Genomic DNA, 72,089 nt, shown 5'->3' on the forward strand with positions numbered 1-72,089 from the left:
AGGATGCAGAAGAAAGTAACTGACTAACTGTCAATATATGAGGACCTGTCTTTGAAATTTTCTGGTCCAAGAAAAAGTCTGCCAAATACTATGGGCCTGTAGGCTGGAGATGGATTCCCCAACAGTATGGAAGAACTTTGGTGACTGTCCAGGTAGTGAGATGTCTCTGTCAATTCTAGAGTTTTAAAAGTTGCTTATAATGAACTTATTGTTTACTTAGGTAATATTATATCCTTCTGGAGTTTTTGATGGAATTGAAAAATTTGTAGTTATAGTTTTCCTTAGTTACAATAAAAGATAAAATAGATATAAATATAACTGTAATTCTTACTTGATAACTGTTTTGTTATATGTAATTTTACTATGCTAAAGTTAAAACCTTCCTTTTTATTTAAACAAAAAAGAGGAGGTGATGTGAGATTTCCCTCTGTATTCTGTGATTACCATTAATGAATAAAGAAACTTCTTTGAACCTATAGCAGGGCAGAACTTAGGTGTGCAGGGAAAATTAAGCTGAATGCTGGGAGAAAGACAGAGACAAAGAGAAGCCATGTAGTCCACTGTAGCCAGAAAAAACTTTAGCCAGTAAGCCACAGCTACATGGCAGTACACAGATTAATAAAAATGGGTTAAATTAATATGTAAGAGTTAGCCAATAAGAAGCTAGAGCTAATGGGCCAAGTAGTGATTCAACTAATACAGTTTCTGTGTGATTATTTATGGTCCGAGCAGCCGGAACCAACCAGTGACCCTCCCTACAACATGTAAGTATTCTGAAAACTGGTGGGTTGCCTCAGTTACCATATACCCGCTGGTTTCTGTTAAAGTTTGCACCATTGTTAATGTGAAACCTTGCCATGTCAGATCAGAGCTGTTATATGGTCTTGCTGTACCCACCAGGGTCATTCACAAAGATTCCTAAATCCTGTTTCTAATCTCTCTTATGTTGTCCAATCTTGGAAAAACTACATCAACTACAGTGTGGCATGTTCTGAATTTGTTACCTCTTGTAAGAGACAAAGGTGGCATTGTTTTGGCTATTTAAATAGTTCTGGGTATGAACAACCATCCGAGGGAACTTAGACATAGAGTAGCTGACAGAAATCTACTTAAAACAAATTTAACCTTTTTAAAAATATTAAAGATTATTTGTACATATAGCATTTAACTCTATGTCTTTTGCCATCAGTAAAATGGTAGTACAGTGGAACATATCATGATCTGACCATTTTCCCTCATTGTTTAGGTCATATTATAGCTAACTTGTCATACAGAAAAATATTAGCCTCTTTGTCAATAGGGTTTGTTGATGAATTTATTATAAGTCTTCAGGATGCATTACAAAGGTTATCTGCTAGAACTGGCATTTGGTTCCCCATCTGAAAGAGAAGACATGCCCTGAGAAGCAGGTATCTCTAAATTCATTCAAAACCACCCAAGAGGAAATATCCCTCATAGGAACCTTTCTTTTCCTTAGATTTTGGTGTGCCACAATTATGCCAGAGGTCTTAGTGCAGATGATCTTTTCAGGTCTCTATCTGTGACATGTCATGTCTCTTTAATAGAGGATTTAGTGAATTAGGATCCTCTATTTAGAAAAAATAAAATGGAAAGTCCTAAAGATGGTGGAATCAGATAGATAGAAAGGCCACTATGTTCACAAAGGAATTCAAAGAGATTTCTATGCCTTCCAAACATGGTGTTGACCAGGAGAGTGTGTGTGTGGTGGGGGTGAGAATGATGATGTTCTTATCCAGAGAGAGAGAGAGAGATCATTTTGTTTCATCTTGCTCCTAGAGGATGTTCATTTGAGTCATAGTACCAAGATACTATGAAGAAATTTGACTGTTCAGTTATTGCATTATTGCAGGAAAGATTTCAATTAGTACACAAAAGACAGCAAAAATGAAAATGTCATGAAAGGAGAAAGTACACTCTTGTGTAAACAACATAAATAAATATTCCTGTCATAGTGGTACAAGACAGCTCCTGCACAGACAGTTTAAGTACACTCATATTTAATATTTGATAGGGTCAGGTTTCATACTTCATACCAAGGATCTGAGCCTTGGTATGAAAGTAAATATTGAGAAGACTGAGATACAATACATGGGAAGGGCACACAAAGATTTTAATATTGTAATGAAGGTTCAGAACCTCATGCAAACACTCACCTTGGAGAAAACCTCGATTCAAAGGAGGAACTATTTCAGACATCAAGAGGCAGATAGGGATAGTGAGGGCTACATTCCTGGCACTAAGAAAGGTTTGGTCAGCAAGAGATATAACAACAAAAGTACAAATATATGAGACACTGGTCTTGAGCTGCCTTCTTTTTTATTTTTTATTGTTTTTATTGAGCTCTACATTTTTCTCTGCTCCCTTCCCTTCCTGTCCCCTCCCCTTCTACCTTCTCCCATGGTCCCCATGCTCCCAATTTACTCAGGAGATCTTCCCTTTTTCTACTTCCCATGTAGATTAGATATATGTATGTCTCTCTTAGGGTCCTCATTGTTGTCTAGATTATCTGGGATTGTGATTTGTGGGCTGGTTTTCTTTGTTTTATGTCTAAAAGCCACTTTTGAGTGAGTACATATTATATTTGTCTTTCTGGGTCTGGATTACCTCACTCAATATGATGTTTTTTAGATCCATCCATTTGTCTGCAAATTTCAAGATGTCAATATTTTTTTTTCTGCTGGGTAGTACTCTATTGTGTACATGTATCACATTTTCCTTATCCATTCTTTGGTTGAGGGGCATTTACATTGTTTCCAGGTTCTGGCTATGAAAAACAATGCCGCTATGTACATAGTTGAGCACATTCCCTTGTGGTATGATTGAGAATCCTTTGGGTATATACCCAAAAGTGGTATTGCTGGGCCTTGAGGTAGGTTGTTTCCTAATTTTCTGAGAAATTGGCTTACTTATTTCCAAAAAGGCTGTACCAGTCTGAACTACCACCAGCAATGGAGGAGTGTTTCCTTTACCTCACACTCTCTCCGGCATAAGTTGCCATCAGTGTTTTTGATCTTGGCCATTCTTACAGGTATAAAATGGAATCTCAGAGTTGTTTTAATCTGCATTTCTCTGATGACTAAGGATGTTGAGCATTTCCTTAAGCGTCTTTCAGTCATTTTAGATTCCTGTTGAGAGTTCTCTGTTTAGGTCTGTATTCCATTTTTTATTGGATTATTTTTTCTTTTGATGACCAATTTCTTGAATTTTTAGCATATTTTGGAGATCAGACCTCTGTCTGATGTGGGGTTGGTAAAGATCTTTTCTCATTTTGTAGGCTGTTGTTTTGTCTTGTTGACTGTGTCCTTTGCTTTACAGAAGTTTTTCAGTTTCAGGAGGTCCCATTTATTAATTGTTTCTCTCAGTGTCCGTGCTGCTGGGGTTATATTTAGGAAGTGGTCTCCTGTGCCAATGCATTCAAGTGTACTTCCCGCTTTCTCTTCTGTGAGGTTCAATATGGTTGACTTTATGTTGAGGTCTTTAATCCATTTAGACTTGAGTTTTGTGTATGTCAATAGATATAAATTTATTTTCATTATTCTACATGTTGACATCCAGTTATGCCAGCATCACTTGTTAAATATGTTTTCTTTTTTCCATTTGATATTTTTTGCTTCTTTGTCAAAAATCAGGTGTTTGTAGTGTGTGGACTAATATTTGTGTCTTTGATTTGGTCCCATTGGTCCTCCTGTCTGTTTTTATGCCAATACCAGGCTGTTTTCATTATTGTAGGTCTGTAGTAGAGTTCAAAGTCAGGGATTATGATGTCTCCAGAAGTTCCTTTATTGTACAGGATTGTTTTGGCTATCCTGGTTTTTTTTTTTTTTTCTGTTCCATATGATGTTTAATAGTGTTCTTTTGAGGTCTGTGAAGAATTTTTGAACTGCCTTCTTTACAACTCTGAAACATGGACAATGAAATGCTCCTCAGAACAGCAGCTGAATATGTTTGAGATGGCATGTGTCAGGACAATTCTAGGAATCACATAAAGAGATAGGCTACACAATGATGACGTTAAGAAACATATCCGTCAAGCCAGGTGGTGGTGCTCACCTTTAATCCCAGAACTCAGGAGGCAGAGGGAGGTAGATTTCTGTGAGTTTGAGGCCAGTCTGGTCTAAAAGAGTTAGTTCCAGGACAGGCTCCAAACTTACAGAAAAACCCTGACTCAAAAAAAAAAAAAAGAAAGAAAATTAAAAAAAAATCTTCATCTATAGATGGAAGTAAACTACAGGATACAGCAATGGTGCTTGAAATACTTTGGCCATGTTATGAAATGAATGATGGCAGGTACCCAAAGATAGTACTGCTTGGAGGAGTGCATGGGATAAGGCAAAGAGGAAGGACCCAAAATGCTGGATAGGCAGCATAAAGGAAGTCTGTGGAATCTTCTGTATGATAATAACACAAGCATCTAGGACAGCCCAAGATAGGAACAACTGGAGAACTGTTATAAATCGGCTGCCCTTGCATCCTTAAGCATTGCCGGGGCATAAATGATGATGAAAAGGGGGTCAGGCTGGAGAGATGACTCAGTGCTTGCTGTTCTCCCAGCAAGTCTCCCAAAGGACTCAAGTTCTATTCCCAGCATCTACATTAGGTGGCTCACAACTATGTGTAACTCCAGCTCCAGGGTATCCAATTTCCCCTTCTGGAATCTGACAGCATCTGTACAGGCATGTTATATGTGATATACATACATAAAATTAATTTAAATTAAATTAACAATGCCACAAAATAGTTACAAAATAGAACATCCAAACGGATGTCTTTAACTAAATAATCTCAGTGCCACAGAACAGTTATAAAATGTTACATTCTCCTAATGTCTTAAGTTTTATCCTCTTCTTGTTCCACTGTTCATATCTGGCGATCCACATTATCAAGTTTACACTTAAAAAGAAGAAAGCTATATAGAGTTCACGTTCTCTTCTTTTCCATTGTAAACCCGAGTAAGAACTGTTAGCAATAGCCATGGCACAGCCTGTGCTCTCCAGATATTTCCACTGCCACTGAAATTTGTATCTTTTTAATTTAGCCTCATTTAGACTTTCAAGACATAGAATGCAAATGCTGTGGAATAATGTTTCTTTATACTGTAAATTATGCTGCGAATGGTTTAATAAAGACGCCAGCTGGTCAATAGTTGGACATGATAAGGTTAGGCAGAAAAACCTGACTAAAGATACTGGGAAGAAGGGTGAAGTCAAGGGAGTGGCCAGTGAGACACAGGGAGGAAACAGGAGGTCCAAGATGAAAGAGAGGTAATGCCACATGGTAGAATGTAGACTAATATAAATAGTTAATTTAAGTTGTAAGTGCTAGTTAGTAATAAGCCTTCATTATAGGTTGAGCAGTTATAATTAATATTGAGTCTCCATGTTGGCTATTTGGGAACTAGTGGGGGAAAGAAAAGTCCACCTACATGCAACCCCATTATTATTGAGAATATAGCATGAATGGCCTTTAACCTGGTTCCTGATTGGGCCGTATTCTTTCCAAAACCTTGTGAGCCAAGCCATTACTGTTTTCATTTTCATTGTAACTTTCTGGTTTCCTTCCAGAATGGACTATTAAGCTCTGCTAATAGTACTTGGTGGGGGGGGTCTCACTAATCTATAGATTCATACTCTCCCAAATTCCTCTTGCAAACCAGTTCTAAAAGCCTATGATCAGGTAGCCACAACCACAACTCTATCGTTGGGTACCAATTTTTTCTTATTTGTTACTTGTCTCCTATTCAGTTCATCACTGAAGGAAAAGCATTTCAGCAACAGTGGCCCTCACCTGTGGAAGCACAAACACATAGTAAACTGCCTTCTTGGACCTGGATAAATCTGGAAACACAGAGGAAATTGGAAGTGAGGCATTGCTACAAACTACTTCTTCTAGCTAGAGCATAGCTCCCAAAGGTCTATAATGTCACAAAACAATGACACAAGTCAGAGACCAAGTGTTCAAACACATGAACCTGTATGGGACACATCACATCCAAATAATGGATAGATGGATAGGTAAGTAGGTAGATAGATGATAGATAGATAGATAGATAGATAGATAGATAGATAGATAGATAGATAGACAGATAGATGATAGGCAGACAGACAGAGAGACAGATAGATGGATAGATAGATGACAGATAGACTGACAGACAGACAAACAGATGGGTAGACAGACAGACAGACATTTGCTATACAATCTAAACCTGTCTCAAACTATGTAATTCAAGTGGGCATTTGTGGTGGTTTGAAAGAAAATGATCCTAAAGTGAGTGGCAATATTAGGAGGGGCAGTCATGTTTAAATAAATGTGGCCTTGTTGGAAGAAGTGTGTCACTGTAGGGTCAGGCTTTAGCCTCTTTTGCTCAAACTTCACTCAGTGTGACACATAGTCTACTTCCTTTTGCTTGCATATCAACATGTTGCAGCTCCTCCTCCAGCACCATGTCTGCCTATACTCCACCATGCTCCTGTCATGATGATAATTGACTAAACTGAAACTATAAGCAGCCACCCCAATTAAATGTCTTCTTTTACAAGAGTTGCCATGGTCAAGGTGTCTCTTCAAAGCAATAGAAATCCTAAGACAGCATTGAACTCACTGTAATACTCCTGTCTCAGCTCCCAGAGAAGTTCAGCAACAATATGGAAATATTTAATGTGTTACTAAGTCGGAGACCATGATTAAGGCCTAGAGAGATTTCAGAAATGAGGTATAGAAAAATTATAGACAGAAAAGTGAACCAACCCCTCCTGGAAGATCTGAACACATGAAGCAGGTGAATGCTTACCTGTAGAATTCATGGAACACCTAGAGTAGAAATTTACCACGAGGTGTAGCAGCAACAATTCACAGAAGAATTGCCATTTGTACTGTCTCTCTAATCTGTTCTTCAAATAAGCACAGCTTCCATGTTTCAGGAAGCAACAAAATGACCCACCCAAGTACAATTGCTCAGATGTAGCAAATCTGCTCGTAAATTCACAACATTCCAGGTTTTCCAGCTGAGGTCCCATATCAACTGGAAAATGCCAGCTGTACCAAATGCAGAAGCATGACAAAATATCATTGTTACCCTGTGAAGGCCCAAAAATGTGAGCCTATTTTCACATTGACCAAAGGTCGGAGAGTTGGAACTTTCCTCTGGTTCCTTCAAGGTTATTGTGCTTCTACCTCAAAGGCTGCACCTAGTTGTAGACCAGAGAGTTCTGCTCTCAAGGTTATTGCCAACAGGTGTGGCTAATAATCAGCCCTTGTGCTCCAGAAATAGAGAAGTAGATATATTTCTACATCAAACAAAAGTCTAAGGAATCAACTAAGTTCCAGTTCTCTTTATGGCAATTACTTGGAATTCCACCCAGGGAGTGGTTTGCCTACAGAATGTGTTGGTCTAGGGTGTAAGCGTGACTTGTTTTGTTCTAGCAACGGAATGTTTAACTATGAATGTAGCCCGAGGCCCTCAATTGGTATGTTCATTTCCTTGTATAGTGCTAATGCAGTCCTTTGTCTTACTACTACCTTTTGAGGCCAGGGCTATTTTAAGCAGTTGGGAATTAAACGTGGGTGAATTTCCAGTACTCACTGGAATTCCCTCCTGATACAATTCTATGTTTCTCTGCTTTATTATTTTATTCACATCTTCATATTCTTTATTATATTTCTAAATCCTCATGCCTCTACCCTGGTGAGAGGTATTTTTGTTGAGGCTGGTCCCCAACATTACCTGACAATAAATAATGGAGTTGGTGCCAGAAATAGTCTATTTATTTCTTATTTATGAAATACACCTTCTAATTCATCAGTATTTCATCCTCCATTGCTGAACCTAATTTTTCATCTAATATTAATCATTCTTATCTTTTCATTCTATTTAATTTCAAATGTATTTTCACTTTTATTTATTATAATTCTTTAAATTGAAAAAGAATATTTTATGCTCCATTTATTTCATGTTATTCCCTTTTCAGCATTCATTTTATTTCTACTTAATTTTGATTATTTCATATTTTCTTTAGTGTTTATTTCACTATATGCTCTATTCTTTTCTTCATATTATATACATTTTATCTCTATAACCACCATATGGCACTAGATATGTAGATTTTTTGTCTTTATTCTTTTATTGTTAAAATTAGATATATTTTATCATATTCTTTCCTTCTCCAAACTCCTTTCAGATACTCTCCCCTTTTCTATTCATCTAACTTTAAGTTCTTTATCAAAAAAAACCCAAACAAGCAAAAGCCAACACAACAACAAAGCCTCCCAAAACAAAGAAACAAAATAAACTACACCTTAAAAAGGAAAAATATCCAACAAAACTATAATCAAATAAAAAAGTACACACATGCATACACACAAACAGCAACAACAACAGCTGTGGTGTCTATTATATGTTGATCAATTTCCCCTGAACATGAGGCCTTTTCTGGAGTGGTTGATATACCCAGTGTCACATTGTATTGGAAAAAAACCTGAATTTTCCTCTCCCAGCAGATATAAGCAGCAGTTCAGTTGTTAGCCTTTACCCTAATGGTTATATTTTCATTCATTCATTATTTTAAAAATATAACAAAATAAATATAATATAAATATAAAATAAAACTAAGCTATCACATCAAAGTTGCACAAAAAGAAGTAGCAGAAGGAAAAAAGCCCAAGAAAAGGCACAAGAGTCAGGGACCCACTAGTTCACACACTCAGGAGTTCCATAAAAATACTAAACTGGAAGCCATAGTATATACACAGAGGACCTGGTAGAGACCTGTGCAGGCCCTGTACGTGCTGCTGTTTCAGTCTCTGTGAGTTCATATGAGCTTTGCTCATATTGATTTAGAGGACCTTGTTTTCTTGGTGTCCTTCATCCCTTCTTACTCTTACACTCATTCTTGCTCCACTTCTGCAGGCTCCCTGAGCTCTGAGGTGTGGGATTTGAAGGAGACAGCCCATTTAGGGCTGCGTGTTCCCGGGCCTGTCATTCTCTTTGTAATGTCTGGCTTTGGGTATCTGTATTTGTTCCATCTGCTGCAGGAGGAATTTCCTCTGATGATAACTGAACTGAACATGCACTGACCTATGAGTAAGTAGTATATTAGAACATCATTAGGAGTCATTTTATCACTACATTTTTGAGAGCATAAGTATTTTGTTTTACCCTAGGTTACTGGACTATCAAGTTTCTTGTCCTTGCTCACAAAAGTAGTGTTGAGGATGGGTTCCATCTCATGGAGTGGGCCTTAAGTCAAACTGGTTATTGATTGGTTACTCCCACAGTCTTTGTGCCACCATTGTCCTATACCATTGTAGATAAAGGATTTATGGCTGGATTGGTGTTTACATTTCTCTTTTGAGAACATATAGAGTATATTCCTGTATCAAAATGCTGGAATGTAGGGGTGAAAGCTCTATGTAGGCACTAGCTCAACATCTCCATATTTAGTAACTTGTGGGAGTTTTGGTATCAGCAATAGGGTCCTGCTGTCAATTTGTAGAGAGTAACCTATAGTCCTAGTAACATCTTGGGTTGTTTAGGGATTCTTGTTTGTTTCCTTTGGCCAACAACTCAATTGGATATAAACCAAGCCCAGTACTGGGAGCTTGGTTGGGTGATAAGAGATGTCCAGTTGGGACTGTCTCGCCCAATTTTTGGTGATTTCATTTAGATCACCTTCATATAACTATATGTTTTTGGTAGCTTCTATTGTATTAGGATTTCATACTACACTTCAAATGCCCCTTAATTTTAGTTAGTTTTCCCTGTATCCTCCCTCACAACTCCTTCACTTTTCCCCCTCCCCACTTGATCCTTCCATTCCAGACCCCAACCCATCCATAACTATCTATTCTATTTCCCTTTCCTAATGGGATCTATTTGTTCTCTCTAGTCATTTACTCTATATGCATCCACTGTAGTTTTATGGATTGTAGCTTGGTTATCACTGTCTTCACAGTTAATATCTACATATAAGCAAATATATACCATATTTATCTTTCTGAGAGTATGATACATCACTCAGAATAATGTTTTTCTAGCTCCATCTATTTACCTAAAAATTTCATGATGTTGTTTTTTCAGTGCCTGAGTAATGCTCTATTGTGTAAATTGACCGCATTTTCTTTTTTATTATTATTTTTATTGAGCTCTACATTTTTATCTGATCCCCTCCCTTCCTCTCCCCTCCCCTTCAACCCTCTCTCAAGGTCCCCATGCTCCCAATTTACTCAGGAGATCTAGTCTTTTTCTACTTCTCATGTAGATTGATGTATGCATGTCCCTCTTGCGGTCCTCATTATTGTCTAGGTTCTCTGGGATTGTGATTTGTGAACTGGTTTTCTTTGCTTTATGTTTAAAAACCACTTATGAGTGAGTCCATGTGATAATTGTTTTTCTATATCTGGGTTATCTCATGCAAAACGATGTTTTCTAACTCCATCCATTTGCCTGTAAAATTAAAGACATTATTTTTTTCTGCTGTGTAAGTACTCCATTGTGTAAATGTACCACATTTTCCTTACCCATTCTTCAGATGAACTCTTAGAGCCATTGACTACATTTTCTTTACCCATTCTCCTTTTTAGGACCATCTAAGCTGTTTCCAATTTCTGGTTATTATGAAGGGAGAGGCAATGAATGTGGTTGAGCAAGTGTCTCTGTGGTAGGATGGAAAATCATTTGTGTATATGCCCAAGAGATCTATAGCTGAATCTGGAGGTACATAGGTTCCTATTTCCTGAGAAACTTCCATCTCATTTCCATAATGGCTGTACAAGTTTGTACTCCCATCAATAATAGATGAATGTTTCTCTTATTCTTCCTCCTCACCAGCATGAGCTGTTATTTTCTCATTGTCATGATCTTAGACATTCTGACAGATGTAAGATGAAATCTCAAAGTAGTTTCCATTTGCATTTCCCTGGTAACTAAGGATGTTGAACATTTTTAAGAGTGTTTCTCAGCCACTTGAATTTTCTCTATTGAGAATTCTCTATTTAGCTTTGTACTCTATTTTTAATCGGGTTCTTTTATTGAGAACTAGTTTCTTTAGTTCTTTATATATTTTGGTTATTAACCCTCTAGGTCAGATGTGTAATTGGGAAAAGTCTTTTTCTGTCAGCTGCTGCTTTTTCCTATTGGCAGTGTCCTTTGCTGTGCAGAATCTTCTCTGGCTCATGAGGTCTATTTATTAATTGTTCTTTGGTGCCTGTGCTAACAGTGTTTTGGTTAGAAAGTCTGCTCTCGTGCCATTCAGTTCAAGGCTATTCTCCACTTTCTCTTCTATCAGGTTTACCTTATCTGCTTTTATGTTGAGGTTTTTGTTCCATATGGAGTTAAATTTTGCATAAGGTGATAAGTACGGATCTATTTGGATTTTTGAACATTCAGCAATCTAGTTTGACCAGCACCATTTGTTGAAGATGCTGTCTTTTCCTCTATAGGTATTTCTGGACTCTTTATTTTTTTAAAAAAAATCAGGTGTCCATAGGTGTGAGGATTTATGACTGGGTCTTCATTTCAATTTAATAGCTCAGCAAATCTATTTTGTGCCAATGCCAAGCTGTTTTTATTACTATAGCTTTACAGTACAACTTGAAATCAGGGATGGTGACATCTCTAGAAGTTCTTTTTATTATTCAGGATTGTTTTAGCTATCCTGTTTTTGTTTTTTTGTATTTCCATATTAAGCTGAAAATTGGCCTTTCAAGATCGGTGAAGAATTGTGTTTAGATTTTAATGGGTATTGCAATGAATATGTGGATTGCTTTTGATAATTTTTTTTTACTATATTAATCCTATGCATCCAAGAATATGGGAAATATTTAATTTTCTGATCTTCTTCAATTTCTTCAAAGACTTGAAGTTTTTATCATACTAGTCTTTCACTTGTTTGTTTGAGTTACTCCAAGATATTGTGAAAAGTGTTGTTTCCTGATTTCATTCTCAGTCTATTTCTCATTTGTATAAAGAAGGGCTACTGATTTCTGTGAATTAATTTTATAGCCAGCTACTTTGCTAAAAGTGTTTATGAACTTTGAAGGTTTCTGGTAGAATTTTTGGTACCACTTATGTATACTATCATATCATCTGTGAATAGTGGTACTTTCAGTTCTTCCTTTTCAATTTGTATCTGCTTGATCTCCTTTAGTTGTCTTATTGCTCTAGTTAGAACTTCAAGTACTATATTGAAGATAAATGGAGACAATAGACAACCTTGTCTTATTGTAGATTTTAGTGGAAATACTTTGAATTTATCTCCATTTAAGTTGATGTTGGCTATATGCTTGCAGTGAATTGCCTTTATCATGTTTAGGCCTGTCCCTTGTATCTCTAATCCCTCAAGGACTTTTGTCATGGAAGTGACATGGATTTTGTTAAAGGCTTTTCCTGCATCTGATAAGATGACCATGTAGTTTTTGCTTTCAGTTTGTTTATATAGTCTATTACATTTGTCGATTTACATATGTTGAACCATCCATCCCTGCATCTCTGAAATTAAGCCTACTTGATAATGCTGGATGATATTTTTGATATGTTCTTGTATTTGGTTCATATTTTATTGGGAATTTTTGCCTTTATTCTCATAAGGAAAATTGATCTTTAATTGGCTTGCTTGGTTGGGTCTTTATGTGGTTTGGGTATCAGGGTAACTGGGGCCTCATAAAATGAATTGGGCAAGACCTCTGTTTCTATTTTGTAGAATAATTTAGGAGTATTGGAACTAATTCTTCTTTGAAAGTCTGATAAAATTCTATGTTAAAACAAGCTTCTCCTGGGGCTTTCATGGCTGGGAGATTTTTAATGACTGCTTCTATTTTACTAGGGGCTATAGGTCTGTTTAAATTACTTATAGGATCTTGATTTAACTTTAGTAAACATGTATCAAGAAAATTATTCATTCCTTTTAGAGTTTCCAATTTGGTGGAGTACAGGTTTTTAAATTATATCCTTATAATTTAGGGGGGCGGATTTCCTCAGTGACTATTGTTAATTCCCTCATTTAATTTCTAATTTTGTTAATTTGAATATTCTCTCTCTAATCTTTATCTAGTTTGGATAATGGTTTGTCAAAATTAATATTTTTCCAAAGAATTAACTCTGTTTCATTGATTCTTTGTATGTTTTTTTTTTTTCATTTTTGTTTCCATTTGATTGATTTCAACCCTGAGTTTGATTATTTCTTTGGGCTGTAATTTCTTCTTTTTGTTCTAGAGCTTTCAGGTGTCCTGTTAAGTTGCTAGTAGGAGATCTCTTCAATTATTTTATGTAGGCGATTAGTGCAATGAACTTGCTTCTTAGAATAGCCTTCGTCATGGCCCATAAGTTTGCCATATTATGTATTCATTTTCATTCAATTCTAGAAAGTAATTTCTGTTTTCACCCATTTTTCACTCAGTAGAACACTGTTCAGTTTCCATGGTTTTGTATGCTTTCTGTTGTTTCTGTTGTTATTGATATCCAGCTTTAAACTGTGGTGGTCTGATAGAATGCAAGGAGTTATTTCAGTTTTCTTTTGTCTGTTGAGCTTTGTTTTGTGTCAAAGTACATGGTCAATTTTAGAGAAAGCCCCATAGAATAAGGTATATTCTTTTGTGTTTGGGTGAAATGTTAATGTTTTATAAATACATTAGGTCAATTTGGCTTATAATGGCTGTTACCCATACTATTTCTCTGCTTGGTTTTTTCTGGATGGCCTGTCTATTGGTAAGAGTCTATTGGTATTAAAATCTCCCACTATCTGTGTGTGACGGTCAATGTGTGATTTAAGCTATAGTTGTGTTTCTTTTACAAACTTGGCTGCCCTTGTATTTGGAGCAGAGATATTAAGAATTGCATTGTATTCTTGGTGCATTTTTTGATGAGTATGTAGTGTCCTTCCTTATCTTTTCTGATTAGTCTAGCTTTGAAGTCTGTTTTGTCAGATGTTAGAATGACTGTACCAGCTTCCTTCTTAGGCCATTTGCCTGAAATATCTTTTCCCAAGTCTTTATCCTGAGCTGATGTCTTTCCTTGATGCTAAGGTGCATTTTTTGGATGCAGCAGAAAAATGGATCTCGTTTTTTGCATCCATTCTGTTAGCTTGTATCTTTTTATTAGGGAATTGAGACCACTGATGTTAAGCAATATCAATGAGTAGTGTTGGTTGATTCCTGTTATTTTTTTTTTTTTTTAGCGTGGTGGTGATGGTATTGATGGTGTGTGTGTGTGTATGTTTGTTTCCCTTCTTTTGACTTTTCTGGTCTGAGATTATTTATTTTCCATTTTTAGATGTATTAACTTATTTAGGTTGGAGTTTACTTTCTAGTACTTTCTTTTGAGCTGTATTTGTAGGGATATATTGTTTAACTTTGATTTTATCATAAGATTGTAGCATGGAGACTCTTGTTCATTTTCCAGCTGCCCAGACCTGAATAATAACACAGAAACTATATTAATTGTAGCATTTCTTGGCCAATAGTTTAGGTATATTCCTGGTTAACTCTTCTATCTTAAATTAACCCATTTCTATTATTTTATATTTTATCATGAGGCTCATGGTTTGTTACCTTTTGCTTCATGGGCAGCTATATGGCGTCTGCCTCCTTCAGTAGCTACATGGCCTCTCTGACTATGCCTACTTTCTCTCTATATCTCTGTTTCAATTTCCTACCTGGCTTTTTTCTGCTAAGCCATTGGCCAAAATAGCCTTATTCATTAACCAATGGTAATAACACATATTCACAGCATACAGAGGGGAATCCTACATCATAGGATGTCTTATTTTTGCCATCTATGGCGATTAAAAGTTTTGCTGGGTATAGTACTCTGGGCTGGTATTTGTGGTCTCTTAGAGTCTGCAGCACATCTGTCCAGGCTCCTTTGGCTTAAAGGTCTCCATTGGGAAGTCAGGAATAATTCTAATAGATCTGTCTTTACATGTTACTTGGCCTTTTTTACTTGCAGTTTTTAATATTGCTTCTTTGTTCTGTATTCTTAGTACTCTGATTATTATGTGCCAAGGGGACTTACTTTACTGGTCCAGTCTGTTTGGTGTTCTGTGAGCTTCCTGTGTCTTTACACGCATTTCCTTCTTTGGCTTAGGGAAATTTTCTTCTGTGACTTTGTTAAAAATATTTTCTGTTCTTTTGACTTGTATTTCTTCTCCTTTCTCTCTTCCTATTCTTCTTGGATTTAGTCTTTACATAGTGCCCTATGTTTCTTAGATGTTTTGTGCTGAAATTTTTTAGATTTAACATATGCTTTGGCTGAGGTGTCCATTTCTTCTAATGTGTCTTCATTGCTTGAAATTCTCTCTTCCATCTCTTGTATTCTGTTCATGAAGCTTGCCTCTATTGTTCCTTTTCAATTTCCTGTTTTATTTTTTTCAGATTTCCCTCAGTTTGGGTTCTCTTTATCAATCCCATTTCCACTTTTCAGGTTTTGAATGGATTTATTCATTCCACTCTACTGTATATGTTTTCATAAAATTCTTTTTATTTTAACTATGTTCAACTATATGAACTGACATTTATTTATCCTTGAGTGATGAGCATCTGCTTTTAGGTTTTACTATTTTTCTTATTAACATAGTTTTAAATTTTTTAGGAATTTCATATCTTGCACCCTAATCTCACTTTTTTCCCACTCCCACCATATCTTCCCTTCAGGCCCCACCTGGAAAACTAAAAGAGCGATAATAAAAGTAAGGTAAAGATTTTAAAAATTAAGACTATTAATGAAAAACAAACAAACCATTTTGCTCCTCTGTCTTTCCTGCCTCTCCCTCACCTCTTCATTAGGAGAATATGGTGGCTGTGTGTTGTCTAGTATGAAATTTTATATGAACTTAATAGGTGTGAGCACTGGGGCTTCAAGATAAAATGTGTTTCTGAGTATTGGGATCTGAGATCTAAGAATGAGAATGGGCTGGAGCCGTGAAGGGGCTTCACATGTGGGAAGAAAGCAGGGTGTTCCACCAGGATCTGCCTAGTTAGTCATCTGGGAATGAGAGGAGAGGTCACAATGTAAGGTATGCTACAGACATGGGGATGAGACTCAGGTATTAATTTAGAGGAACAGAGAGAGACAGGTGGTGATCTACAATTAGTTTACCTGCTTCTCTGCCCAGTGTGGCCTGTGGTTTCCTAGTGAGTGCTTGATGGAGTTATGGGATAGGAAAAAAAAATCAATGACTCTGGGAAAGGAGTTTAGAATGGGAAGATCTGGGGGATCTATGAGTGATGAAAATGGGTGCAGCTGCTACAGATGTTTTGCTGAAGAGCTGGTGATGAGACTAGGGGGATTGGACTTGGAGGAACAGAAGGAGAGGAGAATAGCTGCAGTCAGCCTACCTGAATTCCACTCATTTTTTTCATTCCATATTCTGTACAAGTCCATGTTTTATTCCAGTTTCTACACAGTCTCCATTTTATACCATTCTGCATTGAATTTCAAATTCTACTTTCTTTTTTATAATATTTATCACTCCAAATATAATTTTGCTCAGTTTTCTACTATAATTCACTATTGGTGCCCCTCCTTGGGTTCAAACACTGTATCCTACTCTGTCAAAAGTATTAAGACAATTATTTCTAGGAAAAGTCTTTTTTCATATTCTTTGATAATGTTCATGATGAAATTTGCTCATTTTCACACATATACCTGTTACCCTCTTTCTTCTTCCTCTCTTTCCCATTGAAATTCCTTTTCTGAACAAGTCCTCATCTGCTTTGATGTTATGGGCTTTTGATTTTATTTCATTTCTTAGTTCGTTAACTCATTGAGTTGTTTTCATGTGTGTGAGTTGGGGATTATTTATTAGAATATTGACAACTTATCAGTAGCTATACTATTAAAGAAAATGCCACATCCTATTCTAGTACCCAGTGAAGGCCCTGTCACCCTCCATGGTGCCAGTCCCTTCCCTGTAAAGTAACAATTTATCCTACAGGGAAGCCTTAGCCTTCATGGAAACCTTAGATGTGTGGAGCCCAGGACCGACCACCATGCTAGGGTGAGGCAACTCTAGTACACTGACTTGTCTAATTTGTATTTCAGCACTGATCCAGATACACAAACAAAATCTTCCTAGGAAGCATACTTGTTGTAACCAAGTTGCACAATGACTTCATGACAACGTCTGCTTGCTGTGGTCCATGTACCTCGTTAGTCATTTGTAGGCCCTTATTTCTACATGGTGTGACAGCCAGGCTCTCAGGCCAGAGTTAGTACCTGAGGTGGCCATGTAACCTTCCAGACATGCTGTCGCTACCCTAACAAATGGTCAGGATGTTGTTTTGCTTTTTTCTCTGTAATTTGGAAGATGCCTGAAGTAGAGATGCTATTTCAAGTCTATGTGACTGAGCTAGCATACTGACCAGGAAGACCTGACAGAGGAGACATAGGTAAATGTGGATGTGACTAAAAACCATTCACCTGGTTAACTAGGAAACAGAATGCTAATGAATTTCCCCCTCAGTTTATGTTTTGATATATAAGGCTGTTTGGAGAATAAACGAAAGGAGGAATTTTTCAGAATGTGAACTCAGGATTTCTTGAAGGATCACTGAAAATCTCCCTTCCAATAAAGCTGTGTGAGTTGTGTCTTTATTCCCGCGCCTCCACACCGGTTCAGAGAGACAATTTCTGGTTGGGGCTAGCACCAGACCCTGACAGCCATTGCCTCAGCTACCCTTCCCCAAAGTCTCAACCTAGTGGCAGCCACCATCTTCAGTTTTCCACAGAGTTATATCCATAGGGCCAGACCATGTCCGTCTGTGCTGTGAATCTATGTGAGGTCTTTCTCTCCAAATGCACCCAAAAAAACCCTGTTCTCTGTCATTGTACCCAGGGCTCAAACTGCTCTTCAGCAATCCCATGACTTTGTACCGTGCCCTCTTTTGTATAGCCTAGGCCCCATGCTACCCAGTCAAGGATAAGTACCAGGCTATTCAAAGTCCTTATCTCAGTAATATACTATTTTAACAGCACTGTGCTGTAGCATTCATTAATCTTTAGTTATATTTGTAAAATACTGCATAGCAAAACAAATAAAAAGAGCAATGTTCTGTTGCTTTGCCACATATTCAGGTTCAATCTCAGATTAATGGGTAAGAAATTACACATACCAATGCAGTTAGAGCTCATCACTGAATTCTGGTTATCACACAATCCAATTATACATGCAATGGACCTACATAAAATAATAATAATAGTTATTATTATTATTATTATTATTATTATTATTATCATTATTATTTTGGAGACTGCCCTGGATGTCCGGAAACTCACTTTGTAGACCAGGCTGGCCTTGAACTCAGAGAGGTCTGCCTGTCTTCGCCTCCCAACTACTGAGATTAAAGGCATGTGCCACCACATCTGGCATGAGAATTATTTTTCTATTATGTTTTAAAATAAGCCTTGTAAACCTCCAGTGACCTATGTCAGAAAAATGGCTAACTTCAAGGGGAATAAGCAGGTAAGAGTACACAAGTTGGAGGTTCCAGTCACATAATAAATCATGGGCAATGTGGTAGGTACATGAATATGTTTGTTTTGTAAGCTTGGAAAAGTATGTGTCTATGTTAAGCCATTAGCAAGCTGCTTTCCTTTCACATTTGTGCACTCTTCTCTTTGCTTTTACTTTCAGTGAAATGTATTTCAAGTGGAAAAATCATATGAAACACTCCCTGACAGGCTAGAAATACTCTTCAGACTCCAAATCAATTTATTGCAAATTGCTAATGGCAAGTTGTGTAAAACCAATTTTTTTCCTACGTCATTTATCTGAAATGAACGAGCCAAATTTATCTGAGACTGTTTGTGGTCAACATAACCCCGAATCTTTCTCAAGGAGAGCTTTTAAGCAATAAACAATGTTCTGGGTTGACATACTTCAGTTAACAAGAACAGTTAGTCAGAAGCAGAACTACAGAAGCTAAAAAGCAAGGTTAGTACGTTTTGAGATGTTTCCAGAACTATATGAATTTTGATGGATTGGGTCTTTGTTCTTATTTTGGCAGTTGTTGCTATCTACATGCTGAGTTTTACAGCCTGAATGGCACTTACATCATGGAGTCAGTTGTGCTAAGGTCTGGGAGACTACTGAGATCTGGGGCCCTGTTACAGTTTCCATTTTGTAACCATTTTGCCATAGCCTAATCCTAAGTGGAGAACGGGCATTCTGCCCACTTCATTCACCTCTAGTTGCCCTGCCTCATCTAAGGAAGAAACATTCAGAAGAAGGAAATAACCTGAGAACATTGTAGCCAAGGAAAGGAAATAAAGCATGAGATGAAGGTAAAGTCCCCTTTGAAAATTACAAACCAGGACTAGTGGCCCTCCTACAGTCGGAGATTCAGTCATGTGCTTCTTAGTTGTAGCTGCCTTCCCCGGAACCCGTGCAAAGAAAATTACAGCCGACTGCAGCTTAAAGTAGTCCAAAATGAAAACTCTCTTTTCAAATTCTTTGGGAAGAGCATACTTGGGAGAGGGAGATTGATACAAGGATTCTAATGTAATCAGAAGCCTCTAACTTACTTGCACGGCACCTGTCAAAGACATTAGCGTGAATGAATGTTCACAACACATCAGCATTCAATCAAATCTCATGTCTCAAAGGAAAGAGCCCCTTTTAATAAAAAACAATGCGTGCCATAAATCACCCACAAATCAAGAATGGGGAGTCAAAATAACATGGTTTCTCTCCTATGAGGAAAATTCATTTGATTATAGGTGTGTGTGTGTGTGTGTGTGTGTGTGTGTGTGTGTTTGATGAAAGCAGAAGGAGGCATATTTGAGGGTAAAGGAGGAACAAGTGAGAGAGTATAGGAAAGATCGGTTTGAAATTGGGAGCAGTTATGAGTAAAATATTGTGAAGGCTATTTTGGTTGTTATCTTGACTACATCAATAATTAATTAAAAGCAGAACATGGCTGAACACACTTGTGATAGATTTTTGCTTAATTAAATCATTTGAAATGGGAAGATCCACTTCTGATTCAGATCTTTGAGGTAGGAAGACATTCCTTTAATCCAGATCTTTTTTTTAAGATTTATTTATTTATTATGTATACAGTGTTCTGTCTGTCTGTATCCTTTCTGGCCAGAAGAGGGCACCAGATCTCATTACAGATGGCTGTGAGCCACCATGTGCTTGCTGAGAATTGAACTCAGGACCTCTGGAAGAGCAGTCAGTACCCTTAACCTCTGAGCCATCTCTCCAGCCCCTGAATCCAGATCTTTTAAGATGGGAAAACTCAATTCTAATCTGGGCCACACCTTTTTACTGGAAGTCTATATAAGGACATGGGAGAAGGAAGCTTTTGCTCTTTGTCTGCTTGCCCACATCTTGCTAGAAAGTCCACCCCTTCACTGGTATTGGAGCCTATTTCCTTGGGATGCCAGCATAAGCTAAAGACCAGCTGAGACATCCAGTCTTGTGGACTGAACAACTATTGGATTCTTGGACATTCTGTTCATAAGCAGCCATTGTTGGAATAGCTGGACAATAACCCATGAGTCATTCTAATAAATCCCCTTTCTATCTATATAAACAGTTATATAGATTTTGTCACTCTATCAAACTCTAACTAATACATATATATTCACATAGTGGATTTAAACATCACAATAATAGTCATTATAATGTGTAATAACCAAAAGCTCGATAAAGCCAGACATGGGAGTGCACACCTTTAATGTCAATAGTTGGGGGGTGGCAGCAGGTGCAGCTCTGTGAGTTCAAGGCCACCTTGGTCTAGATACTGAGTTTCAGTACAACCAGATTTACATAGTGAGATCCTTCCATAAAAGAGGAAAAATAAAAATGAGTGCGCAGTAGAAGCATGTAGTAAATGAATTTCTGATTGGACACAGACATTAGGACAATCAAAGAGGGAATTTAAATAAATAATAATTATTATGCTAAGGGATGGCATGTAAAAGTAGATAGCATGCAAGAGTAAAGGGTACTGCTTGGAGATACATGGGAATTCTGAGAATAGTTAAAAGAAAATACTAGAAATTAAATGCAGTGTAAAAAATTTTATATATATATATATATATATATATGAATGAGAAAGTCATTAGTAGAATTAGATGGACAAGGACAGGACTGGAATATTAAAATGGTATTTCAGTGAAGAGAAATATATGAAACTGAAATACTTATAGACAAAACTTGGGGTGGTGTGTGGATGAAAGTGAACACCTGAGCATGTGAGAACTCCAAAACATTGTTTGTGCTGGGGATGAGGTTCCACAGTGGGTCTCTTTGTAGCATGTGAGAAGCCTTGTGTTCCATATCTAGAACAATACTCACATAAAAAAACATTGCAAAACTTTTGGCATTTTGACCTAAATATGAGAAAGAAAAAAATAAAAAAGAGTACATATATTACTAATAAATGCATATCACAACTTGCAAATGCGCATCACACCTTAAATCATATTCAAACTGTGGAAATCAATAGATAATGGGGAAATCTTGAAAGACTATTCCAGAACTTCAAGTAATTTCACTGATAGAGGAAGATGGGACAGAATTATAGCAGATTTCTCATAGCAACTCATGCAAAAAACAGAGGGGCAAATGACATTAAGAGAAAGACATACTTTCTATAAATTCCATATGGTCATTAAGATTCTCTCATTAAGAAACAAAACTTTCTCAGGGAAATAAAAGCAAAGTCAATTTATCCATAGGAAAAACAGCCCAAAAGAATTGTTTTTAAGATCACAAGGAAAATAAGCATTTTAAAAGTCTTGAATTTGATATATACTTCCTATGGAAACCTACTGTTTCAGAAGTAAATTTTAAAAGTTAAAATTAAAATAAAAGCAATAAATAAAAATCTTTTTTAAAAATAGATCTTTTTTCATAAAGAAAGAGCAAGAGTCAGTAAAGGTACAAATGGAATTAAATGTCACTGTTTTATAGATTTTAGACTTGTGTGTCACAAAATGTGACTAAGCAGAACAATGTGTAGTTGCAGCTCTATGAATGAGTGAAATGACTGTTGAAATGTAGGGAGTTGCTGGGAACACTTCGCTATTAGACATAATCACTAAATGTTATTTAGTATTTGATGGTGGGCTTATGTCTAAGGAGACCAGAAAAATAGTTTGAAAAGCAATATAATTAATATAATAAGTGTATTAATTAATTAATGTAGTGAATAAATGAGGTTAATTAAAACCAAAATAGCCTCAAATAAGAGGAGCACAAAGAAACAACATTACCAAAAATAAATAGAATGAAGAGAATCAGTTGACAATAAATATGATTCATATAGTGCTAACTACATAAAATTCACCTGAAATGGTGATTGCATACTCCTTTACAGACATGAATATTCAGAATGACTTACAAAAGCAATCTATATTCCAAGACTCAAAAGGTGATAGAGAAAAGTTTACTGACACTAGTACCTCAAAATGATACAGCAGCTATGTTCATTTCAAGTAGAATAAACTCCAGAGCAAGGAAAATGACCTAAGAAAGTTATTACATAGAAACTAAGGGGTCAGTCCTCTAAGTGGCTCTGACCTCATATGTTTGTCCCTAAAGATGAGTGTTGAAACAAGTAAGGGAAAATCTGGAAAGCATATGGAATTGTTCACAGTGGTAGTGGGAGATTTTTTTTAACATTCTTTATATTAATTAATTTAAACCAAGGAAGGAAATGACCATAAACATGACAGATAATCTGATGGGCATCACCAATCATCTTAATCTGCTTGCTATTTATAGAATATACCATACCCAACCATAGTAAGATTCCCTTTTCTCAAGGTAACAAGCTGTGTTTACAATCAGAATTCATCCTTGTACACAGGACACATATTAACAAACATAACAACATAGAAGCTGTTCTATTGCTGTGACAAAACATCATGGCGAGGCAACTTATAAAAGAAAGCATTTAATTAGGCTTATGTTTTCAGAGGGTTAAAGTTCATCATGGTGGAGCAAAAAACATGGTGGAAGTAACAGCTGAAAGCTCACATCTTGATCTATAAGTAAGAGGCAGAGAGAGAGAGACAGACAGACAGACAGAGAGAGACAGAGAGAGACAGAGAAAGACAGAGAGAGACAGTCAGACAGACAGAGAGAACTGTGTCAACCTTTTGAAACCTCAAAGCGCCCCCTCCCCCCAGTGACATGGCTCCTCCAATTAAGGCATTCTAATCCTTTCCAAACATCTCTACAAACTGGGAGTCAAGTATTCAAATGCATGGCCTATGAGGGCTATTTTCATTCAACAGTCACAGAAGCAATGTGAAAAAAACAAAACAAAACCTTCAAACCAAAGTGTTAAGACATTATTAAGGATATCAGGAATATGAGATTGGAATGCATAGTGTTTCAAAATAAACTGATCACACACACACACACACACACACACACACACGGAGAGAGAGAGAGAGAGAGAGAGAGAGAGAGAGAGAGAGAGAGAGAGAGAGGAGAGAGAGAAAGTCTTTAGTAAATAGGATAAATAACACAAATCTAAATAACATTAGATCCAATAAAGCTAAAAACAAAAGGTTATTGTATTCTATTGATAAAATCTGTTGCCACTGTGGAGGCAGCTTACAAACTGAACCCTTCATATACATAACGTAAGAAGTGGGTAGATGGATGGTTAGATGGGGAGTGGCAGAACTCTCACCCCTGGTATGATGAATGGATCATAAATTGGCAAAGCCAAAATGTTTTCATGTCATAATAGTAGCGAAAAGATGGACTTGAATGCATCTGAAGCTTCTTAGAGATACTCATATGAACTTTTATTAAGATTTGTAACAATGTGTGTATATGGGTTAGTATACATATTCAATTCCTTGTTCTTTCTAGTCAGATGGACAAGAAAGGCTGTACCACATAAGAATAAGCACATCTAATGGACAGTGCTTGATTGCTACTGCCACCATCTTGTTAAGGGAAATAGGAAAAAAGCTATGTGAACGGCTGTCTTGTATTAAGCAGAAGGGAAAGTGGGATGGTTGAGATGAAGGAAGGGCGGATATGGGAGCAGGGAAGAAGATATCTTAATTAAGGGAGCCATTTTAGGGTTGGCAAGAGACTTGGCTCTAGAGGGGTTCCCAAGTGTCCACGGGGATGTCCCCAGTTAGGTCCTTGGGCAGTAGAGCAGAGGAGAGGGTGCTTGAACTGGCCTTGTCCCATAGTCACACTGATGAATATCTCGAATATCACCATAGAATCTTCATTGGTAGAAGGATGGGGATAGAGACAGACCCACATTGTAGCACTGGACTGAGCTCCCAAGGTCCAGTTGAAGAGCAGAAGGAGGGAGAAGATGACCAAGGAAGTCTGGACTGCAAGGGGTTGGTCCACCCACTGAGGCAGTGTGCCTGATCTAATGGGAGGTCACCAAAGCCAGCTAGACAGGCACTGAACTAGCATGTGATCAAACCAGACTCTCTGAATATGGCTGACAATGGGGACTGACTGAGAAGCCAATGATAATGGCACTGGGATTAGTCTCTACTGCATGTACTGGCTTTTTGGGAGTCTAGTCTGTTTGGATGCACACCTTCCTAGGCCTGGATCGAGGGGGGAGGGCCTTGGACTTCCAACAGGCAGGGTACTCCTCCCTCTCTTAAGACTGGAGGGGGAGGGGGGAAGGTGAGTGGGGGAGGGGGAGGAGGGAGGAAGTGGAAATTTTGAATAGTATTATTTATAAAGCAATAAAAATAAAAATAAAAAAGATTAGATTTTAACCTAAAATAGGTATCTATCTATCATAGTCTCACCATACCTTATTAGTTGAATTAAACCACAGATAAATAGAGAAACAGTGATGCATCTTGTATGCAAAACATTTTCAAAGAATTTGGGACAGAGAGATGGCTCAGCAGGTAAAAGTGCTTGCCACAAAAGCCTGGTAACCTGAGTTTGACCCCCAACCCCATGTCAAAAGCGAAATGGGGTAATGAGCATCTGCAATCCCAACTCTCTTGCCACAAGAAGGGAGGTAGAAACAATAGGGAAGGTCAAGGGTCAGCTAGCCTGGAGTACACAGTCTGTCAACAGAAACAATAAGGGAGATCCTGCTTTGGGTGGAAAGAAAAACCTACTTCTAAAAATGTGTCCTTTGTCTTCCACAAGGGTGCTGGGGCACATGCATGTCCCCTCCCCTATTTTTTTAAAAAATAATTTATGCACATTCTTTCTCTTGAGGGAAAAACTTTGTAACTTTCTTCCACAAAAAGTTATGTGTGGTCCATTTCTTAAAGACTTTATTCCAAGTGTGACAGGCCTGGCAGCAGCGAAGACATTCTAGGGAGACATTTGTGCCTCTCAATTTGACTATCAGACCGTGGAAACAATGGACACAAACAAATGGAAACTTCCTCATGCTGGGAGAGAAAAGGACCCCAGTGTGACAGGAAACTTGTCTCCCAGAGAGGTTGAACAGTTTTAAAAACCTGTTAGATGACTTTACAGGATGAGACAGAAATTAAGACAGTGAAGGGCCAGTGGCAGGCAGGACCCAGACCCATTAGATGTGCATATACATGCTCCTTTATTTCACTTTGATTTTGTTTCTAGATCAAGAAGATGGACCTGAGTGGTTTGCCAGACCTCACTGTCACTTTTCCCAATGTGAGACCTTAAATAAACCTGTTTTCTCTTTTTTACTTTCAATTTGACTATTTTAATTAGCTTATGGAGCCCAGGTGGCTGGACTTGACTTAAGGCACAAATTATGACTCCCTCCCTCAAGTATGGTAACACAAGGAAAACAGTATTTAAATGGACAAAGAAAGCAGCTTAATGTGGGCAAACCTGAAAAATGCTACTTCAGCCATAGAATCAAGGTCAACTTTAGCAATCAAAATCTCTGTTGATAATGCATACTCTTTAAGATGAGATATAAATGGATTTTGTGTTCTTTCTATTTCAGTAAAATCACTACAGATCAAAGAAAATATCAAAAATAATAGCAGCAGAGATTATTCTATAGATTATCTTATCACTAGCTTTCCATACTCTCACCTGCATATACATATGTATATGCATGTTTATATAGAGAGACATATGTATGTATATGCACATATACATGTATATTCTGAAATGTTCATAGCAAAGAGAAATTAAGATGACATAAAGACTATGTGTAGCATGGAAATCTGAACAGGAAACAACGTGAATAAATAGCTTCTTCTACCTTTGCCATCCATCAGCACAGAAGACTTGGACCCTCAACACCACCATATAAACTAAACAGGCGGACCGGGAGAGATGTTTAGTGGCTAAGTGCACATGCTGCTCTTGCAGCATACCTGAATTAAGTTCCCAGAATCCACTTGGTGGCTCACAACCATCTGTGACTCCAGGTCCAGGGGCTCAGATGCTTGATTCTGACCTCTGAGGGCAACAGGCACATGTGGTGAAAATACACACAAACAATAAAACACTTGCACACATAAACTAAACAATTCTTTTAAAAGAAAAAAATAAACCAAGCAAAGAAAGTATCACAGTAAAAACTCTGAAAATTGTATCTCCTGAAAAGGGATGTCAGGATCTTCATGCTACACTTAAACAGACTGCTTCTATATTAAAACATTAACTAGGAGCAGAGACTGAGAAGATGCTAACTAAAATATCTGGCATAAATCAATGAGAAGGAAAATTACAGTTCAAATGAGACGAGACAATCAAATTGTGTCAAGAAAGATATGAATCCGATTTTGCAATTATCTGACAAGCATTTGAGAGCAACCATCATCAACATGCTTCAGTTAGCAATTACAAGCAATCTAGAACCAGACAAAAATAAGAAAGCTCAGTAATGAAATCCATTTTATTTTAAAAGAAAGTAATGAATAAAGAAAATTCAATAGCAAATTTTGAAGCATTGCAATATGGGCCCAAGAATAGAGGTGAGATTACAGAGCACAGTTAAGGCTGATCAATAGCATTTAAACCCAGTGTGAACAACAGAGAAACAGAAATTGAATAATGAAGAGGGATGGAAAGTGGACATTGGTGGCCTGCGATAAGTCACTTAAGTACATTGTAAATCCTATACCAACCACTGATATATTTTACAAAATAAAACACGCATACTCAAAATGAAAACTCAGATATTTTCAAGTAAACCATTGAGAGACAGAAAAGTAAGAAATAATGGATTTAACACAGAGGAACCAAAGACTACTAATAGATTTGTGGGACTAAACACTACCAATATAATAATTATAGCAATGTAAATGAGCAATATAACTAATTTAAAAGGCAGATATTGGAAAGCTCAGAAAAATGTAACCCAACTTTATAGAATAAAATAAAAACCAATAGGAAAAAATCACATCATATGAACATTAATATAAAAATTTTATTATGTTTTATATGGTCATGGTGTTTCTATTATATTTTATTTATTTTGTGTGTATTTGTGGGGGGTTGTGGATGTGGGTGCTCTTGTGTATGGATATCAAAGGACAACTTGTGAAAGTCTGCTCTCTCCTTCTACTGTGGGTTCTAGACTGGAACTCAGGTAGGTGGCTTTTCACTGCAAATGCTGAGCCATCTCCTTGTCCTTTGCTGCATTTTTATTTGCTTATTTCTTTCACATGTGTGTCTGTGTATGGGTGCCTGCAAGGCACTATGTGCGTATGACAATCACAGGGCAACTTTTAGAAATTAGCTCTCTCTTTTCACCTTGTAGGTCCTGGGCATTGAACTCAGGTTGCCAAACTTGGCAGCACACTCCTTTATTCATTGAGTCATTTGATGAGCCTTTGAACATTAATCTTGAAAAAAATAGAAAGCACATTAGTATTAAAATGGACTTAATTAGAAGGAAAACTATTAGTGGTAGAAAGAAAGCATTACAAAAAATGAATCTATCTTGTAAAAATGTATAGTTTTCCTGGATACTCCAATTCACTCTTTCCAATTGGTACACCCAGTTGGCCCCTTGGTTCCCTGAGCCCTCAGTTCTTGCCCATACCACACTCTTTTGGTGATTGTATTTCTGTATGAGTTCTTTGGAGATACAAAGAATTTTACATAGCCCCAGATCCCAGTGCATAGCACAGCACATGCTTCAGGGGTGACTGTTTTTTGGGAGCATAGATAGTTTTAATAGCCTATTTTGATAGATACTTTAAAGGATCTCTACATCATTTAATAAGCAGCCAGTCACACTGGTACAGACCTGGAGCCTTCTCAGCATCTGCAAAGAAATGAACAATGGTGGACAATGGATTAGCAACTGAAGGTGTCATGGGCAAGGTAAGGAACACATTCACAGTTCCAAGTCATGGGTGAAAGTGAATGGGACCTTCCCATGATCTGTATAGTTATGCTGGCCCTGGGCCCACCTGTCCATGCTGCTGTGTGTCCAAGTTAGTAAAGTTTGGAAGCCACATGACAGGGAAGGGACATTTGGGGCCCAGAAATTATCCAGAAAGGCCCTGACAGAAGCACTTGTGGTGGAGGGTCCAGGAGCCAGAACTTAAATGCTGTCGTTATTACTAAGGAACACCTTAGTGTCAGTGTCCAAGCCACATCTCCTCCCACCTAGATGTAGAGCTCAGCAAAAGCACTGGGAGAGGCGCTCATTGCTCTTGCGGAGGACCAGAGTCCAGTTCCCATCACCCACATGGTGACTTATAGTCACCTAGAACTCCGGTTCCAGGGCATCTGTCACCCTCTTCTAAATTCCACAAGTACCAGGCTCATATGTGGTTCACATACATGCATGCAGTCAAAACACTCATACATATGAAATGAAATGAATAATTTTTTAAAAAAAAATGTTAGGGAAACTATCAAGGATTTTTTGGGTTTTTCCTTTTTTCTCTTTTCTTTTTTAAATTTTGTATTCTCAGGATCAAATTTCATGACTTGTTAGGGAAACTATCAAGGAGCTGTGACAGGTTGGAGCTCTCTGTCCCACAATCACAACCCGAGCATTCCTGTGTGTGTCTGAATGTAGCTAGAGAAGAATTTGAAACACTCACCCCCCCCACCCCCCCAACTCTTCACAGCTTATTCTGTCTCCAGTCACTGTTTGAACCTATCACTACCACTGTCTCGGTCCTGGAAATTAATTCCACCGTATTGACATGTAAGTTTCTGCTAAGAGCATATCTGAGGTTACTGCTTGTACCGCAGTGGAATAGGTCTTGTTGCTAAGAGGCTCAAAAAAGAGCCCTTGGCTATCAGATCGTTAAGTTCAAAGGAGAGGCTTGCCTGTATGAATGAGTTTCTTTTCTTTCTTTTCATTTTTGATCATCATCTAGGCAAAACCTGCAAATGGGTGGGTATTCTTTCTTTATACTCCCACACAGCAGTGAATGTCTTATTACCTGGGAAATTGAATCTATATCCTCAAGGATAGGAATGCTGGCTGTATATTACCAAGGAGCATTTTGGAGCACTTAGAGTGTGATGAAGCAGAAGTAAACAAAGCATACACATCACAACGTGGGGAGCAAAGGCAGGACTCCTGAAAGGAAGGTAGAAAAACCATTGCCTTAGCTTAATGGCTGTCCCTTCTTTCCCAGCAATGGTGTCAAGCATTACACTTCTAAATAGCTTTCAGATTGTTTCCCGTCCTGTCAATCTGTGAAACTGGTTGTATCTTACTCTGAACTCTGGGCCCACTGAAATGGGCCCCATATTCCGCCCTGCCTGAGGTGAGCCCTGTATAATGAACGTGAGCCTGGAGGTGCGTGAAAAGATTAGCATGCAAAACCAGTGGGTACTAACACTATGGACAATAGTCAACCTTCAGTTGCAGCTCTAGGGCAGAGGTGGTCCTATGAACAATTACCCATGGCTACTGTCAAATCTATGGAGAGAACGCTCTGTTCTAGAAACCTCCTAATCAGGAACTCCAGCAGGACTATTTCATTAGGACTTCCTCAGTCACTCCTGCTAGGTATTGCAAACCCTTGAGTTGATCTTTTGTTGTCTTTCTGCTGCTTGACATTTGCTCTTTTATTTAGATGCCCCACTGAAGGGAAAGCACTCTGCTCTACTTGGAACTCTCAGGAACTCTGTTCGATAGTATTACCTAATTAGGCAATGCTATCTGCTACTTGCTATTTGGTCTTTGACGTTTGCTTGCTACATGCTTAATAACAGTTCTCATTCAAAATCAAAAGAACGACCCTCATAAGAGCAAGCCCTAGATCAGATTCTCAATTTGTGGGTCATGACCCCCTTGGCAAGCTTATATCTCCATTAATATTTGCATTATGATTCATGGTGGTAGCAAAATTACAGTTAAGAAGTAGCAAGGAAAATAATTTTATGTTTGGGGGGGTCACCACATGAGAAACCATATTAAAGGGTATCAGCATTAGGAAGGTTGAGAACCACCGCTCTATAGATAGAATGAGATGATAGCTTGTCTGTGGGAAAACTTGGTTGTTGGATAAATTTGATATCAGAGTATTTGAAAAGGTAATTGTGCCTGTTTTTGCAGTGGGAACAAGGGTTCTTGAAGTTATTTTATTCAGTGTAAATTTAATGCCTTTTGATAACTACTATTTCAATAAATATCTGGTTTCTGAGTTCTATGAATTTGATGCTCCAAAAGCTCCCCCCACATCAATGAAAAAGACAAATGATCTTATTTATAAATGTGATGGTTTGAATAAGAAACCTTTCCATAGGCTTGTATATTTGAGCACCTACTTTCTCAGCACTGTTTGGATAGGATATGCAACTTCCCAGATGTGAAGACTAGCTGGAGGAGTTACACTACTGGGGGAAGACTTCTTGTCTCACGTTCAGCTTGCTGTATCTGCTTCCTATGTGTGCAGCAGAGGGGTGACTTCTCAGCTCCCTGCTACTGCACCCATGCCTTCCCTGCCCTTGTGGAATCTAGCCCTCTGGAACCAAATGCTAAAACAAACTCTTTCTTAAGTTGCCCTTGGTCATAGTATTATATCACAGCAACAGAAGAGTAACATAATATACATGTATATTATATTTTATGTGTTCATGCTTGAAATAAACATAAAGAAATCCATCAATGTAATTTAACCATTGATGCATGACTTGACTATATGGTAGACAAACGGCTTTGAGAATTGAGTGGTGGTTAAGTCAAATGTTCACATTCTTGTTTGAATGACAAACTACCACAAACTTAGTACATAAAAACAGCAAGTGTTTACTCTAAGCATGGCATTTCAAAGTGAGGAATCCAGCAAGGACACAGCAGATATGATCTGTTCTCCATCCTTTCCGTTGGAAAAGCCTGGCGAAGGACTGGATCCACTGAGGAACATTCACTAACGTCCTTGGCAGGCCATCTTGAGAGGACTGTTGTTTGGAGTTTCATGATACTTCTGGTGGGCTTCACAGCAGTCAGGCCCCATACCTAATGACTCAGACTCTGAGGAACAATTTTTGTAAACAAGGTGGATGTCACATCATTTTCTATGACCAACACACAAAACTCAGGTTGAGTCACTTCCACCATATTCATTGATTAGGAGGTGAGTCATAAGCCCTTTCAGACGCACGTGGATAATTAAGCTGCATCTCTAGGTGGAGGAGGTGACACATTGCATAACAGCATGAGACATGAAAGATAGTTCTGGGGACAATTTTAGAAAATGCAGCTTTGTACTGTGGCTTCCAGGTAGCTGGTTATGTGTCATTCAGTTTCACTATATGGAAGTCACACAACAGGGGACATTGGCATTGTTAACTGTTAACAAATAGCTTATGTGCAATTTCTGCACAATTGAAGTCATAATATATCTTTTATACTGACTAATCTCTGGTATTCAGAAAGACCAGAGTAAATGCATCCTGGGGGTACAGAGGAAATGCCATTTTCAGAAAGAAACTGTCAGGATAATTCCAGGAGTGACAATGTCTACATATATACACACAGTCCAGGGTAGAAGTCTAATTGGTGACTTTAAGTATTTCTACTTCAGGGAACACCGTGGTCAGAATTCTTACTTTTACAGTAAATTTCAGGTCTCAATCCAGACACAGCAACACCATTAAGGAAAAAGAGAAACTGCTTTTCTGAAATCTCTCTTTCTGAGAGGCAGGAAATCTTTTTCTAAAAACAGTCTGCTACAAATCTTACTTCCAACTTTCATTTTGTGAGTTATAATAAAAATCTTGCTAAATACAGATGGTCTATATTCCACAGAAAAGGATTTCCAACTCTAAAAAATTATATTTCTGAATACAACAGAAGAAAAAGTATTTTACATTCTAATTAAATGTAACAAGTCATCAATTTATATAAAATAGTCATTTCTGAGGTTGTGGATGATGTGGGATTCCCCTCTGTATGCTATGAATATGTATTATTACCATTTGTTAATAAAGAATCTGCTTTGGCCTATGGCAGGGCAGAATAGTTCTAGGTGGGGAAAACTAAACTGAATGTAGGGAGAAAGAAGACAGAGTCAGAGAGAGATACCATGTATCTGCTGAAGGAGAAGGATGCCAGAACCTTACCAGTAGGCCATAGCCTCATGGTGATACACAGATTAATAGAAATGGATTGATTGAAGATGTAAGAGCTAGCTAGGAATATGCCTAAACTTTCGGTCAAGCAGTGTTGCAATTAATATGGTTCCTGTGTGGTTATTTGGGTCTGGTAGACCAGAAAACATAAACAGTCTCTATTTTTATGTGAGCATAAAGTCAATGAAAGAGAGTGGTTGTAAAATACAGGAAATGAGCATGCTGAGCAACCTGGTTGCTTCTGCTTTCTTCAGTGAGGGAGCACTAAAACAGAGTTTGGTGGTCTCCCATGGTAGGAATACTGGTAAGTTTTATAAAAGGGGATTCTGCCACTGTAAAAATGAGGAAGAAAGTAGATGATGTTTTGTGAAGTTAGCCAGTTCAGGTACATACCAAGGCAAATGCTTCATGTTTTAACTGAAATGTGGAATCTAACACAGTGGATCTCATGGAAACAATGGATAGAAATCTAATTACCAGAGGGCTGAGTCAAGGCTTAGGGGATGTTGGACAGAAGACAGAATTTCTGATACATGGCAGAAATAAGTCCAAGAGACCCAATATTGCAACTACATTTAATAATACATTAATAATTTCGAAGAGGGGGTTCTGGAGTAAATGCTAGACACTAAGCTGACTGTATATGTTATGTTCCATGTTGGGATAACAAAGAGTAGTTTTTATTGCAGAGAGAAAAAGTAGAAATCACAAGACCAGGGTGATAGGTTACCTGGCATAGAAAAAGAAAGAAGAAAAACTCAACAAAATGAGGGAGAATCACAAGGCTCCCACCACATGACTCAAGTAGAGGGGAGCAAAAATAGAAACCTCATCCATGAGACAAGCTAGAGGCACGGCTAAAAAGGAATGAGAGAATTGTGTACAGGATGAGCCTATAGGTCTCAGAAATCAAAAATTCATTTGGGGGTTTTAATGAAACAGTGAATTCTCTGGAGCGGGTCAGCGGTGCAGACCAGATACATTTTGACATATCCCATGTCTGGAGGACTGTGGCCATGTAACACCTTGAGAGGGAGCCTAAAGTCTATGCCTAAGATTGAGCCACCCTGAAAGAACTGAGAACAAGGAACAATCTCAAGTTAGGGATCCTATAATGAACCTACCATAACCTCTAGGTGGGAAATGACTGCAGGAAAGCTGTTATGGATAGAGGTCAGATGGAGTCAAACTGAAGCAACCTGAGACTTAGACAAATGGAAAAGGGCTTCTTGGTTGGTGATTCTACCCTTTTTGATGAGATACAGTGATTTTAAGGTCAATTTTGTTATATGTATATACATATTTCTAATCTTGATTAAGGTATTGTGATTGTGTAGTTCATTTAAAAATGTAATATATATAGGTTGTTAATGGATAATCATTGATAATAGTTAAGCTTGTAGTCATGTTAGTTAGATATTTTCTAGATATATAGAGATATATTTCAGTTAAATAGGCATTCTTCATATCTTTCAAAGACTACATAATATGGCATTTAAAATGTTTTAATAACTTAGGGTTGTTTATGACAATGAGACACGTCTGCTCCTGGCAGCACCAATCTACTTCAAGAGGAAGATGGGCATCAAAGAGGCTCCTTATAGAATTTGTTAGCCATTTGGGCAAGAAACTGCTCTTGCCTGGACTGATGCATAAACTGGACACAAAGAACCCACAGAGAGAGGACTGCTGAATTTGCCTATAGGTGAGATGATTCTTTGGGGTTCCTGACTCATGAAAGAGTCTGTGAGACATTCTGTGGGACACAGCAGATAGTGACTGAACTATCTTTGAAATTTCTTGCTTCATAGAAATGTCTGCTGGATACTATGGGCCTGTAGGCTGAAGATGGATGCCCCAATGGTACAGAGGAACTTTGGGTGACTGTCCAGGTAGCGAGATGTCTCTGTCATTTCTAGAGTTTTGGAAGTTGCTTACTTCTTGTTTACTTATATCCTTCTGGAGTCTTTGATGGAGTTGAAGAATAGATAGATAGTTATAGTTTTCTTTAGTTATGCTAAAAGATAATGTAGATATAAATATTGTAACTGTAATTCTTACTTGATAACTGTTTTGTTATATGTAATTTTGCTATGTTAAAGTTAAAGACTTCTTTTTTGTTTAAACAGAAAAAGGGGCAATGATATAGGTGGGTCTTCTGTCTATGTGTTGCTTTCATTGGTTAATAAAGAAACTGCCTTGACCTTTTGATAGGGCAGGATTTAGATAGGTGGAGTAGACAGAAGAGAATGCTGGGAGAAAGAAAGCATAGTAAGTCAGACACCATGGAGCCAGCCGCCAGGTCAGACATGCTGAATCTTTCCCGGTAAGCCACCACCTCATGGTGTTACACAGATTATTAGAAATGGGTTAATCAAGATGTGAAAATTAGCCAATAAGAGGCTAAAACTAATGGGTCAGGCAGTGTTTAAATGAATACAGTTTGTGTGTTGTTATTTTTGTGGGAGCCGGACGGGATGAAAAGCAGGCATGCTTGCCTCATCACTACAATGCAGGTTAAACGTGGGTGACACCAATAGCTCCAAACTAGTGGTTTGGTATGATTACTATTCTTCTCTCTGAGTGGTAGCATGTATTAAGGCCCCAAATGTGCACTTCTCACTAAGTATCATCAAAATAACATAAGAGAAAGTCGTCTCAACAGATATGCAAATTGCAACACAGAAACTTGAAAAAACAATGCTATACATCTCTTCTAAGTGATTATACATCTTCAATTATCAAATCTAAAGACACGAAATTTTAAAAATTACAGATGGGAAATTAAAAGTTTTACTTGTAAAACTTATTAATGCTATACATCTCTTCTAAGTGATTATACATCTTCAATTATCAAATCTAAAGACACGAAATTTTAAAAATTACAGATGGGAAATTAAAAGTTTTACTTGTAAAACTTATTAATGACTTCAAAGATAATATGGACAAGCACATAAAATATATAAATAAGTAAAAAACACATTAAGAAAACAACAGGACACACACATAGAAAACAGTCAAATAACTGTCTACCTACTTTACCCAAAAAATGAACTAAAAAATGAATCAAATACATGTCTATAGGGGTAAGTATGAGAAATAATTTATAAAAAAGAAGAAAACTTCCTTCTGTGTCATTGACTTAAACAACACATTTTTATGCTTGATGCCAACGCATAAGGAATAGAAACAGAACATCTGGACCGCAAAGTGAAGTCCTGCATGTAATATTTTTAATAAAAGAAAGTAATATGGACTTGTTGTGGCTAGTGGTACAGTGCTTACCCAGCCTTTACAAAAGTCTAGGACCAAACCCTAGGAACACAAAATGTGAAATTATCAATAAAGAAACCAGAAAAAAGATAAATACAAAGGGCCTGTGAGATGACCCAGCAACTAAAGGCAAGCAATGCCAAACCTGACAACCTAAGTTTGATCTCTGGGACTCACATGATGAAGAAAGAACTGATTCCCACAAGTTGTTCCCTATCTTTACATATTCACATGGCAAACACTCACCCCCATAAAGTAAATAAATAAATGTAAGAGAAATAAAATTAATGTGTTAAAGGCTTGTTAAAAATATCACCTACCTTTATCTGCAACATCAGAAGAGCTATGCTGTACTACAGTAGGACACACACACACACACACACACACACACACTCCTCTTCATAAATGGCTATACCTGTTCTCAACAATATTTGTATTTCATGGTGAAGTTTCCATTTAAGATTTGTTCAGCTCTTAAAACTTTTTCCTTGAGGTAAGAAGAGATGATTTCATAAACTTACTGAAAGGACCTAGGATAAAATATATCTTACATATCAATAAACCTTACTGAAATACTGTTATTGATATTTAGGAGTTTTTAGTTTGTACTGTTCATCCTATAGAACAAAGTAAGTCACATAGACATGTGTGAGTTCATCGGGTATGTGCACTGTGCCTCTGCTGAGAGTCACCTCAAAGGAGTGACAATATATTTGAATAGTGACATAATTCCAATACAACATTTACGAGATATTTCCTTTAAGCGGGTCACAGAAACACACCACAGAATTGACCTTTGCTTCATAATTCAATCAGAAATCCCTTCTGTTAGATGCTGTGTGTGGAGTACTGACATTACCACTCCCTTCAGTTATAACAGTTTTTATATTGTATACTTTGTAACTCTTATTTTTTGGTGTCAACAAATTGATAACCTGTATGATTTCTTCATCTAATCCTTGTGCTTTTATGGAACAGTCCATACGTGTCTTTTATTTATTTATTTATTTATTTAGAAACAAACAAACAAACAAAAAAACCCTTCCACTTTACCATAGGAACATAGGTAAGGAAATGGGAATTTCTATCTTTTCCTCTACATCCCCAAATCTACTTCAAGAGATTCTTTTATTAACTGTGATATGTAATGAGAACGTGTAACTCTGAGATGTCAGCATCTAAATTCAGTCCTTACAGGTCAGATTTACAAGGTAGAGCAAGAAGTAGCATATCACCCTCTATGGGATTATGTTAGTAACATCACATTATTGGATGCTATCCTATAACACTGGAAAGATACAAAGGGGATGGGTGATGCTGACTTGTTGAAGTCTCTGGCATAAACCAATTATAAGTTAAAAGACCAATGTCAAGCAGATAAAAATGACATTTCACTTTCTATTTGTATTAAAATAGCCAGTATTTGAGAAATTCATATCAGGTTCCATATTCAGTTGAGATTTTTGTTTGTTCTGGTTCTGGAATTTTTATTTGTTTTTTTAATTATTATTCCAGGCTACCAAGACCACTTAGCATATTAAAGAAAGGATATTTTGATGAGTTTGCTTCAGTAAAACAAAAAACACAAGGGAAGGGAGAAAAAGAGGGACAGAGAGTGGAGGGTGGAGGGAGGAAGGAGAGAAGGAGAGAAGGAGAGAGAGAGATGTTGTAGAATATTATTTTAAGATATATTACATTTGTTTATTGTCTGGAACATTTGTTTAATGATGTAAAGATATGTTACTTTTGTTTATGCTGCATTTGTTTAACTCTGCGATTCTTTGACTGTCTCTAAAATACCCGATAGCATAATAAAGAGATCAACAGCAAATAGTGAGGCAGGAGAGGGATAGGCGGGGCTATCAGGCAGAGAGTATAAATAGAAGGAGAAACCTAGAAATAAGAAAGGAACAAGAGAACAAGGAGAGGAGGATGCTAGGGGCCAGCTACCTAGCTACCCAACCACCCATCCAGCCATGGAATAAGAGTGAAAGTACGATATATAGAAATAAGAAAAGGAAAAAGCCCAAAGGCAAAAGGTATTTTGGATAATTGAAGTTAAGAAAAGCTGGCTAGAAACAAGCCAAGGTAAAGCTAGGCATTTATAAGAAAGAATAAGTCTCTGTGTGATTTATTTTGGAACTGGGTGGTGCCCCCCCCCCAAAAAAAAAGCCAAAAGAGCAAAAGACCAAAGAGCCTTAAAGAGTAAAAAGAGTAAAAAAAAATAAAAATAACAACCACATACTTGCCTGTAGTCTCATTTATTAAGGACTCTGAGACAAGAGGCTCACTTTAGCTCAAGACATGAAGAATATAGAAAGAACAGCAAAAGAAAATGAAAATGAGAGAAAGAACATCCGAAAAGAAAAAAAGTAGGACTAGAGCACTAAATGCTCTTCCGAAGGACCTGGGTTGAGTTCTCAGCACCCACATGGAGACTCATAGTCACCTGTAACATCATTTCTAGGGCAGCAGATATGTACACAGTAACAAACATATATGCATAAATACATACAAGACACCTATACACACATTTTTTTTTAATTTCAAAAACATAAAAAACCAAGAAGGCTGGGGAATAAGGAGGCTAGATTGGAAGTGGAAAAGAAAAGGGGAGAAATTATGTATGTTAAATTAAAGAATTTAAAATTTTATGGTACTTCTATATGTATGTCCATTTGAACACACTAAAGAAATATCTAATTCCTAAATAATAAGTCCCACAGGTTTCAGAAAAAAGTTAAAAATAGCAAAAATAATTTTAAAAAGACAAGAATGCAGGGAGTAAGGAAAAGAAGGTAGATTCATATCTTTTATTATGGTGGCTCACCCACTTTTGACAGTGAGGAAAATTACATGGATGCATTATTTCTGATTGCATTTTATTTATCTATGAAGTAAGCCCCAAACCATTGCATTTCTTTTCATTATACAAATAGACATAAGGAAACTGAAGTAGTCTCTTTATAAAGATATGAGAAAGCATCCTTTTGTCAATGCTTATGGAGTTCACAATGTGTTGAGAGAAATGGGCAGCAGAACAAGAAACTATAGGAAACCGTGGAAGGTATCCAAGAAAAGGAGGATGTTCTGAACATTCATATCATGGGCCCAACTTATTGAATTTTGCCTTAGTCTGTTGCTATAGCAAATAGTGGCAAGCTGAGAGTTTGTGAAGTAACTATGTTTCTTTAGCTAACATGATTGTAAGCAGAGAATTCAAGATGGCCCCTATTGTTTTGGCCTAAGGGGCGAGCCTTGTAGTGGCAAGCACCATGCTGGCAGAAGCAAATGGTAAAAGAGATAGCAATGCAAGACAAGCCAGAAGCTGGAGTCAGGCCTGTATTATCTTTCCACAACTCACTCTCAAAGGCTCACCAAATCTCCTTTGAGAGAAGATTTCTCCAACAATCCAAACACCTTGACAACCACTTAACATTCATGTTGAAAATCCATCTTTCGTCTGTTAATTCTTCAGAGCAAAACCAAACCCAAGCCATATAACCTTCCAAAGGAGACTTAACAAATAATAGAAATTACTCAGACCAAAGCATAGCTAAAATAGTTTATGGAAGAGAAATAATATATATTAAACTGTAGAAGCTGGCAAAGTGATAGATATGACCAGCAGGTTTCTACGCTTGTCTCATTTACCGGCTGTCTTCTGTGACAAGATCTATTTGATATATTTTATTTTGAATTTCAAATACTCTGTTTAGCAGATTAATGTAAGATATTGAGGAGGAGCTAAGTTCAACTTCTGTCCAGTGTCATTTCTTATTATAGGTAGGGACCATTATGGATACTAATGTAAGGAAGGATTTAACAAAACTGAATAATTTTTTCAACTTTAGAAGCTTTAGTATTTCTGGATACCAATGTGCTCTACGCAGCTACTCAACAATAGTTACAGTAAAATTGAAATTAATTTATGTGACAAATAGGAACAATAAAAATAAAAAAATCAGCATAACCAAAACAACCAAAAAGTAAATATGATAAAAGGTTTAAAAAGGTTTCCTATGTTTTAGTTTAAAAACTATTAACTTATTTGTCTCATTTTCTTTATTGAGATTACATTAAGATGATTAAAATATTCCTAGTGATATATATTATTATCCAATCATGAAATAATCCAGAATACACAGTGCCATTCTATGCCTCAGGCTGAATGAACTGAGGTCCGAGACAGACATTTGGGACCATGATGAATAATAGGATAGCTTTGGAACAGATTTAGGAGGCAAAATCCACAGTCACATCATGCCAGAGTACCCTAAAATGACTGAATAGAAAGTATAAGGAACCATCAGGGTAATCACTCATCAAAAGTCTCTTTGGCTTTACACAATTCTGTTTTAGTATCACTGAGACTAAGAACAAAAACCTTGACTCATCTAGATTCTGTGATAAAATACTGAGGACACTTAAACATGATCAAGGACAGAGCCTCATCTAAATACAGCTATACCATCTATTTTTTTTTAGAACAGGGAAATCTGTTCTGAGACTTTCTGGAAAGGAATTTATCTTGTATCCTGAGTGGGTGTCTTTTATGGAATGTGTACTTTCTGATAGAAAAGATACAAATTTGAAGCTGAACTGCTTCCCCATAAACAACATACAGGGAGGATTTAGGGACAGCTATTCTTTTGGGAAAAAATTTAAGTCTAGTGATAAATTACTATAAAACTGATAGAGAGAAAAACCAAAGCAATTATTATTAATAGAGGGAAACCTAAGGAGGGAGGAATAGTTTAGATTTTGGAGGAGAGCATGTTCATTTTCTATGAAGTCTGCAGTATCAACCTTTTTCATTACTATGTTATATTTTTTTTTATTTGACAATGATAGCCTATGACAATGTATTTATGGAGAAAGAAAGAAAGTACATAGACAACTGGAACATACCCTTATCTGACATTCTGAAATACAAAATGCTTGAAAAGCCAAAAAAATACTTTGAACATATGAAATATAAGTGAATTCCACATTTAGACCTATGCCCTTTCACCAAGATATCTCACGTATATGAAAATATTAGCAGAATCAAAAAAAGCCCAAACTGGAAATGCTTCTGGTCAGTGGCATTTCAAATAAGTGACACCTGCTTAGATTTCTAGACAAGCACTTTACCATCACACCATATCCAAGCTTTAATTTATATTTCTAATTAAAAATTTAATCAAAATTAAAACTTTAATATTAAAATACCCAGAACTAAATCTACCATGGGTCTCATCAGTTTTCTATATTTCACACTTTGAGAAATTTTTATTTTCATTAAACAGAAGGGATTTTGAAGTGAACAAGGTCTGAACAAGAAACATTTCACATGTAGAGGAATAGAATAGACAGGGAGCAATTAATCAGCTATTTTGTCCACAATTCCACTGTCTGTAGGTCACAGCCTGGCTAACCCTCAGATCTGGGTTAAAGTATCCTTTCCATTAAGTGTTAGAATAAAACATGACATTTTCATGAGAAAGTCATCATTCAGACAACACTGTTTCCACTCACACAATATTAAGACTCCAGTAGGACACAGTACGTCAGTAATGTGAGGAAGCATGCTTAAAAGAAATCCCACATTAGCTCAGAATTGAATATAAAAAGGGTTATTTATTTACGGGTAGACTCATAGATCACAGTCCTCTGCTGGAACGAGAAACAGCAACCAAATCCAGCAGCTGGGAAAGAGGCGGGACACATGCTTTACATTGGCATAAATAGTATAAGAGGCCAGGCCCAATTGGGTGGGTAACTTAAAGGCTACTGGTGGTAGGAATTCCTATGCAAATTAGTGCTTTCTTGCATGCATGTTTGAGCACTCAGTGTGTGGTGTGGCTTTAATGCTAGAAGGTCATATCTTGATCATCTCCCTAACAAATATGGAATGCAAGCCATAAGTTATGACAGCTTGCTTAATTATTTTTACATCATTCATTCCTATAGGTATCCATCTCCCTTCTTTGGACCCTTTTGGGTCTTTAGAACTTGATGCTTTGTTAGAGTAACTTACAGGGTAGGAAGCTAAAACTATGGGTAAGTCATCTCTGACAGCTCTTGGCAACGTTGGATCCTGTCCTTTTATCAGCTTTCCCTGTTTATCAGCTCAAATAATTTCCTCAATTCTTTCAAATCTTTTTACTGTTGTCTTTTGTAAAGCCTGAATCGCATATTTCTAGTGATTTCAGTGAGACACATACCCTCTGGTCCTCATTCTGCACATGTTATTCCAAGATCTAAAGTTTTTCCTTTAAAGATAACACCTCATCCTTGGACATTATTTGGATATCATGCAGATTGACATCATGCAGAGATACTCTATTGGCTAACCTATCATAATGTTTTAATAAATTTTGATTGTCAAATTCAACAATATGAATTTTTTCAGATAATTTCTCAGTATCCTTTGACATGGATTCAATTTTGACTGTCAAATTAATGTTACCCTTTTCAATAGTATTAATTTTTTTCAGGTAACTTTCGATTTTCGACGGTTTTAATCCTGTCAGCTGGCTGTTCATTATTAGTCTGTAAGGACTGTATAATTTCTAAAAGTGTCTCATTCTTGGCTCTGTTATCAAATTATTTCCTTAAGGATATAATATGAAGAAAAAACTGAGTCCCAATATCTAATAAATGAATGTATCACCATAACCATATAAGCCTTGCAGAATACAATCAATAGTATTAGCAAAAAAGTTACTAAAAGTTTCAATGGTAATGTTGTCTGCAATTATATAACTTTTAAGTTTATTGATTTATTAATTACCTGTTAGGAAATCTGATAAATTGTTTTAGTTGTAATAATCTTTATTGTCCAGCAGGTGTCATGGTTGCAGAGTCGCGACTAGTGGTGCAACCTGGTGCCACGAACAGCTTTGATTTCCTCTCCTTGGTGCTGGTTAAATGCTGAGAAATATGCTTTGCTTGACAAATTAAAAGCAATTAAATCAAATCCATACACGGGTCAAGAAGCCTGGAACTCAGGAGTCGGGAGTCCAAACTGGAAGTTGTGCAAGTCACCACTTGCCAGGGAACATGGCAGTGGAGGTGGGGTAGAGGGTGTGCACACGCTTGGGAAATTTCCAAGTCACCACACGCAGTTAGCTCCACTGTGGCGGGGGTTTTACAAAAGACCACTTAGTAGGTAAAAGCAAGTCAAGGGGTTGGGGATGGGAGACTTTCTGGGCTGTGAACCATTTAGGCCTTTAAACTGATCCACCCAGTAGCTGTAGAGTTCAGATCCACGTGGGCGCCAGATGACGAAGGATGCTTAAAAGATACCCTACACTAGCTCAGAATTGAGTATAATAGAGGGTTATTTATTTAGGGGTAGACTCACAGATCACAATCCTCTGCTGGAATGGGGACCAGCAACTAAATCCCCAATGAGAAAAGAGGCCGGATGTGTGCTTTCCATCGGCATATATAATATAGGAGGCCAGTCCCAAGTGGATGGGTAACTTAAAGGCTACTGGCAGTAGGAATTCCTACAGCAGTAACGTGCTTACAACCATGGATTTCACAATAATAGGACTTCATTTGAGCTTCAAGGCTTGGATCCCATCCTTCCCAACACTTCTCAAGTGCCAGAAAAGCATACCTCAGCAAATAAGGAGCAGTAGAAGGGTGGAGTCTGCAATAAGTGCAAAACACTAGCCACCTACCCTGCTTCTTCTGTTGCATGACTCTTGTCCCATATTCTCTGCAGCTACTAGATGAACAGTTTGATAAAAATTAAGAACCCAGCTATATCATATGTTACGATAACCACAGACTTTTGTAAACAAGCTTTTGCAAACCCCCTGTTAAGTTTGTACAAATGCCTTGCTCTCACAAATTGTACTACCAGTTGTACAATGTTATCACAAGTTGTAAATTCCTGGAATGTACCATCACCCAAGACTTAACCTCAAATTGTAAAAATTCTTTCTTGTATGCCTGATGCCCCTACTTATAGCTTTTGTTTTAAAAAAGGACTACTCTCTCTGTTTGGGGTCACAGCGTCAGAACCCGACTTGCTTGTGGCTCTAACTAGCTAGAACGTCTTATACCCCGCAGTGATGGAAGAAGTTCATGTAACTTCGGTGGCCTCATTCTCAATATCTGTGCGGCACTCAGACTAACAGAAGCATCTTCACAGGACATTCTGCCTTATCTAGTGGGAGGGTTTGGAATCCTGTTGCCTAGACTTGGGAACTTCTGAGACTTCTCAATGTTTCCTGAATTCTGAAACTTCTTGTGGAATATTTGTTTAACTAGACAAAGACGTATTACATTTGTTTATGATGCATTTGCTTAGCTATGCAAAGATGTGTTGCATCTGTGTTAATTAAATAAAATTAACCTGAACTCAGAAAGGCATGGTTAGAACTGGTTGACAAGAAGTAGGAGGGAGAAAAATAGCATGGGAGTTTTTAGTTGGGGTGATGTGGAAGGAGTGAGGCACTGGGGACACCAGCAAAGAGAGAAAGTTGGTCAGTTGCTTCTCTAACTCTCTGAGCTCACAGGCTTTTTTCACCCTAGTCTTTGAATCTCGAGTTTTATCAGAACAACAAAGATTTAGTTAGAACTACCTTTAGCAACAGCAACAGAGCCATTGTCTGGGGGAACAGAATTCCTCTCAAAACTATGGCCTTAGATACAGGGCCTCTACTAGTTTAAAGCACAGCCACTGTGTTGAAGGCAGAAACTCGAGGTTTTCAGAATCTCCCATCATCTAGAAATGGCAAGGGTCTGCCTCAAAACCCAAAACAACTCACAATAAGGTGGCACTTTCATCTCAGGGCTTCCTTTGGAGCTGGAAGCAGGAAAATATAAGAAGCCAAAAGCAATATGTCTGAGAAACCTCCCACATAGAATTTCACTGATCTCAACAAATAAGAACCAAATATACCAGGGGTTCTTATATTTAACATTACTAGGAAAACTGATCATTCCTTTTTGGGTTATAAGTCTGGTTAATAAAATGTATTGTAACAAAGTCAGAAGAAAGGTCAAGGGCAATTTTATTAGAGTCTGAGAGGAAAGCAAAAGGGCAGACAAGTTGTAAATCTTGGTAGGTGCCTGGAGGAGGTTAGGTGAGGGGAGAAAGAGAAAATGCCATTTGCAATAGAGGTCAGCAGGCTGCGGCCTGGTAGAAAAAAGTGGGCCAGCAATACAGAGATAAACTGGCCAGAGTCAGGAAGTGTGTGCTTAGGCTTTTGAAAGAACAAGATAAAGAAGAAAAACAAGTAAACTTCTGAGAAAAGAATGAGGGTCTGTGATAAATGACAAGGGACTGCAGAGCTGTGTGAATTTTTGCCTCAGCATAATGAGAATGTCCTCACTCTGTGCCAGTTTCTGATAAAGTCCTTCCCTGTTTCCCTCTCTGACCTTGTGACTACAGTCTTTTTTAAAATTTATTAGATTTCTTTAAAGAAAGAATACCAATCCAAATTCCCACTCCTTCCCCTCCTCCCATTCCCTCCACACACCCTCCCCACCCCACCCCCTCTAATCCTAAGAGAGGGTAAGGCACTTTACTTTGTGGAAGGTCCAAGGCCCTCCCTACTACATCTAGGCTGAGTAAGGTATACATCCAAAGAGAACAGGATCCCAAAAAGCCAGTACATGCAGTAGAGATAAATCCAGTGCCACTACCAGTGGCCCCTCAGTCTACCTCAGCAATACAACTGGATGATTATCTTAAATATCACCATAGAACCTTCATCCAATAACAGATGAAAAAAAAGGCAGAGACCCACATAGGAGTACTGAACTGAGCTCCCAAAGTCCAGTTGAAGAGTAGGAGGAGTGAGAATAAGAGCAAAGAGGTCAAGACCATGAGGGTTCATCCACTGAAACAGTCTCCCTGAGCTAATGGGAGCTCACCAACTCCCATTCAACTGCGAATGAATGAGCATGGGATCAAACTGGACCTTCTGAATGTGGGAGACTATAGTCTTTACCACAGCCTCTCTAACATTCTGAGCTCCCACACTCCCATCGCAATATTTTGCTAAGCTCTGCTTGTAAGGCTGGTTTTACTTCAGCTGGGAGAGTGCTCACCTGGTGAAGTCCTAGGTTTCAGCCCCAGCACCGCACAAACCATGCATGGCACTGCATGCCTGCAATCCCAGCACTCAGGAGGAAGAGGCAGGTGAATCAGAAGTTTGGTATAATTATTGCCTCTAGTAAGTTCAAGGCCAGCCTGTGCTACATAAGACCACAGCTCAGAAAATAGAAACAAAATCAATCAAAAACCATACCACTTTGCTTATCATAGTCTATAGCTTCTCAATCATGCAGTTTCAAATTCTTGCACACCCCTCCTACAATTCAGGAAGTCATTTTTAAAAGGCCCGTGAAGCACAAGGTGAAGCGTGGCAATGTCAGCTTCCTACATGAGTTACTTTTCTTTTTGCTGTGAGCACATCTGCCAAGGGACTAGGAGCCACTTAAGGAAGAAAAGGTTTAGCTTGGATCACAATTTGAAATTACAAGTCCTAATTAATGAGGGTAAGACAGCTGGAGCATCTCTTAGACGGGGCAGCAAGGTTGGACGTTGGTGGGGCTCTTTATTATTCCACAGTCGGGAAGCAGAGGGAGATGAATCCTGGCATTCATCTTGCGTTTTCATTCGTTTATTTTTATTCAGTTTAAGACCCCAGATCACTCTGTGTGGTCACCCACATGTAGGACAAGGCTTCTCTCCCTAATTAAACATCTCTGGGAATGTCCTCAAAGACTCATCCTGAAGTCTGTCCAAAAGGTGACTGTAAAGCCCACTGACAATTATGACCAACTAGTATTGAAGCAATCACTCCCAGGCTGAAAAAATCCAACACTAGCTAGCTCTGCGCTCTTAAGCACATTTCTTTACATCCATTTATTTTTTCCTATTGTTGAAAACATGCAATTTAAGTTTCATGTATTTATTTATTCTCTCTCTCTCTGTCTCTCTCTCTGTGTGTGTGTGTGCGCGCGCCTGCGCTCGCACCATTGCATTCATGTGGAGGTCAGAGGACAAGTTTTCAGTAGTTGGTTCTCTCCTACCAAGTTTCTGAAGGCTGAACTTAGATTATCAGGCTTGCTGGCAAGTAAGTACCTTTACCCACTGAGCCACCTCACCATTACAATGGCCCTGCATGCATTTGTTTTGCTCTGTTTTTCTATTTTGGACAGGGTTTCTCTGTGGAACTCTGTCCTGTAACTCAATAGGTAGGCCAGACTGGCCTTGACCTCAGAGAGTTAGGGCTCCACCCGACTCTGTTTGCTGAGTGTTAGGATTAAAGACTTTTGTCACCATGCCTGACTTCCATTCACTTCTTTCTTTTACTCGCGAGTGAAGATATATGGACAAAAGGGTTTACTGCGTGACTCACTACATCACACTACAGCTTCCATAGTATTTCCCCCTTTTTCTCTTTTCTTTTTTTTTTCTTAAATTTTATTGTGGGGCACTGCAAGGACAGAAGGTGGATATACAGGGACGGGAAATGAACGGGATCAAAATGTTATGTGAAAGACACAAACAATAAATAAAAAGAAAATTAAAATAATAAGATGGTTTACTTTTATTTTAATTTTTACTTATTATTGTTATTTTTTATGTGTATGGGTATTTTACTTGCATGTGTCTATGCACCACCCATATTTAGCCCCATGAAGGTCAGAAGCTGGTATTGGATCCCCTGGAACTAGAGTGACCGATGGATGAGAGCTACCAAGTGGGTGCTGGAAATCGGACTCAGGTCCTCTGGAAGAGCAGCTGGTGCTCTTAATTACTGAGTCATCTCTCTTCCCCCTCCCCCATTCATTTTTTAAAGGAACATGTAGTCAGTATTTGTTCTGTATCAGAAATTACTGTTCTCAATAACTTCTCAACAGGAAAATATAGATAATAATATTGCCTACTTCCTAGAGAAGCTCTCCTGGGACCTCATGGATGAAAAGAGTATATTGCTGTTTTCTCTGCAGTACTTATTATCAGTGTTTCTTTGTGTGCATTCTACAGAGGTTGGAACCAAACCTGTGTCATTTGTGCTCACAGTGCCTGAAAAGGCTCAGTCAAAGTTGATTCTTTAAAGGCTATGGAGCATTATAAACATTCCATAAAGCACATTTGCAATTATACTAGTACTTGTGAATTGACAAGAATATGTGTTGAATGAGTTGTCTCCCATGGAATGATTTTGAGAGGTCCACTCTGGAAAGTGTTTGTATCTGTGAACAGAACTGCTGTGAGAGCAAAAATGATGCAGCAATGTCATGCACCCAAGACTTCACATCAGGCTTCCATGCCTACATTTAGCTCCTTATATCCTTTCTAACCCTTATTCTGTTATGTTCTCTGAGGTTAGGGTAAGTGATACAGATGTTCGATTTACTCCCGAGTATTCAAGAATCTCTTATTTTCAGCATGTCGACCAGTTATGTCTCTGTACTTGCCATTATCCACAGTAAAAGGAAGCCTCTCTAGCCAAAGGTGACAGCAGCATACTCATCTATTAAGTACAAATGTAGTGTTTAGACGTTAGTTTGATGGACACATTTTATTCATTTATCAGTAGCTTCCCCAATATGGTCTCTGACCTCCTCTGCATGGGCCTTTACAAGGCTTTGAGTACCAGATGTGGATTCACAACTGCACAGCCTATTTAAATCCAATCAGAAAGTAGTTGGTTAGCCCCATTACTGATTTGCTACCATTGCACCAATGGACACTTCTTGACTAGCTGATTGGTGACTGGCAACACTTTTGATGGCAATATTCTCCCAAGAGCTTGTATATATATAGTACCTATCAGTATGACATGCCCTACACCGTAAGGTGGAACTTGCATTTCAATTTCAACGTGAATTCTCCATGTCCTGTGACCAAAGTGTCATTATCTTCAAAAAATAGGGTCTTACTGTCTTGTTTTCGTGGGCACCCAATCAACCCAACAAATGCCTATATTGCTTGGGAAGCTCTGTAGACTCTGACCAAATCATAGGGTGTAGCCCATCCTTGGTACTGGGTTTTTAATCAACTATGGCTTCTTTTCTAACCTTAATATATAGTTAACTGTCCCATTGTCAGGATTCCTTATGTTTTTTTTATACATTCTTAGCTTTTATTGGTTCTTTTCATCACCCTCTTTCTCCACAATCTCCTTGTCCCCCTCCCTGATTCAACCTTAACCCTTCAAGTATTATGTCCTTTACTTTCAAATACACGTTTTACTGTCTTTCCCCACACTTTAGAGCCACTTTATGGCCCTCTCCTAGGTGTCTTTCTAGTTTATCAGTCTCATGCACACTCACTCCCACATACATACATATTAAAAATTAGCAACTGAGACTTGCATATGAGGGAAAACATGCAGCATGTTTCCTTCTTGCTCTGGAAAACTTTATTTAATGTAATAATTTTCACTTCCATCCATTTCCCTGAAAATTTATCTTTTCTTTATGAGTGAAAAAAAATCCCATCATCAGTTAATGGATATCAAGTCCAACTCCGTTCCCTTGCTGTTGTGATTACAGCAATGCATATAGGTATGCAAGTATCTCAGTGATGGGATATAGAGTCCTTTGTGTATATGCCCAAGGGCTGGTGCAACGGAATCATATGGGAGTTCTAGTTTCAGTTTGTATTTATTTTTTGAGAAACCACCACATTAATTTTCACAGGAGCTGGACCACTTTACATTCCCACCAGTAGAGAATAAATCTTCCCTTTCCTCTACATTCTCACCAGTATTTGTTGTCACGTGTGTCTTTGATGACAGTCATTCTGACGGAGTGAGATGGAATCTTACTTTGCACTTCCCTGAAGGCTAACCACATTGAATAGTTCTTTAAAAATTGTTGTACTTGTCAGACATCCTCTTTTATAAAATCTCTGCTCAGTTACTTATCCCAGTTTTTAATCAGGTTGTTCATTTTCTCATTATTGAATACTTTAAGATCTTTGCACATTCTATATATTAAATATTTATAAATACATAGTAGGAGAAGGTTTCTATCATTGTGCTGCTGCTGCTCCATGACTTGTTACTTTGTTGTCCAGAAGCAATGTAACTTCATCAAGTTCAGTTTGTCAGTTGTTGGCCTTAATTCATGAATGACCAGAGCTCTATCAGAAAGTCTTATGCTTATATCTTGAAGTACATACTTTATGCTTCCTCCAGGAGTCTCAAGTCACAGGCTGAGGTATTTGATTGATTTGGAATTCATTTTGTTAGATGAGCAGCAAGTATTTTCTTTATTCTACATGTAAATGTCAGTTAGCTGACACTAAGTATGGAAGGAACTGTCTTATCTGCAATGTTTATTTTTGTTAAAAATCAAGTAGCTGTAGTGGCTTGGTTTATATTAATGGTTCTCTATTCTATTCTGTTTGTTTACATGTCTGTTTGTGTGCCAGGACTATGCTCTTTTATTACTATGACTCCATAATATAACTCGAAATCAGGTATGGTGATACCTCTAGCATTATTCATTTTTCTCATGATTTCTATAGCTATCTGGGTTTTTCATGCTTGAATATGAATTTTTAAGTATGCATTTTATTTTTAATCATGTATATATGTGTGTGGGTAGAGCATGTGCATGTGAGTGCAGGTGTCCAGAGAGGACAGGAAAATCAGATAACCTGGAGCTAGAATTATAGGCAGTTGTGAGCCACCCACATAGCTGCTGAGAACTGAACTTGCCTCCTCTCGAAGAATAGTATGTGCTTATAATGACTGACCCATCTCTTCAGCAATTATATGTTCATTTTAAGATTGTTTTTCTTTCTGTGAAGAACAGTATTAGGATTTTGATAGGTATTGAATTGAGTCTATAAATTGTTTTTATTAAGGTGGCCATTTTCACAATATTAATTTTTTCAGTTTATGAGCACAACAGATCTTTCTATTTTCAAGAGTCATGATTTATTTTTTAACACTTAAATATATTATTTATTAGTGGTAATAATTTCACAAGATATAAATATTCAACAACAACAAAAGCTAGTTTCACATGGAAATGTTATTTTTACCATTAATTATAACATAGATAGTATACTTATTCTTTTTTATAATTTATTTCATTATCTATTTATTTTTCAAACCAATCCTTGTTCCCCCTTCTTCTCTTCCCCCATTCCCCCTACCTTTACTCCACTCCACTCCCCCATCTGCTCTTCAGAGAGGGTAAGGCTTCCCTGGGAAGTCAACTAAGTCTGTCCCATCATCTCATCGAGGCAGGAACAAGTCCCAACCCCCACCCCCATGCCTAGGCTGAGCAAGGTATCTCTTCATAGACAATTGGCTCCGCCAATTGTTGACCGTGTCCTTTGCTTTACAGAAGCTTCTCAGTTTCAGGAGGTTCTATTTATTAATTGTTGGTCTCATTGTCTATCCTATTGGGGTTATATTTAGGAGGTGGTCTCAATCTACTTCAAGACCCAGCAATACTACTATTGCGCATATACCCAAAGGAGGCACAGTCACACCACAAGGTCATTTGCTCAACTATGTTCAGAGCAGCATTGTTTGTCATAGTCAGAGCCCAGAAACAACCTAGATGCCCCTCAACTGATGAATGGATAAAGAAAATGTGGTACATTTACACAATGGAGTAGTATTCAGTGGTAAAACACATAATGACATCTTGAAATTTGCAGGGAAATAGATGGAACTAGGAAGAAACCATTCTGAGTGAGGTAACCCAGACCCAGAAAGATGAGTGTGGTATGTACTCACATATTAGTGAAAATCAGACATAAAGCAAAGGATAACTAGCCTACAGATCATAACCCCAGAGAAGTTAGGTATAAAAGAGAACCTTAAGAGAGACACACATGGGTAACACTGGGAAGGGGAGATAGACAAGATCTCTTCCATGTTTTAACATTTTCGTTGTAGAGGACTTTAACTTCCTTGCTTAGGCTCATTCCAAGATCAGTTTTGGAAGCTATTGTGAATGGCATCTCATTGATGGTTTCTCAGTGGGTCTGTCGTTGGTATGTAACAAAGCCACCGTTTTACTTTTCTTGATTTTGGTTGTTGCCACCATACTAAAAGTATCAGCATCAAGAGTTTTCTGGAGGAGTCATTATAATTTCTTATATACAACATCATATCATATGTAAATAAGGATTGTTGACATCTTCCTTTCCTGTTTGTATCTACCAAAGACTTCAATCACTATGTTGAATAGAAAAGCAGAAAAGGGAAAATCCTCTTCTTCTCCCGGATTTTAGTGGGCATGCTTTGAGTTTTTCTTGTTTTTAAGTTGATGTTGGCTGTCAGCTTGCTGTAATTTCAGGTTCCAAGTTGAGGTAAGTCCCTGTTATCTCCAGTTTCTCCAGGACTTTTATTAGGAATGGATGTTAAATTTTATGGAGTTTTTCTCCATTTAATGTGGTGGATTTACAAATATTTTGTGAGACTTTTGGTTTGTTTCTATTAGGGAGATTTTTCTATAAATTTTTGTTATACCTTTATTTGATTTTAGTTTTCAGCTAACACTGTATTTTTAAGTGCAATTTGGAAGCACTTCTTCCTTATTTAGTTTATAGAATCATTTAAGAGAGATTGGTGTTAATTATTTTTTATTAAATTAAGGTTTTATTTTTAATTTAACTTTCTGTAATAACATGTGCTTTTAAAGTGTGCTTTTATAAATTAATATTTTACATGATTAAGATCATTACTGCTGTACAATATGTTTAAAGTAGATTATACTGTATTACATTTACAGCACTAAAAAGAAACAAAACACAGATGTGACAATAAAGCAGAATTCTATTCCTTGTAATATTCTCTTAACTGAAGTTATTTGGAACAATGTTTGTGAGTTGTCTTAGGATAAAATTCAAATATCTGTGTTCTTCAAAATCAACAAAACCATGATTATAAAATGTGATTACTAATATCATCTCCCTTTGTTTGGCTTTTTAAAATAGGGTTTCTCTATGTAACAGCCCTGACTGTCTTGTGACAATCTGTAGACCAGGCTGGCCTCAAACTCACAGAGATCCACCTGCATCTGCCTCTTAAGTGCTAGGATTAAAGGTGTGAGCCACCATCCCCAGCTTACTAATATCCCAATAGCATAAAAAAATCATAAAACTTTATGGAAAGCAATATTCTTAAAGGATGAGAATAACAACTCCTCCTTTTAAATGGGGATTATTCTATTCATTCTGAGGGTGACCCTAGTGAGGACTCCAAATACTGGAGGATATAGAGCCTGAACTGTCCACCTTCTGTAACCAGGCAAAGCTTCCAGTCAGGTGGGACTGGGTACTATTAATTCTTTATTAAAAATCGGATAGAATTCTGTCAAGAATTTAGATCTGGAAATTTGATTTGTGGGGGATTTCTTTATTATTGCTTCTGTCTCATCAATGGTTATAGATATGCTTAAGTTATATATCTCAGGGCTGGAGAAATGGCTCAGTGGTTAAGAGCTTTGCCTGTTCTTCCAAAGGTCCTGAGTTCAATTCCCAGCAACCACATGTGTTCACAATCATCTGAATTGAGATTTGGTGCCCTCTTCTGGCTTGCAGAGATACATGCAGGCAGAACACTGAATAGGTAATAAATAAATCTTTAAAAAAGTTATTTATCTCATCTTTCATTTAATTTTGGCATATCATATACATCTAGAAATTTATCCATTTCTTTGAGATTTTCTAAGTGACAATAAGTTTTTGACAATAACTATGTCTTAATATTTTTTTTGGACTTCATTAGTATCTATTGTAATTTCTCCTTTTTCATTTTATTAATAATGGTCAACCCTCATTCTTTCATTTAATTTCATTTCATTTGCCTCTTTACTATATTTTCTTTTCTATTCTTTTTATTTACCTTTTTAAAGAATCATCTCTTCTTTTACTCTTTTTTAAAATTTTATGCTTTAAAACAATCTTTTCTCATTTTACATACCAATCCCAGTTCCCACTCCCTCCCCTCATCCTGCTCCCCTACTTTCCACCCACCCCACCCCCATCCACTCCTCAGAGAGGGTCAGGTCTCCCAAGGGGAGTCAACAAAGTCTGGCACATCACTTTGAGGCAGGACCAAGGCCCTCCCCACTATATCTAGGCTGAGCAAGATATCCCTCCATAAATAGTAGGCTCCAAAATGCCAGTTCAAGCACTAGGGATAAATCCTAGTCCCACTCCCAGTGGTCCCACAGACTGCCTCAGCCACACAACTGTCACCCACATTCAGAGGACCTAGTTTTGGCCTATGCAGGTTCCCTTGCTGTGAGCCTGGAGTCAGTGAGCTCCCATTAGCTCAGGTTAGTTGTTTCTGTGTGGATCCTCATCATGGTCTTGACCCCTCTTCATATATTATTGTGCGTCCCTGTCTTTGACTGGACTCTGCAAGCTCGGCCCAATGATAGCTTTTCTACTTCATTATTTTCTGTCCTACTGCTGATTATGTCTTTACATCTACTGCTTTTAAGAGTGTGTGTGTGTGTTTTCATGCATTTATATGTGTCTATGCATGTGTGCTTCCAAAATCTTAAAATGTATTATTTCATTGCTTGAGTTTTTCTTGATGTTTTTTTTTTTCATGTGGGCAATTAGAGCTATGACCTACCCTCTTAGGATTACCTTCATTCTATCATAGGTTTTGTTATGCTGTGTTTTCCTTTTCTTTAATTCTAGGAATTTTTTGATTTTTTTTTTTTTTTGGTTTCCTCAATGACACATTCATCATTCGACAGTATACTGTCCAATCTCCAAGATTCTGTATATTTTCTATAGTTTTTCTTGCTGTTGACTTCCTGCTTTATTTAATATCAGTCAGGTAGACTACAGAAAGCTATTTCTTTTTTTCATTTAAAGATTTATTTATTATGTATAGTGTTCTGTCTGTCTGTATCCTTGCTGGCCAGAAGAGGGCACCAGATCTCATTACAGATGGCTGTGAGCCACCATGTGCTTGCTGGGAATTGAACTCAGGACCTCTGGAAGAGCAGTCAGTGCTCTTAACCTCTGAGCCATCTCTCCAGCCCCATCTATTTCTTTTTTTTTTCAATTTATCTGAAAAATAAATGAACCAAATTAAGATTTAATCACATTTAAAATATGATACAAGTGTGCTGTAAAATAATGGAACAGATAAAAATGTTCCTTATACACATATATGTGCACATACATTATGCATGTATTATATGTGTGTTCACACATATATTTTAAATTTTGTTAAAGAAAACTGGTATTAGATCGAAAATCACTTCTTTGATTTTCTTAATGGCAAAATGTATTTTTGGGAATTTCATTTTTTTTTTTACCTTTAAGTATTTATTAGAGACACTATGAAAACCATAAATTAGCCACATGTGTTTTGCACTGGTAAGAATCTTACACGTTTAACAAAGTTAGTTGGCTAATTTATAATACATCCACTAAAAAATTCTTTTGAGCTGGGGGTCTCCTGCAGCCTGAGTTAGAGCAGAACGCCCTTGCAAAAGAAGGCATTGTGGCTTTGTGTCGGGCCAAGAGGAGAAACATGGAGAGGCTGACACTTGCTTGTGGTGGGGTGGCTCTGAATTCCTTTGATGACCTGAATCCTGAATGTTTGGGACATGCGGGTCTTGTCTATGAGTATATTTTGGGCGAAGAGAAGTTCACCTTTATTGAGAAATGTAACAATCCTCATTCTGTCACATTGCTGGTTAAAGGACCAAATAAGCCCACACTGACTCAAATCAAGGATGCTATAAGAGATGGCTTGAGGGCTGTCAAAAATGCCATTGATGATGGCTGTGTTGTCCCAGGTGCTGGTGCAGTAGAAGTAACAATGGCAGAAGCTCTGATTAAATGCAAGCCCAGCGTGAAGGGCAGGGCTCAGCTTGGCGTCCGGTCATTTGCGGACGCTTGCTCATTATTCCCAAGGTTCTTGCGCAGAACTCTGGTTTTGACCTTCAGGAAACACTAGTTAAAGTTTAACCTGAGCATTCAGAGTCGGGTCAACTAGTAGGTGTGGACTTGAACACAGGTGAGCCGATGGTGGCAGCAGAGACGGGCGTGTGGGACAACTACTGTGTGAAGAAGCAGCTGCTCCACTCCTGCACTGTGATTGCCACTGACATTCTCCTGGTAGATGAGATCATGACAGCTGGGATGTCCTCTCTGAAAGACTGAAGAAGTCTCCCTTGTTGCTGCATCTGTAATACTACAAAATGATGTGGGGAAATGGTCGTTTTTATCCGAGCTTCAAGTGATTTGGAAAAGAATTTTTCTCTTCCCGGTTGAAGAAAAGGGAACAGGACATTTGGCACCTATTCAAATTATAATACTGTAAAAAAATTTTTTTCACTCCGTGTACGCGTAAAACAGACACGCTGAACAAGAAGTTTCAGCTACAATGATACAAAATTACATATGAAGATAAGTGTGTTGTCTACCTTGTTCCTTAAATGTTCTTTGAAAAATTGTAATGGTTTTCTCCTAAACAAGGCAGAGTGGAGCAAGCCTGTCAGTTTAGCACTTTGGAGAAAAGGTCAGAAAGCTATTTCAATTTTAATATATTTATGAGTCTTACTTTGTGTCATAATATGTAATCAATTTGGAGAAATTTTTATCATTTACTGAGAATGTACATTTTTGGAGTGTTTGGGTGAAATATTCTGTAGATATCTGTTAGGGTCACTTAATCTAGGGTATAATTTAACTCCAAAGTCCGCCTGCTTGTTTTTGCTTGTTTGTTTGGTTTCTGTTTCATGGAGACAAGCTTTTTCTGTATAGCCTTGGCTGTTCTAGAAATCGCTCTGTAGACCAGTCTGGTCTTGAACTCACCGAGATCTGCCTTTCTCTGCCTCCTGAGTGCTGGGATTAAAGGCACATGCACCACGATCACCCAGCATTTTTTTAAATGTCCTTTCTATATAGGAGAGTGGGGTATTGAAATCATCCATTATCACTGTGTTGAGGTTAGTCTGTGGTTTTGTATCCAGTAGTATTTGCTTTGTGAAATTGTGTGCAGCTGTATTTACTGCAGATTGCTTAGAATGATAAAGGTTTCTTCATAGATTCTCCCTGTCCTCAGTATGAAGTGATGCTTTTAGACTCCTCTGACTACTTTTCTTCCTTCTGTCTACTTTTGATTTTAAGTCTGCTTGTCAGATATTAGAATAATGATACCTGCTCGTTTCCTGGTTTTGTTTGCTTGGAATGGAATTTTCCATCCATTCACCCTAAAAATGAATATATATTGTGATTATATATGTTTTGTTGCATTTTTAGGCAACAGGCAGAAATATTTTGCCAATCTATTAGTCCGTGTCTTTTGATTTTGTAATTGGGACCTTTAATGTTCAGAATTATTATTAAAAGTTTATTTTGATTCTTGAAACACCCAGGTCCCACAAATGTTATTGAAATGTTTTATAGCCAGAGTTTGCACTGGCGGCACAGCCCAGGAAGCCACGTTTTAAAGTGGTGCGGCTTTTTTCTGCTGCTGTTGCTGAATCAGGAAATCTCTCTACAGTACACCCTAGCAAACAGCAAAAAGCTGTGTTAAATTCTATATTTGTGTCTAGAATTCCTTTTTAAGCCCACTTAGGTTTTCGTGGAGTTTGTTACCATGTTGGAGCGCCAAACTGTAGTAGGTAGAAGCATGCATTCATACAATATTCAATATAATTTAATTTTGTATCCACATACAAAAATCTATGCCGATGTATTATCTATAAACAATAACTCACAAATACCAATATATTATCCCATAATCCAATTTCCCTTTTTTTTCCCAAAAGATCCCTGAGCTTATAAAATTCCTCCCCCAACCTTCAACCGTATACTAATTATAATCAACCTCTAAATGATGTCCCTAAACCCGAGGACAAACTTTACTGGGAGAGGGGACTTCGTCCTCCAGAATTACTTCCAGCTGTCATGGGGACGCCATTCTTTCTGGGGGATCCTGTGAAAGTAAAATGATGGTTAAATTTCAAGATTAATGTCTGGTAAGATTGCAAATAGTCTCTGAGTATTTTGTGACGTCTGGCCAGAATGTTGTAAAAGATGTGCACCGTTTCAGTTAACCAAGTTGGAACTGTCTTGTGCAGCTGGCACCTAAAACAGGTTTTGTAGTAGCGCTATCAGTATCATGACGTCATATCAACCAGGTGGAGTTGTTGTTACGGGGCCTCATCTTCTTCCCGGAAACTTCAAAGATTACTGCAGTAAATTTCTAATGTTTGGCTTTTTATTAATCCTCATTTGTTTAGCTAAAGTTCTAGCATAATTTATTGTCCACTGGAGTTGTTGGATGAGATTATTAATATGTTCAGTCTGAAGATTTCCTTCTGGTATTTCCTGTAGGGCTACCTAACCAATTATGTATCCTTTAAGCCTGCTTTTATCATTGAATGTTTCTTTCCCCCATTAACCATGAAACATAGTATAGTAGTCTGTGTTGGCAACTGTTTTATATCAGAACTTGAAATAAATAATTTCAAGTCCTTTGGGCTTTTGAAATTTATATTAAGAAGTCAGTTGTTATTCTTAAGGACCTTCCTTTTTACTTTATATGTTCCTTAGTGTTTTTATCTTGTACCTTTCACCATACTTTCTCCTTTCTCTATATTTACTGTTTTAACTGTGATTTAGTGTGGAGATTTTCTTTTCTGGTCTTATCTACTTGTTCTTGATGCCTTTTATATGTGGTCTTGGAGAATTTTCTGCTCTGCACTTATTGAAAATATTTTCAGGGCTGGAGGATGGCTCAGCAGTTAAGAGTACTGACTGCTCTTTCAGAGGTTCAGAGTTCAAATCCCTACACTAATGCAGTGGCTCACAGCATCTGTAACTGTAATTCTATGGGAGCTGATACTCTCTTCTGGTATGAAGACATACATGCAGGCAAAACACCCAAATACATAAAAGAAATAAATGAATAAATCTTTAGAAAATATTTTTCTATACTCTCAGCAAAGAGGCTTTTTTTCTATGGTTGTATTGTACTCTCTAGATTTAGTCTTTTCACTATGTTACAAAAATCATGCATGGACCGTGTGCACATTCTTTCTAGTACCTGTCCTTGACTGAATGTATAAATCCTTCCTCTTTGTCTTCAAGGCCTGATATTCTGTCTTCCCTGTCATCTATACTATTGGAATGACTGGCTACTGTAATTATATTAGACTTGCTGAAATAATTATTTCTGGCATTATTTTAGTTTGGTTTTCCTTCAGTATTTCTCTTTAACAAATTATATTTTTCTCTCTTGCATTGATTTCTTTATTTCATTCAAGTGATACTTTTTTGTTCTCTTGGAATTTATTCCAGAGTGTATTCTTTATCCCTTTTATTTACTTGAACACATTTATCACAATTACTTGTATTTTTTATATGAAATTCCATCTGAGTCATTTACTCCGGGATTTATAGATTTTTTGAGGAGATGGTTACCTTGGTTTTTTCGTGTTACTTGTACTTTCCCATTGTGACCTGTATACTTAAACTCAGGTCATTGGTGGTGGTATTTCTGTTGTTTTATGTCCTCTCATTTTTCTTCTTTTATTGGTCATGTTTACAATGTTCAAGAGAGATTAGGTTTTAGTAATATTGAGATGCTATTTTCCTCTGTTGTTTGAGGTACCAGTTTCAATCCACAGTCTTTCCCTAAGAGTTGAATATTATTTAAAACAACAATCATTATTCAGGGGGAACCTACTACACAAATAAAGTAACAATCCAGTATAAAATAATCATCCCTCAAATACCAATTATTTAGGGAGTAAAGTGTTACTGATAGCACAGTGTATAGTAGTATATTTGCTTTATGGGTATTAATAGAAAGACAAAGGAAAGAAAAATTAAAAGGAAAATAAAGTAAATACAGAGACTAGTGATTAGTATTAGACTAATAGATCGGAATAAAAGAAGGGAAGGTAAGAGAAGGAAAACTGTAAGGGCAAAAAGTAGGTAGGAGAGATATGGGGGTTTGGATTAAAGGTAGACTGAAAAGAGACGGGCAAAGGAATTCAATCAGTCAGCACAGGCCCATCTCCTTTCTCAGAAAGATGAGCTGCAGAGACCCTGAAAGCCAGCCTACCCCGTGAACTTTGAGACTAGAAAAAGAATAGGGAGTGGAGAGAAGAGGAGAGACAATGATAAAAGAAGAACAGTGGGAGTAGGCGAGCTAAGCCGACCTTGGATATTTTGAAAAGAAAAGGAATAGATACAGGGACTGAGAAAATATGCACGCAGATACAGTGTGCAAAAACTGAATGGTCTAATTTTGAATTTTATCTGGAGATTGTCTGTGTTCCTCCTCTGGCTCTTCACCACTGTGAGCTCCACTACAATGGATTTTTCTGTTCTCTCAAAGTCTCGCTCTCTGGACTATAACTCATTTTGCTTTTCTGCAGTTAGGTTGATCCTTTGAGGTCTCCCAGTGCTGCATCCTTATGACAGTCACTCATGTGGATTAATTCTGCTCCATTTGTGGGCGCTGGCTGGGGTGATATTGATCCAGAAGCCATTGTGTCAATAGGTGGGGCCCGTGGGCTGATTTGCACTGTTTGGGATTGGTGCACTATTCTCAGGTTTTCTGGTTCAGTCACTGAGGGTTGTCCCTGGGGTTGAGGCCTGCTCTATAAAATTCTGTAGCTTCTTTGGATAACTGAATGCTGGTTGGCTATGCTGTCCAGGTCACTTACAGGGTCAGTGGTGATGGGTATTAGTGGTCACAAAATCTGAGAATGGGACAAGTTCCATAGCTCATTAAGCCAGTGGCTCATGCACAAAGGGAACAGCAGCAAGCCAGGTGATAAAATCATGTTGTTTCTTTTATTGTCCTAACTATAATCAGTCAAACATTCAGACATGACTTCTTATTTATTTATTTAAAATTTCCACCTCCTCCCACCCTCCCATTTCCCTCCCCCTCCCCCCACTTCCCCTCCCCCTCGCTCTGCAGTCCTAAGAGAAGTCAAGGTGTCCTGCTTTGTGGGAAGTCCAAGGCACCCCCCCCCAATCCTAGGAAGGTGTGCTCCAAACAGACTAGGCCCCCAAAAATCCAGTATATGCAGTAGAATCAAAATCCAGTGTCATTATCATTGGCTTCTTAGCCTGCCCTCATTGTCAGTCACATTCAGAGAATCCGGTTTGATCACATGCTCGTTCAGACCCAGTCCAGTTGGCCTTGGTGAGCTCCCATTAGATCAGTCCCACCGTCTCAGTAGGTAGACGCACCCCTCATGGTCCTGACTTCCTTGCTCTTGTTCTCCCTCCTTCTGCTCTTCATCTGGGCTTTGGGAGCTCACTCCAGTATTCTAATGTGGGTCTCTATCTCCATCCCTCGCCAGATGAAGGTTCTATGGTGATATGCAAGATATTCATCAGTGTGGCTATAGGATAAGGCCAGTTCAGGCGCCCTCTCCTCTGATGCCGACGGCCCTAGTTGGGGAAATCCCTTTGGACACCTCGCAACCCCTCTAGAGCCAAGACTCTAGCCAACCCTAAAATGGCTTCCTTAGTTAAGATATCTTCTTCCCTGCTCCCATATCCACCCTTCCTCCATCTCAATTATCCCATGCCCCTAGGCTCTCCCCAATCCTCCCCTTCTCCCTTCTTTCTCTCCATCTCCCCTTCCCCCCAACCCACCCCCACACCCCTGCTCCCAACTTTTGCCCTGTGATCTTGTCTACTTAAATGACCGTCTTCAACAGAAGTCACCAATGGGTTTTGTATCCAGAATAGAGGTACTCACAAAGGGAACTGTTTGAGAGCGATTTAAAACAGGACTCTCCCAGTCAAATCTTGGAATTTATCTTCATCTAAATTATACTGGCTAATGAAAGAAACCTTTTGCAGGATAGTGAATAACTTAATCTTGCCAAATATGAAGACTTGGTTCAAGTAAAGTGGGAGGTATGAGTAATCAAACAGTCATAGCAAAGGTATGTGTAATAAGAAGACAGAAAATAGTTATCATTTGCAGCTTTTACTAAAATCATAAAAATCTACATTCTTATAATACAAGAAAAACTACCAAAGTACATTTCAAATATCACATACAAGTTCAAAGATCTTACTCTCTTTCACTCTCTGTCCCTGCATATATTTGTAGTGGATAAAAGCATTTAAGAAGTACATTCTAAAAATGAGAGTTGATAGCAATAGTTTTAGTGGGATAGAAGGGTTTCAAGGTCATTTACTTGGGGTTATCATATGTCAATACAATCAATACAAGCTAAGTCACTAGGTGTTTAGATTCTAGGATAACAACAGGCACCAAGGAACTTTTTGACCTCAGGCATCACAGGTCTGAGGCATATCTTCAGCTTATCCAATGAATACAGCTAAGGTTCCCATCTCCCCTCCCCGCATCCTCCCCAACCGTTCAAGACACTCTTCATCCACTTCCTACATGCCTTAAAATAGGTCTCCTTATTCTTCCTGGTGGTATAAAATCCTCTTCCTTTTCCTTTGGACCTCTCCTCCATATTCTATCTGGCACTATACTAGTGAAACCTTGTAGTCCTAATAAATCATCTGTGTCCCAGTGTCTACAATCATATCCCAGACCCTGTATCTACGTTCATCTCTCATTCATCCAGCTCTTCATCTCCTAGGAACTCATTGAAGAATGATTTTTACAGATAATTTTAAAGTTTTAGTTATCATTTCAAAAAAATTCTTTATAATACTGTCTAATACTTCTTAATGCAGATGGTTCATATGGTCCTACAACCATTGTCATAGACATCCACTAATTATGCAGCAATGAGATAAATCTTAAATTTAAGAGAACTCATAGGAATATCATTAGTCAAAGAAGGCCGAAATGTATGTTTCTTCGTATGATTTTTTGAATGGATTATTTATTATAGTGACTTTTGTTAACTAAGTTAATACAGAACAATGGGAAACTAACTAGCAAGTTTCAAATAACCCATTTGCTAAAGAGAAGTATTCTTGGAACCCATTAAAGAGTGTACTAAAACTCCATTAGGAACAAATGCAGCACCTTAACTATACATTGTGAGCTACCACTGAGGCGTGTTTCTAAACAAAGTCTTTACTCCAGATGACTATTTTCTCTGGTGCTCAATGAGTTAAATTATGTATGTACTCCAGAAGACACAATTTCATAATGTCCCAAGCAATGATTATTTTGTGGATGGAATTTACAACTCTTTGTCGCAGGTATCTTGTTTCTTGAAATGTGTTACACCAGAAGAAGGGTAACGATAGGATTAAGCAGAAATGACGACTTTGGGGCCTGCAGTTCCTTATCCTAGAGACCTGCGTCATGGATTAATGCGCTGATGATGGACTGTTATTTGGGCGATGTGTAAAATCTAACAATTCTGAAATCTGTTCACTATTTTAAAAGACTGACTAGAGAAAATTAGAAATTTGTCGTTTCTAAAGCTAAGCATTGTCATGCACTACTCCAAGAGCATAGACTGTGTGAATGTAGCATTTTATATTTTCAGAATGGTATGTTCTAGTTACAGCTGTTGAGTTCATCAATCTGAGATTTAAACCCTGGCAAATGAAGGCTCTATGATATCAAGATTAGAGGCACCTATACCTCCTGCCCCCCAAATTGCCCTTACTTATCGCCTCAGAATCATTAGTAGACTAAATGCACAATAAATTTACAAAGTCTCTTCTAGAGGAAGGAATATATTTCATTTAAATGCAGCCATGTTTATTCTTCTTTAGTTTATCTGAGAAAAGAAGAGTAGTAGCAGAATTAAGGAAGTTGTAATATACATTTGAAAACATTTGAAGATGAAAGCAAAATATCTAAAGAAGTTATTGAGTAATTTGGCGTTATGATTCAAATTTAGCTAAATTTCTACATAAACAGGAAGAGGAGGCCTAATAGTGAATCTCTCAATCATTCTCAGTAGCACAGCAGCTGCAAATATGGCCAGCATTCAGGGAGGATGTCTCAGACTCCTGGCTCTAATTGCTAATTGAGGTACTCCCAGAGTCTGTGCTTTCACCATGAGTCAATGAGTCAGAACTCACAATGCATTCCATTTCTTCTTTTGAAGCAAAAGAGAACACAACTGAGTGCTCTAAGGCAGGGTCTTGGTTTAATGCTATCTTTAAGGCCTTAATTGCTGCCTCTACCTATAAACCTAATTGAAAGACATCTAATTGGCCATGATTTAGCATCTGTTTAGTTGTTGCGCAACTAGTGAATAATTCAGAATTCAATTTTGACAATGACCAATTAGTCATAGGAATTACTCAATTGTTTCTATTTGTTTGTGACGTAAGAGGTAGTAAAGACCCTAAAAGAGAAAATATTTCCTTCAGGTCAGGAAGATGAAACCTCTGGTGGAGCCCTAACATTCCATTGGGCATGATTAAGGACTTGGATAATGGACTACTTCTCAGAAATGTGGAACCACCCATAGCAAGGTGGGTTCACCCTAAGCCAAGCTAAGAGATAGGTGGAATGATTGTACTTTTCATTCCCAGAATGCCTACCTTACAGTGCAGTATCTTAAAGGGACACAACCATGCAGCTTCTTAAGACTGCCCACTTTACTGAGTTACTAAGAAAACTGTAATATTTCCTTTTCTATCTCTGTTCTTCTGGATTCTTCCATCCTTTCTCTAAAGTTCCCATCCCTGCCATGGGGTTGCTTATCTCCTCCATTGTTCCCCACTAGGTTCTCCCACCAAACAGTAGCCCGTAGTTTCTCCTAAGTGAAATTCAATGGGGTTGTCTTAAAGGCAATTACAGGAAGGTTTGGCATTTTAAAATTTAAATTTCACAGTTTACAATTTCAAATAAGCTGTAGGTCACATTACAATTACCACATGAAACATCCTAGTATGACAATCTTCTCCAACCACGTACTATTTTCTTGAATTTCTGTTTCTCAATTTTTAGGGTAGATCCCTCTTCTTCCAAAAGTTGCAAACTTCTATGCTGGTTGATGTGTTCTGTGTTTTGGATCAAGTTTCTATATTGTTTACAGAAGTATCACCCTTGCGTCTTCCTCTAACGTTGGTTTCTTCCATTTTCTGTCAGTTCTTTCCTTTGTACCTTATATGAATGTGAAGTGGCTAATAACATTGGCTTATCACCATTAGTGTGCCTTTCTGGATGGGCAGTTGAGGTTATGTGTAACACAGGAATGGGCCATTGCACATCCTGGAGACTTCTTGCTTATATCTCCACACTGGGTTGAAGGTCAGAAATCTCTCTTATCATTGAGGTCCTTGTGAAAAGGGGTTGACAAAACTTCTATAGTGAGATGGGGCAAGGTTTGAAGCAACAACAGAAAGAGATAGAAAAGTAAAGATGCCAAATTATGTATTGGGGATGTGGCAGAAGAAACATGCCAAGTGCAGGCAAACCAAAGTTCTAATAAATGCTCCAAAAAGAAGAGAAATTCCAATACATCAAGCAGCCTACAATAAGTCAATGAGCTGTCAACCAAGCCAAAGCAAGGTCCTGGCCCCAGTATGGACACCATCACAAGCCAAGAGGCAGAAGGAGTAAAGGGACTGTGCTGGTACTTTGTACTGATACAGGTGAAAGCAGATACTACACTGGGGCCCCACGTTACATCAGCAAAACTATCAACACAAATCACAGCTTCAAAGAGATTAAAAGAGAATTTACTCTAAGTACTGTCCTAGGAAAACTGGGCTCAGGTGGCCCTGAGTGACTTGTTAAACTGCAGAAGAGATTATGTGGATAAAGGTAAGTTGTAAACGACTGTGTCAAGACTCCTTGCTGGGAGTGGCTGCAAAGGCAGACGTCTCTTCCTTAAGCTTAAGATACTGTCTTGTCTCCATCTTAGCTTTGGAGTCTGGAGAAGCTAGTGGTCTGTTAAGCTAATACTTTTCAAAAGTTTTACCTCATAGTAAAAATGTATTACAACAAGATACAAAGGTTGGGGATAAATAGGCTTAAGATAGTTGAATGCAATTTTAATTTGAGACATGGAACTAGTCAGCTCTCAATAAGCATAAAGCTTTAATTAGCCAGTAAGACTGTAGAATCATTTTTCCTTTTTATTGTTTTTATTGAGCTATAATTTTTTCTCCACTCCTCTCCCCCTCTACCCTCTTCCATGACTGCCATACTCCCAATTTACTCAGCAGATCTTGCCTTTTTCTCCTTTCTATATAGATCTATGTATGTCTCTCTTACGGTCCTCTTTGTTGTCTAGGTTCTCTGGGCTTTGTATTGTAGCCTGGTTTTTCTTTGCTTTATGCCCAAAAGCCACTTATGAGTGAGTACATATTTGTCTTTCTGGGGTTGGGTTACTGCACACAATATGTTTTTTTCTAGATCATTCCATTTACATGAACACATTGGCACAGGAGATCACTTCCTAAATATAACCCCAGTAACACAGAAACTGAGAGCATCAAATAATAAATGGGACCTCCTGAAACTGAGAAGCTTCTGTAAAAGAAAGGACATGGTCAACAAGACAACACGGCAACATACAGAATGGGTAAAAAAAATCTTCACCAACCATCAGACAGAGGACTCATCTCTAAAATATACAAAAAACTCAAGAAACTTGACATCAAAAGAACAAAGAATCCAATAAAAACGGGGTACAGACCCAAACAGAGAACTCTCAACAGACGAATCTCAAATGTCTTAATAGATGCTTAAGGAAATGCTGAACATTGTTAGTCATCAGAGAATTGCAAATCAAAACAACTCTGAGATTCCATCTTACACCCATCAGAATGGCCAAGATCAAAAACACTGATGACATTTACGCTGGAGAGGATGTGGGATAAGGGGAAAGCTTCCCCATTGCTGGTGGGAGTACAAACTGGTATAGCTGCTTTGGAAATCATGATGGCAGTTTCTTAGAAAATTAGGAAACAATCTACCTTAAGACCCGGCTATATCAGTTTTGGGTATATACCCAAAGGATGCCCAATCAGATCACAAGGACATGTGCTCAACTATGTTCATAGCAGCATTGTTTGTCATAGCCAGAACCTGGAAACAACCTAGATGCCTCTCAACTGAAGAACAGATAAAGAAAATGTGGTGCATTTACACAATGGAGTACTATTCACCAGAAAAAAATAATGACATCTTGAAGTCTGTAGAATCATCTATTGGGCTGTGAATTTTTCATGAAAGTTCAGTTCACACTGAGAAGATTGTGTTTATTTAAAAGAAGTGGCCTTTTGTTGTTTGGTTTGTTTTGTTCTGTCTTTGAAAGAGACTAGGAATTGAAAGCAGGTTCTCACATATGCTAGGTTGCTTCTGTACTTCTGAGCTATCCCTTCTGGCAAAGATGTGTTTGAAAATTGCTGGTAATACCCTAACTCTTCAATAGTATTGGTGTCTCTAGAATTTTCTTTATAGAGTGTGTTCTAATTTCATTTCTTTGACTGTGTTAAAATAGTCTGACAAAAAGCGGCCTAGAAAACAACGGGATTTATTTTATTTTATGATTCCATGTTACAATCCACTAAGGTTAGAACGTCACTCACATCCAAGAGCACAGAGAAATTAACATCTACATGCCCACTTACTTGCCTATGTTCAGTTTGATTTCTCCACTCAGTTCAGGACTCCTCACCTAGGGAATGGTGCTGCCTACATCAGATCAATTACCTTAATGAAGATATTCCTCCTCAGACATGTCTACAGGCTAATTCAAATCCAATTTAGAAAATGGTTCAAATGAAATTCTCTGCCCAGGTGATTTCAGACTGCATCAAGTTGGCAATCAAAGCTAATCATCACAGGGGGGACAAGAAACTCTCTTTTCTGGTACCCTCATTTCAAAAATAATGGGAGCCTGCAGGTTCCATGGTAACCCTCTTGGCAGAAGAAAAGTATTCAAAAGAGAAACACTTGTGCTCCTCAGTTTTGTTACCAGGTTATCGAAACAATAGATCCCAAAGAATTAAACTTGCCCCAGCAATCTCAATCTCAATCAGGGAAAGAAGGCTGAAGTTCTGGTAACAGCTAGAGGAAGAACTTGCCTCTTAGAAAAGATTCCACACAGTCTCCAAAACGTACTGAATCACTTCACAGGACAGACCTGAGCCAAGGACTGCTTAATTGCATATGATTCTTATCCCATATTTAAGCTTAAACATCAAGACAGAACCTCAAAGATAAACTTGGAGAAATCACTGGACCCTTTTATTTATTTTTCTATTCTCAATATGGCCACATTGAATAACTTTCCATTCTGGTTTCCACTATTCTTTAATACTTTAATTGGTATGTTGGGGATAGTGACTGAGCCTCTCTTCTTGGGGCTGCTAGAACCCAGACTTTGACCGCCGAATCCTTCAGTAACAATTTTGGCTTTCTAATCCAGAGAAAAGCCGTCTTTTAGAATGTCAGACACTCAAAGCAAGTGGATCCAAGTTTGAGAGACTTTTGTTTTCCAGATCATCCAGCACCAGCTACTTTCTTGCTCTATTCAGAGAAGCAAGGATTCTCATAAGCTCTCCTTGACTGCGGCTCCCCTGCCAGGCTTTGTCCTTTATTCTTGCCAGTTTGGATGATATTTTAAAGTATTTGAGTTATTTTTTAACTAAAATTACGAACTTGTTCTGGCAGTCAATTTAAAACATGTGTGTATAAATTTCAGTGTTTGGTGAATGATTTAGGACTATATTTAGGACAATAAGTAGGAGCTATTTCTCTGAACTTTTTAAAATTTATTTTCTTTCACTTTTTTCCTCTTCCAAAAAAAGAAATTATTCCAGGCCCTTATTTCAGGCCTGGCTGAAATCCAAACATTTAAGAGTTAATGATAGAATTTGGGACTGAAGAACAAACTGGTTTTGCAAAGTTTAATCTCTGTCAGGCCGGGCATAACTAAAATCCATGAATTTAAGGGTGAATGCTTATCTTCCTGGTGGAATGGTGTGGGTTCAGCTCTGCTGATGCTGTGAAGGAGAGAAATAAAACTTGCTGCAGGTTTACAAGGGAGAGAACCAGGTAATTTGATGCAGAGATTTCAAATAGAGACAGATGATATTAGTTTGTCATAAATATTATTTGGATTTAACTATGTGTTCAAAGATCTGATAAATCTATATAGCGCCTTATAAACTTAAGGGCTTTTAACTTCTTAAAACCTATTAACATACCATTATTCATTCTATTAAATATATTGCACAGGCTGTTAAACTGCTTTGAATACAACAATAAAAGATGTTTGATCTCATAAAATCGCATTCATGGAGTTGTAAAAGAAAAATTCTATTTAGTTAGAGGATTTTGTATTGCCTTCATAGATGTTTTTATTAGTATAGTTTCCCTAAAAGAACAGAACTGAAAGAATGAATAGATATATTATGAAGTTTGTAGGGTTGGTGAGATGGCTCAGAGGTTAAGAGTACTTGCTGTTATTTGCAGTGGATCTGGGTTTAGTTCCCAGCACCCACATGGCAGGTAGCAACCTTTTGTAAATCCAGTTCCTGAAGATTCGAACCCTCTTCTGGCCTCCAAGGCCATTTCATGCATGTTGTGCACATACATACATACATGCAGGCAAAACTCATATACATAAAAGAACTATTCTTTTTAAAAGAGGGGACTTGATAGATTGGCTTACATGATATTGTTTGATGAGTCTGAAAATGGTTTCTCAGTCCATGAGTCTGAATGTCTCATCAGTGCTAATCCGGAGCTGAAGGTTTGGGGGATTCCTAGAAGCTACCGAGTTTTGATCTACATTGGAAGTCTGGAAAAGCTGTTTCTAATATCAGTGAAGGGAGTTGATGAACGTGCTAGAGGGAATGAAGGAAGGCAAGTAGGCAAAATGCAAACTTTGTTCTTCCATTTCCTTTCATCTTGGCTGCCACCAGAAAGTGTCACCAACACTTGAATTAATATGATCAAGGATGTCCCACACAGATTGTATTAGTTTATTGCACATTCACAGTCATTGACAGCCAAGATTAGCTATCATACTCTACTCCTTGTCAGCCTGACACCCAATCATATCTCCTTATGCTTAACTTCCAACTAAAAACAGTATGATGACCATAATTCCACCTAACATGATATAAGTTTCACACATATAACTGTAAATGCATTGTAAATGTGCAAATATAGCTATTTAGTTCTATTATTTTTGAGACTGCAGCTTAATTACAATGTCTCTCCCTTCCCTTTCCTCCCTCCCAAACCTCCTATACATACCTTTCCACACTCTCCTTCAAATTCATGGTCTCCTTTTCATTATTTTTTATTAGATGCATCCATGCATCTATATATACATGTATTATTTTGTAGAGTAGTTGACAGTCACTTGAGGAATGCTTAGTTATTTAGTGTGTCATAACTTAAATATGATAATATAAACATATGCCCCCAATGGTTCTCCTGCACTCCAGACATAATTTTCCCTGCTTCCATTGTGGATATGCAGTTCAATTTGTCCTGGTAGTCTGGATCAATCACCCCTCCTAGTATTACTATTTCTTTCTTAGCTTCTTGAGGGCCCCAGAAACCCAAAATAGCCTAAGAGAGTCTTAGCTTCCATTTCTATAGAATTCTCATTGTTACTTTTCTTTTGCTGTGATACGACACCGAGACCAAATGTATCAACTTATAAAACAAAACTACTTGTAAAAGAAATCATGTCGTTTGGGCTCACAGTTTCAGCGGGTGAGCCCATGACCACCATCACAGCGGGGAGAGCTGGCAGTCAGGCATGGCGTTAGAGCAGTAGCTGAGCATTTACATCTTGATTTCTAAGCATGAGGCAGAGAGTTAACCTGGAGTGGCATTGGCTTTTGAAACTTCAATGCCTGTCCTCAGCGAGTGACACATCTCCTTCAACAAGGCCACATACAGTGTTTTCCAAACAGTTCCACCAATCCGGAATCAAATATTCAAATATATGAATATATAGGGGTCATTCTCATTAAAATCATCACAGGAAGGTTTGTTGTGTCTCCTATAAAAAACACTCTCTCTTTTGGAATCAAATCTTCTAGGTCCTTAGCATGTAAGGTCAAGGGAAAAGGAAGAAATTCTTTTTAGTGGGTGCTAGCGGTCATTCTCTGGGGTTACCATTCAGCGACTTGTTGGCAAAAAACACGGCATTTGGTTCTCGTTGGAGTAGATATTTATTCTGTCTGTGGGTTTGCCTTTGATGCACGTAATGCTTCAGACAAAACTACGATCTATGGTATTTCTCAGGATTGTGTCTGACCAAGGAACTCACTTCCCAGTGAGAAGTGTACAGTTAGCCTATGTTCATGGAATCCACTGCTCATACTGTCTTCTCTACCACCTTGAAAGCAGCTGGCTAAACAGAACAGTGTAATGGCCTTTTAAAGACACAGTTACAGGAACAATTGGGTGATAATAGTCTTGAGGGCTAGGAAAGGTTCTCCAGAAGGCTGTCTATGCTTTGAATTAGTTTATAAGCCATGGCACTGTGTCTTCTCTAATCAGGATTCCCAGGTCCAGGAATCAAGGGGGTAAAAAGATGTGATGAATCTCTATGTCAACTTGACATGCTAATTGAGGCAACGTCAGTTGAAGAATTCTTTCCATTATATTGGCTTATGGACATATTTGGGGATATTTTCATAATTGCAAAGTGATGTAGGAGATACAGCCAACTGTGGGCAGTGCCACAGAAAGGGAGCTGACCAAAGCCTGGGAGCAATGTTACTCCGAGATCTCTGCTTCACTTTTTCATTTCAGGTTCCTCTCGAGAGTTTATGCCTTGACTTCCTTCAGTGGTGAACTGTAACCTGGAAGTGTAAGATGCAATAAACCTCTTCTTGTCCAAGATAGTTTTGGTCTGTGTTTTATCACAGCATCAGAAACCATACTAGGACAAAATTGAAAAGGATCTTCTTCCAAAACAGATTGTAAAGAGAGATGCAATTTCATTTCAATTTATTTGTCTATCTATCTATCTATCTATCTATCTATCTATCTATCTATCTATCTATCTATCTATCTATCTATTGTTTTTTTTGAGACAGGGTTTCCTTGTAGCTTTGGAGCCTGTCCTGGAATTAGCTTTTGTAGACCAGGCTGACCTTGAACTCACAGAGATCTGCCAATCTCTGCTGCTAAAGTGCTGGGATTAAAGACGTGCACCACAATCCTTATCCTTAAAAATTAGAATAATAATGTGAGAAGACAAAGTGTTTTATGATACCAAAAATAGCTTTATATAATGTACCTTAGGGTGACAAGAAGGCCCAGTGGGTAAGGGTGCTTTGTCACCAAGCCTGTTAACCTGAGTTGAGTCCATGAAACTCACTCGGTGGAAGGAGAGAAATGACTCCCACAAGTTGTTCTCAGACTATCACAGGTGTGTCTCAAGATTCGAGCTCAAATGAACGCATACCTACACCCCCCCCCAACACACATT

The 72,089-nt window shown here is 37.9% G+C and overlaps 1 pseudogene; it reads left to right on the plus strand.

Annotated features, from left to right (window-relative positions):
* The first annotated feature begins 28,220 nt into the window (after positions 1–28,220).
* LOC130867565 (T-complex protein 1 subunit zeta-like) lies at positions 28,221–55,890 on the plus strand (annotated as a pseudogene).
* Positions 55,891–72,089: the final 16,199 nt, after the last annotated feature.

The sequence above is a fragment of the Chionomys nivalis genome, chromosome X, assembly GCF_950005125.1.
Source record: "Chionomys nivalis chromosome X, mChiNiv1.1, whole genome shotgun sequence".
Classification (NCBI taxonomy): Eukaryota; Metazoa; Chordata; class Mammalia; order Rodentia; family Cricetidae; genus Chionomys; species Chionomys nivalis.